At 37.6% G+C, this 72,089-nt stretch overlaps 2 protein-coding genes across 5 annotated transcripts; both read left to right on the top strand.

Annotated features, from left to right (window-relative positions):
- The first annotated feature begins 27,871 nt into the window (after window positions 1–27,871).
- si:dkey-193c22.1 (uncharacterized protein LOC567837 homolog) lies at window positions 27,872–33,591 on the top strand. 4 transcript variants are annotated; one of them, XM_055039367.1, is made up of 9 exons: window positions 27,872–28,190; window positions 29,756–29,776; window positions 29,860–29,994; window positions 30,115–30,235; window positions 30,353–30,559; window positions 31,230–31,313; window positions 31,694–31,835; window positions 32,057–32,219; window positions 32,363–33,591. In XM_055039367.1, coding segments are annotated over exons 2-9 (1,089 nt in total). In that variant the 5' UTR covers window positions 27,872–28,190; window positions 29,756–29,774; the 3' UTR covers window positions 32,598–33,591. The 4 variants fall into 4 exon arrangements, with proteins under 4 accessions (XP_054895342.1, XP_054895339.1, XP_054895341.1 ...); XM_055039364.1 differs by having other exon boundaries at window positions 29,753–29,776; XM_055039366.1 differs by having other exon boundaries at window positions 27,872–28,226.
- Window positions 33,592–33,696: 105 nt separating this feature from the next.
- Window positions 33,697–59,389, top strand: cspg4ba (chondroitin sulfate proteoglycan 4ba). The gene is made up of 10 exons (XM_055039363.1): window positions 33,697–34,682; window positions 38,595–38,758; window positions 40,203–43,778; window positions 44,118–44,591; window positions 45,281–45,457; window positions 50,312–50,510; window positions 50,903–51,034; window positions 53,369–53,541; window positions 54,052–54,235; window positions 54,931–59,389. The coding sequence occupies exons 1-10, from the start codon at window positions 34,595–34,597 to the stop codon at window positions 56,985–56,987; spliced, it is 7,224 nt and encodes a 2,407-aa protein (XP_054895338.1). The 5' UTR covers window positions 33,697–34,594; the 3' UTR covers window positions 56,988–59,389.
- The last annotated feature ends 12,700 nt before the right edge of the window (window positions 59,390–72,089 follow it).

Raw genomic sequence — 72,089 nt, 5'->3', positions numbered from 1 at the left:
ATGAGTGAAACAACAGAATCAAGAAAAAACCAGCAAAGGGTCATGGAGGGTGAGAACAGACTGAAAAGAGGTGGACTGAAAAACTTGGCCGATGAAGCACAGGAAAAAACTGAAAATGATCAAAATCCAACACTGGACTCTCCCCAAACAAATTCTGCCAGGTAGTAATTAAACTTAAAAATAATTGAGCTCAAATGAGATGCAAAGTTCAGGTGGTCAGTCAGGAGGCTGGCCCAACAAAGTAGAGTTTGGGCAGGCCTTCGGGAAGCCAGCCTGTCAAAACACAAAGTTATGGAAGGAGGTTGTCCTTGAGCCACTTTGTTGGGACAGAGTCTTCAGGACAAGGAAGGACCAGGCTGAGACATGAACAGGAACTTGAAGTGAATCCTACTGGGCCCCCAACTTGAAGACAAAAACAAGAGGCTGAGAAGGTGAACCTTCATGGACCCCTTTGTCTGGAGCAGGAATATGAGGATGGCGACCCTTCTGGGTGACCCTTGTCACAGATTTAGCTAGGAACCTCAAGATGTGGACTTTCATGAACTCCTTCATTGGAGATAAGGATTTTGAGGAGGAGCACGTTTCTTGTTGGAGACCAGACATTAGGAAGCAACCCAAAAGCTCTGGGTTCCTTTGTTGGACACAAGAGAAATAAGTAAATCTTTCTGAATCCCTTTTATGTTTCTACCTGGTTGCCCTCTTCAAACGCTGTAACTGGAGCTAATGGAGGTTATTCTCCAAACTTTCACCAGGAACCGGAGCAGCTATCTCCATTTACAGCTGCATCGGAAACTGGGTGAGGACTTCTGTCAACAGACATAAGTTCTTTAAATTAAATTTCTTTTCACGTTTATGACGATGTTCCTCATTAGATTAAAACTTAATTTTCACAATTAAATATCTTATTTACACACAAAACACTAATTATGATATGTTAACGAGTTTAAACTTCACTTGATATTAAACATAACCAAGTAAACTTTTAGCTCGGATTGTATGCAATGTATTTATTGCTTTGCTACAAATACCTGAACAGCTGGCTTCTCACATGACAGCAGTGCGTATTTTATCTGCTTAACAAACTAATCAGCTTTATGATGAAAATTTTGAGGTAAATCTGCATAAAGATTTTTATGCTTATATTTAAATTACTCACACTTCACCACAGAAGAAGTTTTATTGAACCATTCCTGCTCCAAATCCTGCTGTTGGATAAAAGGTATTGACTTTGATGCCACATTATTTGATTCATATAATCTGCAGGTTGATTTTTTTTTTACAACAGATCTAATCAGATGTGTGTTCATGGTCCGGTTCCCAGCAGCTGCAGATGGAGCGAGTCGGAAAGGGGACCTCACTTTTCATCAGAGCAACTCTCCTGTAGACTGAGGATTTATTGTTAAGCTTTTAATACCATGTCTAAAACTCTTTCACATTTGGGGAAGACAGCAAAGAGCAATAAGTTCATCCAGTCACTTTATCAAGTGATGTGAGGGGGTAATTTCAAAAAGTACAGCAATATATACTGATATATAGTTTTCATTGAAAACAACTTCTTAGAAGTCTGAAAAAAAAGAAAAGATTTTAAACCTTTTTCGCTTTTAAAAGCATAAAATGAAAATATTATTACTCTACAAAAACTAAACAGATTTTTTATTTTTTTACTGCACAACTAAGCTTTAAAAAGTTTTACAACAAACAAAAGCTCCAAAAGTAAGTACACCATTCAAGCACAGAGAAAATGCATGTCAATATTTTGGTCTCAGTAAGCTTTATTTTCCTGTTACAATAAACAGGGATATTTTTTTGAGTTTGCACATTCATGGAGGTCACTTATCTTCAGAAAAAGTATATTGTCCAAATGGACAAAGAGTTTGACGTTGATGGTGGCTCAGAAGGCAGGAGTTCATCTTGTAACTGGTCCAAATCCCTGTTCTGTCCATCTCAGTCTGTCCTTGAAGAGGAAAAGTCACCCAAACTGCAATCTTATCTATTTTCAGTGACATGGTGAAACTAATCAAAAGATGAGAACTTAAACACAATAATAAGAAATTAAACACATAGGAAAAAAAATATAATTTCAGGAGATAAAAATGCCAACAAAGGTCCTTGAACACACAAGCATCAGCATATCTACTGGACCTGCAGTTCAGCTTTTTGAAAGGCAGCAACAAGAAGGAAACTTGTGATTAAACTGAACTGATCATTTTTGCAAATGTGTCTTTGGCCAGTGACATTGTTTTAGTAGATCCTTAGATCTTTACAACAAACTCAACGTTTCAAACGTTCAGTGCAGTTGTTATGCACTGAACGTACAATAAGTCTTTGGTCCTTGGTGCATCTGACTGGTCCTACAGGCCCAGTTCTCGTCAATGGTTCAAGTTTTAGCTAAAGACACCAGTCCTGTTGGATACTGAAGTGAGGTTCACACTAAAAGTTTCTGTCAAGACTCCTTTTTGCTGAAGTGTCAACCTGCAACATCTCTGCTATTTTCAGTTTGCATAACGTAGCTGCTAATCTTTCACCTCAATGCAAACAAATTCCTCCCTTTTAATTCAACCCTACTTACCAATGAATCATCAGTTTAACCTGCGGCAAACATAACTGGAAGAACACCCTAACTGGTTGGGGAATTTGGCACATGAAGCATGGGAATTAAGTTTATGATGGTGACTGTTGCTCCAGCTGTAAACAGATAGAAAGTACATTTGTTGCTGCAAACCTGCCTCATGCCAAACTGTAACTCCCCACGTTTGGCCCACGTTTCACACTATTTACGATGAACGAAGGTCACATCAGAAGCACAGAAAAAACTGTAATCTACACTGAAATCAAAAGGAAACATCTATGCAAAATAAAATAAAATAAAAAAAACAACCTGAAAATGTATTATCCACTGAGAATGCAGTTAAGAGGGAGAGCGTGAAATCATTTTCAGGACATTGTGTGCTGGGGAGGCAGGAAACAAGAAAAACTAATACTATTAAAACAAAATAGAAACACATTGAGAAAAGAACTGAGCGCTACATCCTCTGTTTTGTTTTCTCTGCTTTAATAAGGAAAATATTTTGATGCTCAAAATTTCCCACAGCTCTTCACATTCATTTGATTTAAATTTAAAACTTGCAATAATTCTGGGTTTTAGGAAGTTCAATTTGGTCATTAGAGACTCAAAACAGACTTTTTTCTGATATATAGTTTAGAGACCAACATGCAGCAAAACTGTATAAAAACATCAGAATAATATTTCATTTTGCCATGTTGTTGAAGTGTTAACCAACCCTGGACCTCATGGTATACTACCCTCCATTTTTTATATGTTTTTCTGCCTCAGTACCTGTGAATTCAATTGATGACTGATCAATAGACGTATAATCATCTGAATCAGTTGTGTTAAAGCAGGGAAGTGACCTTGAGGATCACATTCCTGGTCCTTCAGGCCCAGGAAAGTCCTGAGTCCTGAGAGGTTCAGGTTGGGAAACACTGGAAAGTAACTTGGCATTGGGATCAAATTGAATTTTTGTTTTTCATTCAACCATCACTGTTTCCGCATCACTGGCTGTGATTGTGATGCTACTTTCACCAACTTTCATGGTTGCAGTGTTTTGGAGTCTATCCCAGTAGTCCTTGGGTGAGAGGAGGGGAGCGTGGTGGTGGTGGTGTTGTGGGGAGAAGTGTTGCAGCCTTGACAGGTCACATGAGACAGACAACCATGCAAACACACACATTTTTACACAGTCTTGAGGCCAAGCATGGTTTTAGACTGAGGTTCAGAGCAGATTGTGATTCTGTATTGTAACTCTACCAAAGGTCATAGAGTTTACCCAGTGACCTAGCTGCATGTAACTAAGATAAAATAACTTATGCTTTAAATTGTCCTTCTTAGGCTGGTGGCAGGGATTTCCAGAGAGGTGGATTTCTTTTCTCACAATCTAAAGCTCACATGACTTCAGAGGCTGCTTGTTAAATAAATTCCTTTGCCAGACAGAGAATTAAATCTCAAAATTGTGATAGGTTAAATGACTCGCAGAAAAAAAAAAGAACAAAAGCCTGAAACTTGTATCCAAAAAAATGGCTTCACTTAGATACTATTTTTGTTATTTTAGTGGCTTTAATTGACAACAACGAGACAACATGACACAAAGTTCTCAAGATGGGGATTTGAATCCTGAACAGATGCACCAAGGACCAACCTCTGCTCCACTGCTGTGGAAATGAGCGTATCTTAATAGGAGTGATTCTTCCAAACATGCATTTGAGGTTAGTTTGATATTTTAAAATGGTTAACAGCTGTTTCTATAACATTGGTTTAACTTCACATTCTTCTTCTCTTCTGGTGTTGCCACAGTGAATCATTTGTCTCCCTTTAGTCCTGAATTACAACAGAGAGCAACTGACTACATGTCTGGGATTTTACTGCAGCGTCAGTAAATCAAGTCAACATGTCGACTTTGTGACGTGGCTCCAGTTGATCATGTAGAATGAGTTTTAAAGCCCGGTGTGAACGGTCTACTTGCATCTAATTAAACCAGGTCACATGTTAGAACTTGGTGTGAAACAGGTGTAGTCCTGCATTCCCTAGAAATGTAAATCAATGATATTATAAAAGAGTTTAAGCTCAGAAAAACAAACATTCCACTCCTTGAATGTGGCTTTTGTTTAGTATTTTCTGTCAGACCTACCCAGCTACTGTTTTAGCCACATTCCAATGAGTCAGTCGAAAATAATGGATTGTATATTTTCGTGCTATGCAAAGAAAACGTGTTAAAGCATTAAATCACCCACATCCTGTTCAATTCTCTATAACTCATTCATAAAAGATTAGAAATTTAAAGATAAACTCTAAATCGGGTGTTTTGGTTTTGTTTTTGAAGAAAGAAATATTATTTCTATTCAATGAACTCCTGGGTGTGACAACAAATAATAATGTTTGCTTTTTGCTGAAAACATTTTACATCCATAATTGTTTAAAGGAATTTTAAACAAAACAGTCTTTTCTATTCATACTTCTCTTCTGTGTTACTATATTTATGTCTTGGTGCACATGGCCCATGTTATCACTTATTAAATTTAAATATTGAATTTTGAATATTGAATTCACTTATTTGAATTTAAAGTTATGTATTATAATTAAAGTTGTCTCATTCGTCATGATGTTTTATGTTATTGTTTGATGTTAGAAACAGATTCAATCAAAGACGAATACACAATCCCAGACAGCTTAAAAGTTGAGTTTATATATATAAATTTACATTGTTTTTCCTGTGTATCTTTTTTAGTTTTCCAAGCAGTTTTAGTTTATCTTTTGTTATTTGATACTTGAAACAAGATATTCCCTTCTTCAGCTACTTTCTTCTCTCCAAGAACTCCAAGAATCAGAAAACATTTTGTAGCCTGAATCAGTTTGACAGCTATTTAACTTTCAAAGCAAGATAAAGAAATTTGTTATTGCAGAGTTTTTGCATCTGTGTTCGATTTGCAGAGTTTCCTTAAGGGTTTTTACGAGGTATACGTCGTATTAAGAACAGGGACTTATATCTCGAGGTTAACTTTCCTTCCGGACATAAGTTATCACTGTACACACCACCTGAGCTCTGAGTTTCTGTGGGAATCTATGGTGAGCTGGAAACCAAAACACCTGCGTCTTGGACGATGCAACAGCTGATGTTAGATGATAGTACTCCCACCTCAAATTACACTCGCAGTGGGACATATGAGAGCGTGCATGGCCGTGGACTCAGCTTCAAACTCTCTTTGTTGAACAAAAGTACGATCTCAAACAACATATACTGCTGTTCAGAGCGCAAACAGGCATATTCAGGAGTAAAGCAGTCTTGGATACGAGGGATTTCCCCCAGTGTTGTGGGTTTCTGTGAATGAATGGGTGGCAAACAATGGAGTGGGAGAAAAGCTCAAAAGACACTAGAACAAGAGCTTTAGGGGAAAGAAAAAAAAAAAAAAACTCCCTGACTGGTACACATTAACGATTAAATACCACTTCCGCCTCTGGGAGTAGGTTGTTACTCATAAAACAAAATTTTTGAAAAGGATGAAAGGGAATACGAGGAACTGAAAAAGGAGCTGAAACTAGGGGGAGGGCACAAGAAGGCCTTGATTGGCTGAGAAAGATGCCTCATCCTAGGCCTTGATCCTATTGGCTGAAAGTTGTGGCCTCACCTTATATTGGGTTACTCTAGTTCATTGACACCTTTGGCAATGTAAATTATACGTTAACCACTAACACAAGCCCTTCTCGTATGCAGTAGTCATTACCACAAGAGGAGGCACTGCTTTCCATTCCTGGATTTTTAGTCACTACTATACAGCACAGTCTTACTTTTCTAGCCAAGACAAGAAAAAAGAACAATTCCACATGTGTCTTGGAATTTGTTTTGTAGGATTAGAGTTTTATTTTCTACCTATTTTTGAAAACAACACAAAAGTGTTAATAATAGTAAACATTTGTTGGCATATTCATTACACTGTTTGGTAAACCATCTCTCTTAGTTGCATCATTCAAGCATTTAAAAGTGAGCAGTCATGGAGACTCTCTAAAGAGAGTCTATAGGATCTGGGGTCCTTTGATTTTAGAGTTTGTCATTTTTGGTGTTCCTATGTTTTTCTATTAGTTGTGCCTTGTTTTCACTTAAGTTTTCCCTTAGTGTTTCTGGTTATGTTTATTTCTTATTGCTAGTTTAATTCTGTTTTTTTAGTCTAGCTTTTCTTCAGTGTTAGATTCTTTTTCCTGTGTACTCTCCCCAGATACCTTGTACCACTACTGTCTCCCTGTCCACAGTCTGCCTCCTGCTCCCTTCATTCACACCTGCAGCCTGTTAGTTCATCAGCCGAGGTCTTTTATCTCAGCATTCAACCTCCCAGTACTGAAGCACCTCTCCCTCGGTCACTCCTTGCTGGTTCCTCTAGTCACTTCTCTGTTATTCTCATGGTTTTCCTCAAGGTTTCTTTCTAGTTTATTATTTGGGTTTTGAGTTTATGTTCCCACCTGGAAGTAAGTTTCAATTTATAATTTTTTCATCAAAAATTTTGATTATCCACACCACTGCTTTTCTGCTCTTACAACCACCATACATCATGAAAGTAGGAACTTCTCCAAAAAGGGACTTTGGTAAATGCAGAATTTCTACAGAGTCTGGACGTTTGTGGAGTTTTGATTTAAGATTTTAAGGTCAGTGTAAAACTAGAAAAATATTTGGCTTTCCATACTTTATTTTCTGTCAAATCAAATTGATTATCCATCAATCTGTCCATTACCTAAAGTACAGGTTTTTTTTTTATACTGAAACCGACATTGTTATAAATTTTGTATCTGTAGCTTAAACCAAATTGGCAAAAAACAGACTATATAAATCTGGACTAGAAAAAGTCAGCAATTTGGACTCAAAATGTGTAGAGATCTTGAAAAAGGCATTCAAGACATTTGTACATTTTCCTGCTTCATGTAGCAAAGCCAAGCCCCCATGCCAGTTCTGGATTTAACCCTAACCCCCTTTTCCCTTTCTTCCACCAAACCTTTAAACTGACCCAAATCACAGGGCTGTGACACTTTGCTCCTTTTGAATGTTTGCCATTGAAGCTGTGGCACTTGACCAGACAAAGGGACATTGTGTGAAAACTCGGGTCCTTGGTGGGAAAGTGGCTCTGATGAGTTACATTCCCACAAAATTCAGCCTGAAACGTAGAGAATATTCATAACCTGGTTGTATTACATGGGGAAAGTGTAAAAGATCTGACAACCATTGTGCAGAATTTGCCTCTGGTGTCTGGAGTGCTTTCTGAGCCAGCGATTTCTGCTACTAAGCTGCTTTTGAACCAGACTCAGACCCAGTTTCTCTTGTCATCTACAGTGTTTTAAGCTGAAAGTCACACAATTCAAATATTGTTGAAGATCAGAAAATACTCCATGTTTTGGTGGTCGATTCTTATTTCACCTAAAGTACTTTTGTCTGTTTTAATGACAAAATCTACAATCTGCAGTTGCAAATTAATACCTGCAATAAACAAAAAAAGAGCTTCAACCCCTTTAATTATAAGCTGAAGTTATTCAAAACATAATCTACCGCAGATAAGACACAGTTCTCAAAATCTGCAAGCCATAATAAAATATACAAACTATCCATACAGTTTGCACAATTCACTGTATAACAGGTTGTGATCAGATTTTTTTAAATTTTATTATTTATTTTTTTTTTGCATTTGGTGTTTGGCAGCTTATGCAAAATAAATATTTTTTCCCTCCTTTTGATAAGGCTACCTAGTTGCGATAAAGACCCTGTCCTCTTTTTAGTTCCACTGCATTAAAGCTGCTAAGATATTGCTGGAAACTTGCATTTCTTTGAGAAGTTGTGACAAAGATAATATTTATTTTTATCAAAAATTTTTTATCAGTTGTCATAATGCTTTAGATAAATATAATTACATACCGTTTTTATGGCTTAACTGCTGGACTGTCAGTGCTAAGACATAATATTTTTCTGTAAACTGAGGGGAACTAATGACAAAGTTGATCCAGTTGTAATTATTGCTAATAGGTAACTAAGGAAGATGTCTGTAAAAATAAAAAAGACCCGAACACAGGAGGAAGGTAAGAAGGTGAGAATGCCTATTAAAGTATCACAAAAATGGATTATTCATCTTTCCCGGTCTCTAGGATGCATCTTTGTCTCAATAGTTTTTTGCAGATTCCCATTATCTATTCTGTTAGCCACAAATCTTTTCTTTGGTCTTTTTCTTTTCCTTCTTCTTGGCAGCCATTTCTGTTCCTCCTCAACCTTTGCTCTCTAACTCTGTGGCGGTGACATACAGTTGGAGAAGAATTAGAAAATTTATGACTATATGTATCTGTGAAGTTCTTCAAAAAACTCCAAGTCAGTAACTTAGACTGACTCTGGATTTTGAAGAAACAGAAGCTGACCAATGTGGTTTTACTGAGACCAGTAAATGTACATTTGCAATCTATGCAGGAGTGAAATAAAGCTTGAACAACCAGAGACAGATTATTTTTAATGTTTGTGCACACATAAGGAAATTGACTTTGATTCTGCTTTATTCTCAGCGAAAATATTTCAAATATAAATTTATAACATAAAGGAAACAAAAACAAGTGTCTTTTCTTTTTTGTAAAAATGTACATGTACAGTATTTTTGCCAAAGAGGAAGACATTGTTGAATTAGTTCAGCTTTAAATAGAATAGCGGCTTATAAATATTCCTTAAAATATTCAAACAAAATCAGTACAATTAAATTGATTTCAATTTTATTGATTTTTGATAAAAAGATAATTTGCCATCATTGTAGAATTTCAGCGCTTCTGTTGAATGAGAAAAAAAAACTGTTAAATGTGGAGAAGGTGATTTTCAAGAGTACCAATTCTCTCCCTAAGATGGAACCATTTTTGTTTGGCTTCTGCTTGCAGCCTTGCTCTCATCCACATTTTGTTGCGTCTCACTAAGCTGTATGTCACTAAGCAGTTTCAGTTGACAACATGATGTAACTAGATGTAACAGGGACACTTGTACAAGCATGTGGAGCATGTACATGCAAAACCAGGGGATGTTATCACAGAGGAAAAAGCCAAGAGGTTAGGGTCAGTGAGATTGTTTATCTGCTCAGTGGACAATAAGTACCTGTGATAGTTTTCCTTACCGACATGAGACAGAATAATGTGTCAAGGGTAAGATGAACAGCTTGTAATGTTGGCTATCATGATTATGATCTTGCAGGACTTTAATTTATCTCATTATTTTAGGAATATATCCGGTGCTGAATTTAGGGCCAAATATATTTTAATCCTTATATTATATATTTTAATCACCCCAAAAATAAATAAACTAATGCAGTAGTTAAGCACATGGGTGCATCATAGTGTGTGAATGGAATCAGGCTGGAACAAAACGACAACTTGTGTGTGACATGAAAGTGGAGGACCATTGACCAGCAGCCAGGCAGTGGAGTAAAGAAAATTATGTGGAACAACATTTTATTCACATCTATATTATCACAACTTTATTAAAGAAAAAATAAAAATGTTCACGTTCAATATATTGTTAAAAGAGAGAAGAAGGTGTGGTTGAAACTGTAATGTTTTGAATGTACCCTGGCAACATCTGAGATTATGACGTCAAGAGAAACGACTTAGCATGACACTGAAAGAAATGAAGTAACTTGGCAAATGTGAACAAAAACATATCAAGCCTCTCTTTAATCATGTTTGTCCATCTCTCCACTCTTAATCTTTCGTCACACAACCCGTAGCCTCTCAGGCAGCTTGCTCACTGTGACAAATGAAAAAAAAAAGACTTTGTGAGATTTCATTTGTCGGAACCGATGTAGAACCAGGGCATTCTCCAAAACAGAATGGAATGCATCCGGGTTTTCACAAAAAAATATCAAATCTCCATAATGTTAATGCTTATTATGACTTACTTTAGCTAAATTCTGTTACTTTTCTTATCAGTTCAAAAAATAATAGTCCCTTATGTAATCATAAAAGTGTGCCAACCTACTCAGTGAAAAGGTATTCCTTCTGAAATGTTCAGAACTCAAACCATTCATTTTCTCCTTTCAAATGGTGCCAAAACTATTTTATTGTCTTAGGCCAGTCCAGGAACATTGTATTCTCTACACCTCATGTCTGACTACTTTAATTGTCTCTCTAAGAAAACAAATAAGAAGTTTGGTGTTAAATACAGAAAGAATTTCATAACATCAACAAGAAAGAATGGTTTGTTTTCACGACTATATTTTTAATAAACATTCAAAGTGATAATGAACCTGTGGGATGAATGTGTGGTCATCGACATCCAAAATAGATATCAGATGAATCATAATCCCCACCTTAAACGGATGCTGATGTGATGTTTCTTTAATCTCTGCCATCTCCTTATCAAGTATCTTTAGTTCATTCTTCCTTAATGAAAAAAGATTAATGCTTTCAAATGTGTAAATAATTATTTTTTTACTCTTGAAAATATGAGGACCTGGGACAGGATGTCCTTGAGCAGACTGTGTGTACAGGTGAACATATTCCTGCAGAGTGGGATGCCTGCATACTTTGCCGCTCACTCACCAAACACACCCATACGTGAAGACAGGAAGTTGCAAAGTGTAACATGTGTTTGATGTTGGGTCACAAAGGTACATACTGCAATGTGGAAAATCTTAAGATCAGTTTAAACCTTTACTTGACTGATGCAACTCGGAGTATCTTATTGTCAAAAAACTATTTTGAATGCTTTGTGTAAGGGACAGCAGTCTCCACCTCAGCCGGGGGGCACTTAACTAGATACCTGAGGCAAATCAACTGGATCTGGAGGAGCATTGACTCCCAGAAGACTGAGGATCTCACAATGTCTCAGACATGCTGTGAAGGAAATTCATTTCGGCTGTTTATTGCTGCGATTTTGTTTTTGTGGCCACAGACAAACCAGTACAGCACCAAACCAACTTTCAACCTCAAACTGCCTGTAAACGCCCTGCTGCTCCATTTTTCTGTAGTTCATGAACAAAACAGAGATACTTAAACTTACTCTACATGGGACAGAACCACTGCACAGAGAAGACATGCTGTATTTTTCAAGCTCAAGATCATAGGTTTGGATTTGGAGGTGCTGATTTTCATCCCAGCTACGTACACAGAGAAAGTTATTTATCTTGTGGAAATTCACAACAAACTTAACAGAAAAACATTACATTTATTCCAATCACTCAGACAGTTTCTATGTCACTATTACAGTTTGATTCTAGTTATCAAACAGTCAAGTTCAGCTTATTATTTAAATTAGGAATATAATCTATTTTTTTAATTGTATTATTTAGAAAATAAGAAAATCCAGATTATTATAATAACCTGAATAAGTTTAGTTTTTTATTTAGAGTAAAAAGGAGAAAAAACTCTAAGGAGATTGCATCGTGTCACAGACTTGCAGAAGTCACTACTCTTGGACAAGTCGTGGAAAATCACTTGCATTGTGTTTTTGACTTTGCAGAAATCGCTAATTCGGCACATTCATGTAGCAAAATGTTAGTAGTCGTTTCTTTAATTCCCTCTTCTTTAACAGAAACTCCAAACAGATAAGATGTGGGTTAGTTCTGTGCTGTAAATTCTTAAAGAGTTACTTTTTAGCCCAGATCAGTTTGGATTCAACTCTATTGTCATGGTACAAAGTATTTCAAGATTTATTGGTGTCTTATCTAAACTAGAAAACACTTTCGAACTTGTATGTTTGTACATGGACTGTCTATTATTACACATGGAGTGAACCAGCTAGTAGATTGAAAAACTATAAGAAAAAACCCCTCCCCCAAAAAGATAACTAAGAAATGTAAAATCTGTCAGATAACAGAAAAATGACTTTAAAGCTTTGTAACACTTGAGAAAGATGTTTTTTCTTATGGGGTGATTTGTACAAATCTATTAGTCAACACTAAACATGTTCAAGAGGCACAAAATAAGGCATGCAATATCTGCCTGTTTCTTCATGCTTGATTACATGCAGATCAACAGTAAGTTGCAAACACACAGCAAGAATACCAAAGACTAATCCTTACACTTTGAACTACAGGTGTTTGTCTGTGGGCTGTAATGAGCAGGACAGGCATTTCACAAGATAACTGCAGCTAAACATCATCTTTAAATCCTTGCAAATGAGCATGACACTCTGGATGTTAAGTTGGACTGGAAATAGTCCAACTTTTCCAGTCAGACTTAGCAATTTTTCAGAAAATCCGAAAAATTGCAAAGTCACCGAGAAATCAGGTTTGTGTCCAGCTTCCAACATACACAGCCAACATCTAAGAAATGCAAGCTCATATCTTCTGATTGTTTGGATTTGCTCATTTTATAACTGTAGTTCAATATATTTGAAATTTTTTTGACGATGAATTGTAAGAAAATAGAACAGAATTCTGATGTGAAAAGAAAATGACTATAAAGCTGTATATTAATGAAAGACTGAATAGTGTGTTGTGCATGTATGTTTATATTTCTGCCATATTTTGCCAATTTTCTTTTTTTTAATAGGATTTCGGTCTGGACTTTGACTGGGTCATCCTCCTTTGATCTAAATCTGGTTGTATCTGTTTGGTTGTTGTCCTACTGGAAGCTAAGCCTCATCCCATTTATCCAATCTTTATTTTTTTATTCTATAATTATCTTGTTTTCAGCTCCATCCATCTTACTTGATTAGCCCTCCTATTCCTACAGAAGAAAGGCCCCCCCAAAGCAAGTTGTTTCCACCGCCATAAATCACTGTGGAGATGATGATGACACCATATTGTGCAGCGCAGAGGCAAAGTGTTTTATATGTTGGTCAGTACAGTTTTTGTCTCATCTTACAAGGATGCCCTCTTCCATTTGCTTGTTTCTGTTGCTTTTCTACCTGAGCTGTGAATCTCTGTAGCTCCTTTACAGGAGCTATAGAGATTATTTTGTTTTTCATCTCCGAAAATGCTTTCCTTTCTTGACCTATTGACAAATGTTTCCTACTTTTCAAGTTTCACATAAAACTTGAAATTCCAGTAAAATGCAATTCAGAAGAAAAGTACAATTTTAAAAGAAGCATATTTATGTAATTTCCATTTGTTGTCTGGAGGAAAAAGAAAGCAACACATTGAGGTGAGAAGGATTAAAAACAGACATATACTTCTCTTGGACCTGTTTCATTTGGCAGTTCTGTACTTCATTGTTTCTTTTAAGCTGCTATAAAAAAACATCAAGGCACGAAATACACTGTAACAAGATCAAGATGAAAATAGCAAATTAAGAAAATTTGTTTTCGTTCCACATGAAATGGAGCCAAAAAGCACAGCAGAAAGGAATTCGCTGATCATTTCAGACAGTCTAGAAATGCTGGTGCATTTAACACCTTTGTTCTCTGTGACAATAAGTTTAGCTGCAGACGACGGTTCCCAGAGAGCAGTTTTCACAGTGTGATTGTGCTCAGCCAACTGAAAGGCCTGACTTGATATCACACCATACTTTATGTGCAGATCCTGTAATTTGTCAAACAAAGCCCCTGAAACTCCGACCAAGAAAAAAATCACACATAAGAAACACAACACTTGTTGATTTACACTTTCTGACAGCCAACTGGTGAAACACGGCGTGAAGAAGATGGAGTGAATGTGACATGTGTATCTCTGAGTGTTTAACGGAGCATGTGCCTCTATTAAAGCCTTAATATTTTTTGAAAGCTCAATTCAGATGCAGACATAACTCTCATGAAAGAAAAAATCCACAAATGTACATCCTGGAATTTAACATTTAAAGTAATCTTCATCATTTCCCCTGAATTCTTCAAATACTATGTTAACTTTTTACCTTTTGTTGAAGTTCTAAAAACTCTTCTTATATAATACATGTGGGTCTGAAGTAGGTACACTGAGAAGAAACTGTACTCACTGGTTTTCTTTTCTTCCTATTGGGCAACTGCCTATTACGTGTGCGCCTTCACGTAGATGTCGGTTACAAAATCTGCAGCGATAGCTCCACTTCCGTCATGCTAGATATTATCGCAGCACAACCATCTAGGCTAACACATACCAGAAGGCTATTCTTATGAAAATCTTTTGCGTTCTGGTAATGCTATCTTAAAGAAAACCTTCATGTCTGCTAATTTTTATTCATTTTTGGGTGCTCAGGCATTTGTCTGTAATACAGCCTCCATCTCCTTGTAATACTTAACTATCAGTATGAGAAACTGACAGGTTGCACAATCATGTGTGCCAGCGAATAATTATAGCATCTTCTACAACTATATTTTTGCAACATTATCATCTTATTCTTTCCTTAGTATTCTTCTCATGTGATGACGGTGCAAATAAAAGCCTTTTATCAGGCTACTTTACAACAAATATAGACCTTATATGTGAATGTGGGCTGAAAAGACAACTCTATCACGGGTAAAAGTTCTCTCAACAGTTCTTCAAAGTGCTGTATTTAAACGACTGGTGATCTTCATAAATACCAAATTATGATCAAATTTGAGTGTCTTTTTGAAATTATCTACCTCATACCAGAGCTGTGACTCAGCAAAGACAACATTTGTTTTGCTTTTATTGTTGCACTCACTGGGACTCATTGTAATCAGATTACAGAGGAAAAACCTTCCTAACGTCGATCCAGAAAAGCAGGAAGCACAGAATATCCTGGCTGCGCTCCTGTACTTTCAGAGGCAGTTTAGATCTTTTGTGATAATGTTAAATGCTGGATTGTGTTTTTAAAGCCTCGGAATTTAAAGTTTTGCCAAAATGAAAAAGAAAAAAAAAAAGCTTAAATTAAAGCAAAAGAAAAATAATAAATAGTTGATCTTGCTTGTACAGTGTCTTTGACCTTGTATTTCTGTTTGCTCTGCTGTCTTTTGTCTTCTCCAACCACGTTTCCCAATATCTTCCTGTCACCATCTCCTTTTTCATTTTCAACGCAGTATTACTGTGAAGCCTGCATTTTCCCACACCTCTTAGTACCTTGAGATTTTTTGTTCTCTGCCAGCTGCTCTGTTGATATCTCCACATAGAATTTTTTTTGTCCTTCATTCAATTTTTTTTACTGTTTGGTTTTGATGTTGTTTTCTTTTGTTGAATGAAGCCAAGTGCATGGTGAGACATGCACTTGGATCCTTCTGTATGTAAAACTCATGTTTTCACAACACTGAGAACATTTTTCTTTTGCCCACAGAAAGGACTAATTTATAACTTCCAATGTTATAGATTTACCTTCAAATTGTTTTAGAGAACAAATGTTTTATGGTCAGACAAGAAAAAATATTTTTAAAAAAAAAAAAGTATGTTTAAATTGATCAAAATGCAGGCCTGTATAAAGAGAAGACCCAGAAATTGAAACATGTAATAAATAACTGACATTTCATTTTCACCTTCAACCAAATAAATCATGTCTTTGACACACCTTGAATAATATGACATTCATGCTTCAGAAGCGTTTTCTCACCAATGAAAATCTGCAGTAGGATTACAAAAGATACTGCAAGATTAAATAAAAAGGAAACTTTTGTGAGAAACTTTTCATGTGTTCTGCACTTTGACTCATTTCACAGCATTGAATGCCACTTATATTTCCAAAGGTGCTTTGGAGCCTGCTGACATTTAATTTTATTTGAACTATGAATATAGGAGAGGCTCCTATTCTTTAAGAACAAAGGTTGCCTCCTTTGACAGTATATTGACAAAAAGTGCAGCTAAGAAAGGCAGGGTTAAATTACAATGGAGCTTAAAATACAATGGAGTTAATAAGCTTTGCACAGGTATGAAGGGTGGCGTACTAACAGAAGATGGGTTGGGGAAGTAATGTTAAACTGATCACTGCATCATTATTTCACTAAAATATCTGTGCATAAAAAAAATCCCAGTTTCTTAAAGGGGTAAACATAAGCAAAACAGGCCTGGAGTTTTAGAGAAAATAATGCCTTTATAATTTTATTTTTACGTTGATTTGTGATTTCTTCTTGCTGGCATTTTAATAAAAGGATCTGAAATTTCACTGACTGATACTTTTCTTTTGTAACCTTTTGTAAAAAAATACTCTCTCTGATTTCAGATCTTAAGTTTCTTTTTTCAGATAATTTGTTTTTCTTGTAATAGCAAAGAATATTTTTGTGTCCACAGTTCCCGATAGTGTTTAATTATGTTGCTGTTTTACAAAATGAACATCAAACTGCACTTAAATTTTTTTTTAATTACTATTAAATTGGAAACAATGGAATGTTTTTTCCTTTATGTTGTGTTTTCCTCCATGTAGTTTTGTTTAAATTGTCTCCAGTAAGCCTAATTATTATAGTAACTAGCCTTAAAAGAACAAAATATTTTATTGTGACCAGATTTGTAATTCTCAAGTTAACTGAGCTGTAATGACCAAGAAGCAGAACAAACTGTTGATGGAAAGTAATAATTTGAATATATCTTACAGAGAAATGGTAACATGCAAAGTAGCAATGTAATGAAAAGATCCAATAAAAAACAATGAAAATCCAGGTGCTTAAACTTCAAAAAGGTCCTGGTCTCCCACAATCCAAATATATCAATGTATGTACAAAAAAGGACCCAAACCCAGGAAACTGTGAGGCAAAGATGGGTGCAAATATAAAAGATGTAAAAGTTTGACAGATTTTTTTACATTAACTGTTTCCAATTACAAAACCAAACACATAAAATTGAATCCAGAAACAGAGATTTAAACCACCTGTCCAGGGTGTGTCCCACTTCTTTCCCAATGACCTCTGGAGAGAGAGACACCAGCTCCTTGTGACCTTGGGCACTTTGTATTGCCTTGTTGCTGAATATGTGCTACATAAATAAAATGACCTTACCTAGAGTATAGACAATGGATTCATCTGTTGTCAGCTAAATTCAAAATAATAAAGTATATGGATACTTTATGATTTTGTCTTTCCTGTAGGCTCAAGAACCCTGCAGGTTAATGGCATTTGGAAAATTCTTAGCACTTCTTTGACTTTTTGTGATTTTCCTTTTGTAAACTGTTACAAATTGCAGTTTTTCATCTGACCTTTTCTCATCATAAAACAGGCACAGAGGAGAATATTATGAGAGTATTTACACAAGTGGAGTGTTAAATAGCTTGAAAACATAAACACCCACTGTTTTTATGAGGCGTTGGACTTTAGCACATGTATTAATTTACTGTTTGTATATTCCTGCTGGTTGTTCTTTTTTGTTAGATTTGACCTTGTTTGTGAAATCCCATTACACATTATGACTCCTTGATAACTTAAAAATATATATGCGTATGCATAAACCTGATCACCCAGTCCTTTTTGCTCAGATAATATACTCAGAATATAAAAATAAGACTCTATGGAGACAGAACACAAATGTCCACACTCACAATTCCTCTTTATCCTGCTCTGGGTCATGAAACCTGAACTTCTCAGGCAAAGTTGTTGAAATATCCAACACAATGTGGCTAAAAACGACAAAATCCTATTATAACATTTGGTCAGTGATATTGCATAAAAGAGTAAAATTCCAAGGCTGTGAGAAACCTCTAGAAAATGTGTTAACAGTGTGTTTACTTATCTTATTAAACACATTCCCTTTGTTAAAGGCTTTAGCAATGACCTTATGCAATATCTTATTGAGTGTTAATCTCAGTTTATCTCTCAGTTAAATGTCAGGGTTTGCCCTTAAAAAGCACAATTTTTTGTTACTAAATAGATGATTATGAAGATATTTCTGGATTTGTCTCAAACACAAACAAGAAGCATGGATTCAGTTTTTTTACTCACATGGTTGCTGCATAGGTTTAACATAATTTTAACTTCCTGCAGGGTTTGGTGAGGTGAAGATCACCTCGGGGGATCAGACAGTGTTGCTGGCAGGAAGTAGCCTAACTTGTTGTGGTTTTGTTTGTGTGGGGGATTAGGCCAAGTTGTGGCACGGTGGGTTCAAGGTTGTGCTCTAGTGGGGGTTCCTTCCTCTAGGCCTTCCTGGGACTGTTTCACCAGCAATGCCATGCTACCCTTTGACTTTCTGACTTCTGGTTGGAGCCTCTGGGGGTGAAGGAGATCCCTAGTGGGTGCTGGGTGGTCTTGCTATACCAGGGGCTTTAGTGGGTGCCTAGCCCCCAAGAGGACCAGACTGTGGGCTTTTCCTGGACTTGGCAAGGTGCTCTGTTTCTCTGGGCACTGCTCTTGGTATGCCTCTTTGTGTTTCAGGGCCAATGTACCTCTGTGTCGGCTATATGGCTGTTCTGTTGGAAAGACAAGCATCTACCTGCAACCTGCAGAGGCTACCTGGCTGTCAAAAATGTAAATTTCCTCAGAAATCTTCACACAGGTGCTGTGGTGGCGCAGGGATAAAATACAACCCATATATGGAGGCCTTATTTCTCAATGTGATCGCTACAGGTTCAATTCCTTGCCTGATGACCTTTGCCGCCTCCTCCATCTCTTGTTAGACACTTTCCTGTCTGGCCACTCTCAAATAAAGGCCACAAGAGCCAATAAGACCTTCTTTCAGATGCCTTTTGTGTTTTTTGACAATCAACATGTGACTGCACTACCCTTTTACATGTGTATTTTTATTTCTTAAAGTTATATTTTCTTATTATTTTATTCAGTTCTGGGGATTTTATTGCAACAGAAAGACAGGGGCTCCTCTCTGTTGAGGGTGAATCCCATGCCCCTCCCGGAAATGTCAGCATGCCTGAGGCAGAGCTCAGTTTGGGAAATGTTGCTGCTGTCTTTTTCTCACCCTTTAGATCATGTAAATTTATATCGGGCAGCACAGTTGAGTCATTAACTTCTCGCCTGCAGACACTTGATGTGTTTGTTCCCATGGGGGTTTGTCTGGAATCTGCAGAAAAAAAGTTCAGTCTTAAACAATTAGCTTCGGGACAGACTCATTCAGCATTGAACAGTTTCTCACTCAATGCCTGGAGTATTCTCTCAAGGTTTAAAATATAGAAATGAAAGAAAAAAACAAAACAAATGAAATGAACATCTGACCTTGCTCTGAGAAAGAATACTTGTATTCCAGGACTATGGTATTTGATAGCATTTACTGTTGTGAAAAGAATTATCGTAGCTGGACGCTGCCCTCGAAAGAACAGGAAAGCAAACAGAAGGATCTAAATTACACATACCACACTGTGGAGATCCCGTGTTTGCCCCCAAGCTGGTGTGTGAGTGTGAACCATTAAAAAAGTTTAAGACTGGTTCAGATTCTTGGCTGGCTGAGGAAGGGATCTATTAAAGACAGATGTCTATTAAAGACAGATGTTGCCAAACAATCACCAAATAATTTTGTCTGATTTTCATTTGGCCAGTTGTGTCTTGATGATCTACAGGTTTAGAGCAAGAAGGAAGAACGCAACCATCTAGCACTCTGCTACCATTAAGCACAACCATCTAGCACTCGGCTACCATCCAGCTGGAGTATTAGACGGTAGGACTTCTAGCACTCCGCTGTAGGAGTATGTGATCTACTGTGCAGTGGTAAATACACGTTAGGGAATGCTAGCTGAAGTGAAGATCTTTGGGTTTGGGACGTCTCATGCCAACAGTTCAAACGGAGGTAGCATTGAATGATAGGAACAACTTTCAGTTATCAGCCTTTTCTACCGAGGGACTTGCACCCAGTTATTACTTCACACTACTTTTGTGAAGTAATACTTCAAAGTTTTTTGTGGACAGTGCTCTTTGGGGGTAACTTTGTGGTCTGACTCTGCAGAAGTGACAGTTTGACAGGATGGTGACTCGCGACACAACCAGAAAGGAACTAACAAACTAGAAGCAGTGGTTTATCAAGCAGAAGTGGTTTCCAGCATTTCTTCTTTCGCAGCTCCAGAGCGTGTTTAACTAGAATCAATAGTGAAAGAGCAAACAGTTCAGTTTACCAGGGAATTGTTTGGATGGATGGATATAGTCAGTGTCTAAATACATGACTAATAATATTAATCAAACAAAATTACATTTTGGAGTTTCTAAATTTATTTCTAAGGCTGAAACCTTTGCAAAAAAGTCAAGCTTGGGATTTAATTTTTAAAAATAGATTGTTGAAGAGGTGCATCACTAAGCATGCCAGAAGGAGAAACCCCAGCTTGTCCGTGAGCTGACCTCTGGAGAGCAAGTGCACTCTTTGACCCCTGGTGTTAGTTTCACAGACAAGTTGGGTTTCTTAATCAGGCTGAAGACGTCATTTTATTTTCATACAACACTGTATTCTTTTGAAGGACACTTTCAAGTGGTCTATCTGGGAACTGCAAGGAGTTATGCAGTTATTTCTCAGCCCCCAAGGTCGGCATTCAGGTCACTTTTGGCAGCTTTTCACAGGGCTCAGCCAGACAGTGTCGTACTTGTGTTCAAACAGAGCAAATTAGTATTCAGTTCTCAGCTAAACAGATGCATGCTATTGTGCCAGCTGGAAGTTTTTCTTCAATACTGCATATTAATAGGGCACAAATCCAGTGCATGGCAGACACATTTAAAACCCATTACCTCATCACATTTTGTAACCTCATAACTATAAACATTTATACCTTATTGGGATTCATATGATAAACCAATACCAAGTGGTGTGTATTTGTGAAGTGGAAAGGAAGTAACACTTTTAAAAAAATATTTGTGCTAATATGAAAAACTACCTCATTTCAGAGGTAATTGCTTGCTCTGGATTTGCTTTTGGGATGTTGTTGAAAGGGTGTTGCAAACAAATTTATGTCATTTCACCTCACAACGTCGCACTGGCCTGTGTTGATCTACTACAGAAAAGCCATGTAAAATACATTGACATTGTGGTTGTGAGAAATCTGAAGAAGTTCAAGAGGTATCAGTGAATCTGCAGTAAACTTTATTCCCACTACTTCTCAAATGTTAGTCTGGCTTTATAAATACTGAGAAATTTCACACAGGTTCAGCAGATCTGACCCTTTTTATTGCGTGTGCAGAAGTTCTGAGAGTGAAATCCAGCAGCAAAATATGTTGTAGTTTGAGCATAGAACAACCGTAATGTTAGAAATGTAGCACAGACCAGTGAACTGTCAGTTTTGGCCTACTTAGGTTTGCTTTGATTTAAAGCATTTCGTTTGTTTTTCCGTGAAGGCTGGGAGAATTTCCAGCAGATCCATACTGCTAACTTGCAAGATTTCCACAGAAGTTGAGACAGTTTGTTTTCTTTCCACAAAATAACAAGAAAAAATAAAAACGCATGTCTGTTCATGCTTTCATGCAAGTATTACATTCTCCACTTTGCATGTATTTTTATTCCTACAACTTTACTGGGATTTCAATCTTTTTAGATTCTGAAAATTCTTCCGTCTGCATGTTAGCAGGCAACTCTTAGCTTCTGTTAGTTCATTTAGTACCTAAAGGAAATGTGAAGCACTGAAACTTGACTCCTTGCTCTTTACACTGAGCTGCGACTAAATTAAGATTTACAAGGACGTCCATCTGAACCCCTCAGCCCGCAACCACATGCACACAAACACTTGCAGACATGCACAATCAGAGCTATGTCAGTTCCCCCATCAACTACCTTATTTTTGCCAAACTTTTCCCACATTTTTTTAAAGAAATGAACCCTGAGCATCTTCCCAGCCCTGTTAGCATTCATCAGATGCATGTAACAAGAATGGCCACTCTGTTCCCTCCAATCAATCAGAGGGGCAAATGAAAAACCACAGCAGTCTGAACGCCAACACCTCTGTCTTCGCTGCTCTTCTGGCGTCGGTGGGACTCGAAGTGTGATTCTGGACACCAACATATTCAGTACTGAGGGTGTGTTGTTGGTGCCAGTTCCCGTCTTTGTCACTGGGTTGTTCTTTCTTGGCCTTGTGTGTTTTTGTGGGGTGCAAGGGAAAAGATGGCTCTGTGTCCAGAGGTCTCGAGAGCAGAATTCCTCTGCGGGTGCAGAGCTGCGCTGGACAGAGGAGAAAGTGGGGGAAAAGTAACACAGAAGCACCATGTTTGGATCCTGGCTCAGGGCCGAGCATCACTAACGAGTTCAGGGGGACTGGGTCACCGAGGGGGTAAGCAGAGGGGAAGTAAACAGGCCTAATCAATGCAGGGAACATGTGGTCAAATTACAAAGATAAACACTAAAAAGTTGCAGTTTCCACTGAATAGAAAGTGTGTTGAATGAATCAACAAAATGTTTTAAGGGACATTCATGAAGGTGAGACATAATTATGCAAAAATAAAAACTGCGCGGTGAGAAATGGCAAACAAAAGGGAGCCACTCACACGTTTGCCGTGAAGGAATAATGTTATGTTTGGAGCACCAGTCTCAGCCATCAGAGAGGAACAGAATGTCCAAGAAGAAAGTAAAGCATTTCACTCCGCTGTGAGTCCACAGGATGAACATATATACGTTAATAATCTCAGGGAGGAGGAAGCATGTGATGAAGTGCCTGTAGAAAGCATTTAGAGACCTAACAGACCAACAATTGATTTAAAAAGCTCCATGAAGAGTCAAGTGCATCTGTAGTTCACCAAATATTCAGCGACTGCACAAAACTAACACGCTACTTGAAAAAGATGCAGTTCTGGGATCATTCAGGTAGATGTAAATCCTGTTTTGGCTCTGACCTGCATTTTTACACTAAAATACATTAATGTATGTAAAGAGTTATATTTATCACAACTGTGTCAACGGGATACTGATACTGCGTGAGTCATAAATTTTATAATGTGACACACAGAGAAGAATTATTATAACATTAAACATAGTTTTTTTGTTGTTATTTATTTTTTTGTTATACCATCGATACCAGCAGCGAAAAACCACGAAGCGAACACAACTCTATTAAGATAATCAACCGTTGCCTGTCTTGCAAATTGAAGGAAAAAATGCATCTCAGTCGTTGAAGTAATTATCAGTGGAAGCAGATGCTCCAGTAAGAAGCAAGCACAGAGCTATCAGCATATTGAGTAATCAAAACCACAATCACACTTCCCCCAAAACCTTATCAAAAGCAAAAAAAATAACTCTTTTTCTGGGAATTAGAAAGTGCAATCTGGATTCTATGACGACTCTGGTTTTCTGAAGAAATTGCTGCACATCTGTTTGAGTGGACTTGTTTTGGGAAATCTTTGTCTGCTCTTTGGTCTGTCTGGTAAAAAACACACAAACAAGATTTAACTGGATTTGATGACTCCCAGCATAGTATCTCATTAGAGTGTGCAATGACTTTAGAAGCAGTATGATTTATTAAGGGCATTTCAGGAACGAGGGCAGTTTTTTTTTTTTACACTTTTTAAGGGAATATTGATGATGACTTATTACTATGGAGGCTGGGGACAAACAAAATTGAGAAAATACATATTTTTTTTGAAGGTTTTGTTGGCTTTAGTGGCCTTTATTTGAAAGTAGTATGACAGGAAATTGGGTAATGAGAGAGAGGGAAGACATGACTGGAACCAGCTGGAGGCTGAACCTGCCAGTCTCACCTGGCAGGAAGAAGATAGGAAAAACATTCACACCCAGCACACAATCCAGTGGAGCAGAGAAGTTCATTGCTAAAGAAAAATAAGAGACATGGTATTAGAAAAAGAGCACAATGAATATCAGCGCTGGGCTTCTTCAAAGTCATTCCTTGATCCTACATTGTACATTAATGACATCTGTAAAGTTTCTAAAACACAGTTTAATCTGCAAATGACATTCATTTGTACAGCTCTAAGAAATACTTACACTTTTAACGCACTGGAGAAGGAGACAAAGAAAAGACTTGACTTCAACAGGTAACTTTCTATTGAAGGTAAAAATTAATGCTGAAAATAAAATGGAATTAAAGGTCATGCAATAGACATAATTGAATAAGCCCCCTCTGAGTTGCTTAAGAAAAGTTAAGTGTATGATGGAGCTGTGAGATTTACAGATAACGAACGTCAACACGGTTAATGAACACAGTGATTTCATCAATTTTCTTTCTCACCCTGGAAAACCATAGAAAAAAAGGCTGTCATAAATGATCTCTCCCCAATGTGGCTATGATTACCTAAGGGCAAGTTTTCCAGCTGATAAACATACAGAGCAATGGTTCAGTTTTGTTTTCTGCAGCATTATAGAAATTACTAGGCTGAAGAGCTCATGGAGCAAAAGAAAAAAGACAGAAAAAAGCCAGCTGTGACATTTTGTCGGTGCCTTTCAGCATTCTTTTGCAACTAATGCATAAATGTAGGTTGACGTTAGTAGAGTTTTGCTGCTTTATGCTCAAGCTATTTTGCAGCTGACTGCAAAATACAAAATCACAAAGAACTACTTGGGTTTAGACACTCTTCATGTCCTCATGCAATAAATTGAGGTGCATGTTTAACTGTGTTATCTTAATACCACTGTGTATAAATTTATTGCCTGGAAAGATTTCAATGTTTAACAGGAAACAGGGAAAAGCTATGACTTCTTACCACCATAATTGTTGCAGTTGAGGCTGACTCTGCTCATATTAGCCAGTGAATGGCTGCCTTTCAGAATTAGTCCATTTCCACTGTGGTTTTATTTGAAAGAAAAAAGAGAAAAAACACCTGGGACTCCCCACATCGTGGCAGATGGAGGAACAACCTCACACCCACTCATGGCGGGATCCTCCGCTCCTTGTTGCCAAACACAATAATAAACCCTCGGTGTGGTCAGCAGCACTCATCCACTTCTCTGCTTTCCATGAATGTGCAGTGCTGACTCCAGAGAAACCTTTGTCCTTCTCACGTATTTTCTGAGGTTTGGATATGATCGGCGGGCCTTGGTGAAACGAAGAGGTGCAATAATTGGAAATATTTCTGCAGTTATTTTTACAGCTTTACCTGAATGAGGCCACTTAGAGACAGCACATCTTAAACCCTTTGTGCTTTTTCCTTTCACTGGTGCATGTTGATTTATAAAGGCCTAAGTCTATTAAAGTCTGTTAAAATGTTTATCACTGTTTCAAATGTTATCGTAATTAACATTCCCAATAGCTTAGCAGGTCAGTCCTCCAGAGCCTCCATTCTACATGTTTTAGTTCTTTCCCTAATTCAGAACACCTTAATCAAATAAAGGTTTATCAGAAGGCCTCTTTAAAACTTTATGGTTAGGACACAGTTGGTCCATTTGAGTCAGCTGTGTCAGAGCAGATGAAAGCTATCCAAAACTGGCAGGACACTGGTTTTGAGGACTGGAGCTGGACACATCTCATATCTGTGTCTTCTGATTCATGTTGGCAAAGTGTTGATTACTTTGTAATTTTTGTTTAAATTGAAATTTGAGTCATTTGGGTTCAAAGTTGAGTTTTTTCCAATATTCCACAAATGTAAGAAGTTATCTCACTTAATTATAGAGATCAAAAGTTAACATGTCTTATGGAAAATGTATTTCATTACAGATGATAGAGCTCTTCCTCCCCCTGCTGAATATTTGCTGTATGTGCTGCTGATTTTCTGAGCACATTAATACAAGTCATTCTATTACTCGCCATACCTCCATCTGCCATTGCACAGGCTTTTCCTACAAGGTGTGAAAGCTATTTTTCAGGGTGTGAAGGGTTGTTTGTTTGTTTTTTTGCATTATGGCCATTTGTTTTAAAGTAAAATATATTGTTAATTTTTGTGAGCTCCAAACAAGCAGCATTTATCCATGACATTATATGAAAACATTTTCTAAATTCAACATACTATGCACAGACAAACCTCCCCGCAAGTCTTATTTTTAATATAATAAAACAGTAATCAGCAAACAAACAAACAAAAAAGAAAAACAAACAAACAAACTGAAGTTTATGGAATAAAAGTCTGCTCTTTTACTTGGCTTTAAAGTTTTTTCTTCTCTGGTTGTGTATGTGTATGTTTATTATTATTATTATTATTATTATTATTATTATTATTATTATTATTATTATTTACTTATTTCACCTTTTATTTGTATATGTAAACTTTAGTGAGAAGTGAGGAATCATTATTAAGATGATTTTATTAAGATTTTTAAACAACAGCCTGTTTTAAAATACGTTCAAGGTATTTTAATATATGCGTTTCAACTTGACTGCTTGATTACTTTTTATTCACATACAAACATAAACAAGACCATCCGTCTATATCTCAATTAGACAACATTAGACAGATTACGGAATCTAAAGGTTAAATACATATTTTTTTTATTTCACTTTCATCGATGTAATCACTCAAGACACAAAGCAATTCACTTGTCACAAAAATCCTTCGACCTTGAAACCGGAAGCGGAAGTTAGCGATCGGAAATCTCTTGACAAAACTCGCGAGTCTTTGTTCACATCAGGAGAAAGTTTAAGCTTCCTTTGGACGCGTCCATTGACAGTTATTACATGATTTTCCACGCTGTCTGGTTTGGGAGGGTAATGGTAATAAATAATAATGGTAATAAATAAATATTACATTTCACCTGAACAGTGTTTCTCAGTTCCAGCAGACTGTCAGTCTGACTCAGAGTTTAGTTAAGAGGGGGTGGACTGAACCATGAACCAGCAGTGCCCTCAAGATAACAATTGAATCTTCAGGCCTACCTGAGCCACTGCTGTCCATTTATGGAAACGGACCGCACTAAGAGAGATTAAACAGAATAGAGAGTGACAGAGCGGCTGCACAGTGGAGCAGTTGGAAGCACTGTTGCCTTGAGTTCGATTCCCAGATCGGGGTCTTTCTGCACAGAGTTTGCATGTTCTCCCTGTGCATGCGTGGGTTCTCTCCGGGTACTCCGGCTTCCTCCCACAGTCCAAAAACATGACTGTCAGGTTAATTGGTCTCCGTAAGTGTGTGTGTGTGTGTGTGTGTGTGTGTGTGTGTGTGTGTGTGTGTGTGTGTGTGTGTCTGTGTGTTTCCTGGCGACCTGTCCAGCGTGTACCCTGCAACTCGCCCGGAGAGGTAGCTGGAGATAGGCACCAACACTTTGTTGTGAGGGGCTCTAAATAAAATAAATATTTTAAAATTAATATAGAATCTTTTAAAATAACTTAAAAAAATCTTAGTTTACAAAAATTTAATACAACTAAAGCTGTTCCATGCTTAAATTAAATAAATGCATAAAAAGTATGACATACTCCATTAAAGAAAATATTTAAAATATATTTTTAATATTTATTTTTGTTTTATTTTATGGGCATATTTATTTATTTGATGGTGTGTTTATTTATAATATTTATTTATTTTACAATTGTTGTTGTTGTTGTTTGAAACTGCTCTACATTTAAAGACTTAACAGAAAATACTGAACATATCTATTCTCCAGCTCTTTCTTTCCAAAAAAGGTTTCCGGTTCACCAACACAAAGATGTGGACAAAGCTCAAGATAGTAACCCGCCTTTTCGTCCGGAATCAACATTTAATTCATCCAGTGAAACCAGAAGTGTTTCCGGATCATTGAGCTGAGTAGAGACACCTGTCTGGGAGTCCAAACTGTTTCACCTGTGTGAAAACTTTGAAACAATGAGCCGATGCAGAGGAATGTAAATGAATTTCTGGCCTCATCCGCTTCCAAACCGGAAGTAAACATGGACTATCTCTTCCCAGATCAACGGGGGAAGCCCCAACAACGGACTTTGACCGTCTTTTGACAGCTATTTAAGAAGTTACTTTCTATTTTGGTTCAGTAGCAGGAACAGTCTCTGATTACATTGAGTTATATGTCGTCAGCTCCGCAGGTGTTACTATTTCTCAGACGTGTTGCCAGCTGATCCAAGTCCTCTGTCTGTCTGTCAGGTGAGCCGAAACGGAGACCTGCTGTGTGACGAGCAGGTGATGAGATGAAGCTACTTTTACAGAAACTTGGTGGCTTCTCTTTTTTGCTGCGCGCCTGTCCTTGCAAAGCTGTAAATGTGCTATTGTCATTTTGTCATCTCTAACTGCAGCTTCTAATACTATTTATTTGTTCTCGATTCACTGGATATCAGGCTGATATTGATCAGTGCTCTCTTTAGGTCATATTATAAATGTAACATTTAATTCTAGTAATAAGCAAATGATACTAATGAGTCCTAATAGTACATCTCATTGTCATTCTATGTTGTCTCAAGGATCTGGTTGGGATTTAGAGTGTTATCCATCTCTGGTTGGTTACTCTGTTCATTCTCTTGCATCATAGATTTTATAAATGTGACTTTTCTTCCTGCTCTTCTGAAAATTATGCACATCTTTAAATGCCCTTAGTCCTGAAAACCCCATTCTGTGTTACATCTGTGTCATCTGTTACAATGATCCACAGCAAATCTCCCATTTCTCCAGAAAGAAAAGTTTTTCTGCTAACTTATCTCTAAATTTATTGATAAAACAGGTATAACCACATTATTTAACTTCCATATTAACCTGTTTTATTTCAGTCCCTGTAGTCACAGTTGGCGCGTTATTGATTTTGCTGCTGGATTTCTTTCTGTGATTTTGTATTCACTTGGTTTTTCTATGTTGATTGTTGCATTATGTTAAGATGCCATTCTTATTATTTGGACAAATCCTACAGCACTTTGGTCCACTCTATTTTTAAATCTGCTGTTTAAATAAAGCTGAATGATTTAACTGAATACATTTTTTGAGCAAATTTTATTTGCCTAGATGAGTGATAATGTAAAATACCACTGGAGGGCATAGTGGGGCAGTTTTCATCAAATGAGGTTTTTCTCAAACATTTTAGGTTCATTATTGCAGACTTCTTACCAGTAATAGACACAATTAAGTCAATGACTTCTCCCATTGCCCTGTTTTGTAGCCTCAGTTTTCTGTTCTTAGCTGACAAGAGGCAACCAATGTGGTAAACATGTTTTGCATTTTGATATAATATTCAAAATAGCTTGTTTTTTTCTGTCATCTGGAGCACTCTGCCCATTCTCCTCAAACAACATCAAGATCCACCCAGCTGCTGCTCACAGGATAGTTTCTTTCCTTTGAACAATTCTTTCTAGATCTGAGAAATTGGCATCCTGGAAAAGCTGGTATAGTAGTACTCAGGACCCCAAAGGGCTTGACACTACATTCACATGCACATTCACAGTAATCGTGGGAAGCTACGTCCATTATGAAGGCTGTGATGCACTGGCTCCCTCACACCACTAACGTAGGCAAAGTGGGTGAAGTAACTTTCATTTTCAAAGTGAAAAAAAAAAAGAAGAGTTTATCTTTGACCTATCAAATATAGAAAATTCACTTCACTTAAGTTAAGCCTGGAATTGCAGTAAAAGCCATTTATGAACTTTTATTTGCTTATTTCAGCTGCAGTAAAATGTTCATAATCCTGAAGTGAATGTTCTTTGTCTTTTTTATGTTTGCATAAGAAGGAGCAGTCTAATCCACAATATGTAAGTCTTTCTAATGTTAAACGACAATAATTGCTGTTATTAAATAATTGAAATATGTTTATATATTTGTATTTCTTTGAAAGGTGTTGGTGTTTGCCTGTTATCGTGGGTTTCCTGTTTGTGGCCCTCCTGTACTGTTTCTGTTTTGTGATCCAGGGGTTCTGTGGGTGGCCAGACAAGCCTGGCTACAAAAAGTACATCGAAGCTCTAAATCCCAGGTAATTTGTGTAATTCCTTTTGCTTCTGGCTTTACAACCATATAATGTTCTTTGGTACAACATTTTTGGTTATTTAGAAGAGGTTTAATTGTCTTTTAAAATGTTTTATCATTCAATCAGGCGGATATACCGTTTGACCTTAGCTGCATTTGATCTTCTCAAATACGTTCAGCATTGGAAACTGCATTTTCAGATTAAGTCCTGGTATAGAAATGAGCAGAACACTAAGCACTTCAAAAAGGTGGGAACATTATAAAAAATGTACTTGTCAGTTTTGTACTTAATCGTAATAAATCTGGTAAGTTTTTGCAAAATCTTGTCAAAACTTACCTCTGGTTTTCTTGCTTTGCTTTGGAAGGGCATTGTTTATGGCCGCCGAGGCAACAAGCTGGACTTGTATTATCCCCCCATACACAATAAAGATAAGTTTTCACCTCTGGTTGTGTTTATCTATGGCGGTGCATGGAGCTCTGGACACAGATCCATTTACTGTTTACTGGCAAGGCAGATGGCTGAAGAACTGGATGCAGCTGTTGTTTGTCCAGATTACTGTACTTATCCAAAGGTAATAAAGTCACAATGCCAGTTACTGATTATTTTTTTGTGTGATAAATGTAAATGAAAGGCTCCAACTGCAACATACTCCAGTGATAATGGCTCTTTGGGGAAGCAACAATAAACCAAAGTTCATCAGAGAGCATTTCAAAACCTACAAAAGAGTAATAGAATCACTAAAGAAAGAAAAAAAAAAGCATGGATGTCTTTCCCAATAATGTTGAGAAACATTAGAATTCAAGAATAAAGTAGAAATTATTAGAAAAAAAGTTGAATGTTGAGGAAAAAGTTGAAATACTCTGTTTTGTGGTGAAAGTCAAACTTTTGAGAGTAAATTAGAAATATTTTGAAGAAAAGCCAGAACCTGAAACTGTTGTATTCATCCATGTTTATATAGTAATTGAGATAATCTTCTTGTTATTTAATCCTATTCTAAAATATGTATCTAATTAAATTCATATTAATCCTATTCACCAGGCATGGTTGCTGGTCCTTTTAACTTTATTGATTATTTACTTTTGCCTCATAATTTCAACTTTTCTCATTATTTTGACATTTTTGCACCACTTAAATGTTTTTCTTTCCCACTTTTTTCTGATTGTCTTGGTTGATGATAAAAAAGGTGATTGATCGTGCTGAACTGGTTTGTAAAATGCACTGCTGGTTCTTTCTGATTTCAGGGGAATGTTCTTATGATGATTCAAGATATTGCCGACTGTCTGATATGGGCGCAAGAGAACGGACAGACGTTCAGCTTTGACAAGGTAAGTTGCTTTCTAAGTTTTAAAGAAAGTAGGACAGACTTGATATTCATTGCATAAATTGCAGAATATCCTGAATCCATGTCTATTTATTAAATAAGATCAGGTCACATACACTTATCTTGCAGCTGCAACAAACGCCACAAAAATTGTTTAAATAAAACAATAAAAGTATGACAAAATGATATTTATGCCCACGTTTTTTGTAATTATTTTCTCTCAAGTAGCACGGGTTGTATTTCATCTGTTATTTATCAACAACTTCTAATATTGATGTTTTCTTTGAGAGTCCTTATACTTATGATTGTAGCGATACATCCTGTTAAATTCAAGGGTCTTGATGTGAAATATGCTTTAATAAATCCTGTTTCTTGTCTTCTTAGGACAACATTGTTTTAGTTGGCCATTCAGCAGGTGCTCATTTGGGTGTAATGACCGCACTATTTCTCCTCGACACACGAGAGGATCTGGTGATAGAGACAAAGAAACAGCAGCAGATTTTACAGTCAATACAAGGAGTTATTGGTATGTACATCTGTATGTCTTTTTTAAACAAAGTATGTGTTTTTAAAAAAGATAAAACAAAAATAAACAGCTGTTTGATTATTTCATGTTTTTATAATTTTTTTCTGAAATTGACATCATTATCAATTAATTATAAGTCAATTTTAGTAATTTATTCCTTTTAGGCTTTATTACTTTCCGTTTCGTGTGTAACTGTTTGTCTTTTTTTGCTCCATGAATAGGACTGAGTGGTGTTTACAGCATTATGGACCATTATGAGCATGAGAAGAAGCGAGGAATTGAGTACGTCTCTTGTATGTCAAGAGCCATGGATGGGGAGAAAAACTTTCCACACTATTCACCAATGCAAATAGTACAGAACCTTAGTGATGACAAGCTGAGCAGGTGAGATGTAAACACAAGAAGTATCCTGAAATTAGTTTCATGATACTAATTTCAGGATCCTGAAATGAGTAATTAGTAATTTGACCATTACTGCTGCAGCAAAAACGTCTTTCCTGACATTTTCTTTTCTCTGTTACTTCCAGAGCTCCACGGTTCGTTTTGCTTCACGGGAATTGTGACATCGTTGTTCCGTTTGAGTCTTCCACGAAGTTCTACAAGCTCCTCTCTTCACTGTCCGGAAAGGTGTCGCTCCACCTGCTTCCTACCGTCAACCACATTGAGATGGTCACTGACCTCATGCTGTCAAGCACGCCCTTCTACCAGCCGATCTTCAGATGCATCGAACGCGAGTTCAGGAAACTCCTAGGTACATGTTAACAGCCTATCAGGCCCATGTCTGGGTCTGCAAACATCAGCTGCCAGGGACACGCATATTGTACAGCACCTGCTCTAATGCCACAAAATAAAAAAAATGTTTTGATTTATAATTATAATAAACTAAAAAAATATATGATTTAGCTGTTTTCTATCCAAAATCAGAAAGCCTAAAGAATACATGGCCTGTTTGTGCCTTCACAGCCCTAAGCAGTGTTTCTTTTTCACGCTGCATTCACCACAGACAGCCATTACGTCTCAGAGTTCACCACAGAAAACGTCCTCCACCACCTGAGCCACAGCTGCCTGTTATGAAATCAAAACTGAAAAATATTAGCTGAATCCAAAATGATGTCTAACTTCACTAAAAACATCTTGTAATAAACTGTTTTATTATGAGATGTGCATAGAAAACTATGTTAAAATATTAGTATTATTATTAATAATAATATTATTACTACTGGAGTCAAATTGCAGAAGCAGTACCTCTTATTCTTGGGCTACTGGTTTTGAAGGGAATGTAGATGCACAACATTGATCATATTATTTGTGTTAAATATAATTTGTATGATAAAATTGACTTGAATGTTGTGATGTTTAATTTAATACCAATAGCATAACACTTATGTTATTGATATTAAATGGACCAAAAACTGTTGAAAAAAAAATAATATTTTTTTATGAGTTGTTTTTTTTTTCTGTGTAATATGTGCAGTTAAGCTCAAAACTGTTGATACCTCATGTAGAATTAGTTTTAAAGTAAAGTTTTAATTTGACCAACTTGTTTCTTCTGTCTTGAAGTAATATTAATGTTTTGGAGTGGCCCAGCCAGACTCTTGTGCTACGGTGATGGCAAGAAAACCATCCAGCCTCAACAATTTGGATTTTCTTGCAAACGATAAATGAAATCAAAATACTAGTGGAAAAAAAAATACAAAAATAAGATGAGCAATGAATGCTTTGATTACAGGGACACCAATAAAGATTTTTTTCTGTAGATTGCTGAAAATGCTATGAATCATTTTTGATATGCAGTTTTTAGAGTAAAGTCTAAGCTTTGTTACTATGACATTTATTTAATGAAAACACAAAATTCAGTTTCTCAGGAATGTAATGCAGACAATGTGGAGAAGACTTCTGAGTTGACAGTTTCCTAGCAGACAGTCACTGACACCGTCCACAATGAGGGTAAGCCATGAAGGGTCACTGATAAAGAATTTGGCTGTTTTCAAGAATCTTAAAGAACATAGAAAATTGAGTGAAAGGAAAAGAATGCTTGACCTAAACCCAGTGGGGAATCTATCTTGTATGGTCAAGAGGAAGATGAGATGAAGGTCATTATTAAAGCAAGCTTGGCTTCCTTAGCAGGCTGATGTGACATACACGAATACTACACAGTAAATTGACCTATTTTCTTAGTAGGCCAATGGATCCTTATGAATCTCAATAATCCTTACTGTTTACATCCTTGCTATGTGCCCAGAGTTGTTTCTTTTGAACATTATGCTTATAGTTGTTTGAAATAACATTCTTGTCTTTTTTTCATTTCTTGGAAATAGTGTTTTTTTTTATGCACAAATATACATGAACATTTGGTACATTTTTGAATAACTATTCAGTTGCACATTTCTTTCAAACGGAGCTATTTTTTTAATGAAAACTGTACAGTGTCATTCAGTTTTTATGAATATATTTTGATCTAAATATGATCGTGCAAGCTTCTGTTCACCTTTAACCTGCTGGGTGTTACTCCAGAATTTCTATTCTATACTACTCAACTTTTATTTTGAAATTTCACGCCTCTGTTTCGCGCACGAGGCGGAGTTCGGAGAGGGTCCGCTTCTGCAGAGCTGCGAGAGGGACACACACTCCGTTCCGCTCCGTTTAAGGGTTTTGTTGGTCATCTGGACGGAACCGCAGCTCGAAGGGGTGAACAACATTCGGTAAAAATGTGAAAACAAATTCCACTGAAAGTAACTGTGTCCAAAGAGACAGTAAACATGGACTCTAATGGGAACAACACCAAGAAGAAGTTGTGGCTCTGCGGTCTCCTGTGGTGGTCGCTCCTGCTCGAACTGTCGTCTGGAGGTAACAATATTCCTACTTTTGGATCTTTCTGTCAATTAAAACAAGGACTAAATTAAGACGCTTGATGTTACGTTTAGGGTCAATGTGTAAAAATGTATGAATGTGCTAAAAAGTGAAGTTTTTTTTTTTTTTTACTTTAATTGTAAATGGGTTACATGAAACTGGCTGTTAAAACTGTAACTTAAGGTTAAAAACAACCAAAAATCCTGCAAAACAAAAATAATGACTTTTTTTTAAAGCACAACATAATTATGCGTGGCTCAAGATTATCATCACAAAAGATGATTAAATTATTTTTGTTGCTACTGTTTTTATTGTCAATGCAAAGGTTCACTGGCCTTAAATTGTTGACATCCTGTTACCCAACAGGATTAAGTGAAATATGTATGGAGACATGTTGGTGGGGGGTAAGGCTGCAGAGTCATTAGTCCCTTTCCAGCATCAATGCAAACTCCTCTCTCTTTCTTAATTTGGGCATTATGAGGGCTAATAAATGCAGTTTTTCTCTCCTGTAAAAAACACATTTGGCTATTTTTGCATGCGTGGATACCCACTGTGTAGAAATAGACTTTCCAATGCAAACAGAGCCAATGGATTTTCTAGTTTTTGCACTGAGACATCTAAGAGAGAGTGATGTCTTTGTTTCACAATTGAGCATTATTAAATTCATGTAGGCATCCCTTAGCTATTCTTCTTTATCTGAGCCTGACATGTGTCATCTAAATTCAACTTTCATCCAGGCACTGACCTCGGGGGATCATCACAAATTATTTCACTTTGTCATTCATTGAAAATGGCCACAATGGAGACATTTCCCTTCATGTCATTGTCTTTCTGATTCTGTACTGCCTTTGCACCATGTACCAAGCCTTTGGTCAAAAGATCTGCATCTCGGGGTTTTGACAGTGCATCGGCTTCAGATACGATTCAGTCATGTTGCATCTCCGGTCTGTTGAATAAATGGAATGCACAGGCAGTGACAAGCACTGGTCTACCCCTCAAATTAACTACAGGCCTGTGTTCTCTAAAAAGGTCACAGGCTTTGTTGTTAAGGTAGATGTTTGGGAAGTGTTTCAAAAAATGTCACTGCTGCAAAGAAACTTGCCCCTGTTGACATGTAGATTACAGGATGGTGCTCCAAACAACCTCCTGTTTGTTCTTTTGAAGGGACATATTGAGGTTGGTGGGTTTTTGTCTTATCTGCTGTACTCTTTCATTTACATACCTGCCAAAAATAAACGTGTTGCAACACTTCTGTCATATCAAAAAGTCAAAATTATGGAAAGGAATATGGAGGAAAGAGCTTCTGTCATCACCAAATATTTTTGTTTATGTAAATGGCGACTCCAGAAGACACAATTAAGCATGCATTTCTGCCTCTGTGAATTTAGAGCAAGACATTTTGTCATCTTCTTCTTGACTAGTTTAATCTTTATTTTCTACATAACGCCACTCTTATGAATTAAAAATTGAGTACAAATAAAAAAGGACAGGCACCCACAGCGGTGGTTACGCTTTACTCATTTTTTATTTATTTTGTAATGCCTGCAAGCCTGATATTTGCACATACTTCCAGCCAGATTAACCCACCTAGATGAGATCATACCTAAAAAATAAAACAAAGTTATTGTCCTTGTTTGCATCAGTGGTGTGGGGTACTGCCTTGCAGCAAGAAGATGTGGCAAGTGAGTGAACCAGCTGGTCAACTGAGGTCTTTTTTCTGTGAAGTGGTGTATGAGGCTTTTCTCCAACTGTCTGTCTCTCATCGTCAAGTTCAGTGTTTTTTAGTTGATTTTGTTCATACTAAATTGTTATTTGTGCACGTTTGATTAAGCTTTAACAAGTTGTTCCCTGAATAAATCAATATTATCTTGAAGCTTTCTGGTTAGTGCAGACGACTTCCAAAGTATCTATGAAGAGAGATATGGGAGGTGACGAAAAGCATATTTATTGATTGTTAACTTGATTGTTGTACATAGACTTAACCAAAAGTATACAGTGATGTACACCAGCTTAAATTATTAGTAGCTTTGCAGAAAATTGGTCCCAATAATCATTCTTCTCTTTTTAGATCAGCAGTAAACACATCACTTTATACATGTCAACACTTGTAGAAAATGCATGAGACAATTCAAATGTAGGGACGTTCCTGCAGACTCAAAGAGAGTGAGATGTAATAGAGATAGCAGGAAAGATAAGTATTTACAGAAAGATTTGTCTGCTTTATTTTTTTTTATCAGATTTCAACATCTGAAATTTTAACGGCATAAACAAATCAATTTATTTATACCAATATTTGGAATTGAATTTGGAAAAGTTGTCTATCTTTTGGAAATATCAGAAAAAAGTAAGGTTCTGCGTCCTCTAGGGCAGAGTTTCCCAACCCTGGTCCTCAAAGCACACTCAAAAGATTAACAGGCTTTTGCTGAACTGCAATCATCTCAATCAGGTGTTAGAGCACAGAAGCATCTCAAACATGCAGGGTGGTTTGTGTCCCTGAAGACAAGGGTTTAGAAACACTGCCCTAAGGGAATACATGCTGGAAAACAATGCAAGCTATGCTAATATGCTCATGCTGGTTTAAAATGTCTGCTTTGTTACATTGAAAAATAGTGAAATCATCAGCACTTCAATTTGCTTGTAATCTCAGTTTGTACAACAAATTCAAGATTTTGAAATATGAGTGACTTAAATGTCAGTTGCTTCGACTTTTGCAGATGTTGAGATTTTTATAGAACAGATTAGATTTTTATAGATGCTAATTTTTTTTCTCTTTCCTTTTATGTTGTGTTGGGTCTTGTATTTGACACACCTTTATTTAATCCTTTCCATTACAGATTCAACTGTGCTGTGAGATTGAGTTCAGAAACATTGCATGTGCCCACACTAAGTTTGTCCAGCCCAGTGATTCTCTCTAACCCATTATAGACTCGCCCCCTGGCTTGTAAACTGCAAATGAATGAAAATGTGAAAAGGGCGCTTTCCTCCACAGAGGCAGAGATGTTTGTTGACCTTTCAATATGTGTGGTACTCCGCAGCTTGTTAAAAACTGGTGGTGCCTGGGCATGGAGGCACATGAGAATGCTTCAGAGCACGTTTGTGCAGATTACAGAGCGAGGAAAATGGCAGGGAAGTGAGGTAGAAGAAACAGCTGGGTCCGTCTGCCACGCCATTTCTAGAACAAGAGGCCGCAGACAATGTGGGGACGTCAGAGCCTTTTATGTTCCGGTTGATAGTTCCTGTCAGTGCAACGCAGGCCTGAACATGTCTGACTCTCTCCAAGTCACATCCACTTCCAGTGTCTCCCTTTCTTTTCCGTTATTATGGCATTAAAGTCAAATTCCTTAAATATAGCATATGTCGTCCTTACAGCACCAGAGAGCTCATGAACAACTTTCTACTGGAAGTACAAATAAAACTGCAGTTCAATCTGGAACTGTGTTTTTGACAAAGGTGCTTATTAGTTTAAAGGTAAAACCTCAAACCAGTATTTTAATGCATGTTAAAATACTAATCATAACGGTTGTGCTCAAAACTTAAGCCCAACTGACCCACCTTGAAGGAAAAACTTGCAATGCTCTCCCATAAAAACAGTTTTTAAATCAGGAAAGCTGTAATATTTGAACAGTTTGAACAACTCTCACTGAATGTGTCTGATTTGTATTTAAAGACTCTGCTTTACTTATAAAGTACTTACCAACAGTTATAATTAGCCTGGGTTTGTATCTGAAAGTCACAGTGTGACTGAAAGTCACTATAATAAGCCCACACTTTTGGACTAGACTTCCTCTCAGTTTGTTGTTGTCATTCCGACTCTACCTTTTTTTATTTATTTATTGTACTTTTATCTAACTTTTTCTATTAATTAGGCATTTATTTACTTTATAAATCTACCAAATGTGTTTCTTGCAGCTTCCTTCTATGGGGATGGCTTCATACATCTTAAGGCAACAGAATCGTCCGACCATAACATTCTCCGTGTTCGATTCCGGACCTCCAGCGCAAACGGCCTGATGTTTCTCGCTGCTGGCCAGGCCAACTACTTCCTGCTAGAGCTCCATGCTGGTCGCCTGCAGGTTGGTACAACTGTGGCTGCAGGACATCAGCATATGTGCATGCACGCCTTTACATTCTGAAAATACATTTCTTTGGGTTTTGCTATAATCAGCACACCCAAACATTGACTACTATGAACTGTAAGTCTCTCTTGTAGAAAAACAAAAAATTTTTTGCTCCATCATCAGTGTCTGCACCACTTTATTTAATCCTTAGCATCTTTATCATTGGAATCTGTTTAAAGTGTATTAAGGAAAGAAAGTCCATCTATTTGACTGCATGGCCCTTGAAACGTAATGTGTATATGCAAGTAATTACGATTGTGATATGACTTGATTACATCAACCTGTTCACAAGCTGCAGGTGGAATTTAGCAGTTTTTGCTAAAATCTGGTGCCATGCATCTCTGCTTTCAAAAGGTTAATAAAATGTTCTACATTTTCTCTGTAAACAAACAATGGAAACAGTATTGCACATATTGCAATTGCAGTCACAATTGTGACTTGATGCAGTTAGACTTACTTTAATAAACAAAAGAAACTCTGGGATTTACCTGACAGTTTTGTGCATTTGACTAAAATATCCTTGAGACTAAGCTCATATTAGTTACATTTTAACTGTTGTGAAAGAATCACACTGACAAATGTGTTGAATTTTGCACTTCATTGAGCACAAAGGGTGAACTATGCTTCACGGACTATAAAGTGGTAGTGTTCACCATTTTTCAAGCTTGGGGTCTCTCTGTGTGAGTCAGACATGAGTTGCTCCCTGGAAGCTCGTACATGTTTAGCTCCCCAGCAAGCCTTGACAAGCATGTCATCTAAATGCAGCATTATTCAGAGACAGTGTTGTGATGCTCTGTGGTCGTAGCCCAGGGCAAATAGATAATGGTGCTTTTCCTGCTCTCAAACCCAGACAGAGTTCACTGTTTTGACAACAGGTGACATCATAAGCAGTCTGAATCCTGCATTTCTTATCCCAGGTGTCACTGTCTCTACAGCTTGTCTTTTTTCAAACTCTTGCAATTTATGGTATTATTCTTTATATAAGAATGAGTGTTTTGATATGATAAAATTTAAGAATATAGATGTCATCTTTACTTTGGTAAAGTAAATTCATTTCTATCAAATATTAAAGCATCATCTGTTACATATAGATTTGCAGTGCCTTTATATCACTGAAATTCTAATTACATTCTACAATGTATATTAGTGGGACTTGATTTAGACCATTGTAATTGGTAGAAAAAGATGCATTAATCTTTAACATTGTTTTCTTAAAACACAACTTTCTTTGATGCGATTACAGTTGTAACTCATTTCGCACTGAAATAATTTGTCTATTCTTCTACTCAGTTTACTCAGATTAGCAAAAAGGCTCTGTGTACATCAACTTTAATTGTTGCTCCATGTTTTCAATAGTAGATTAATCATGTTATTTAAAAAATTATTTTGTTTCTTTTAGGTGAGATTGGATCTTGGATCAGGGGAGCAGGTTTTAGAGTCAGAGCGAGGAGTCCAGCTCAACGATTTGGCCTGGCACTCAGTGGAAGTCCACCATGTGCAGCTAAATGTCACACTCACTGTCGACAAAAACTCTCATACAAGTACAAAGATGCCTGGCTCTCATCATCATCTCCACATTAAAGATGGTCTTTATGTTGGCAGCTCAGGAGGTTTGGACAAAATCTACCTTCCCAGAAACTTAATCGGCTTCCGAGGCTGCTTGGATGAGGTAGTGTTCAATCAACATGACTTAGTGTCATCACTGAGGCCGTACACTGAATACAAAAACATTTATGAAGTCTCTTTAGGCTGCAGTCCCCAGTTCTTTGCTACTGAGGAAGAGTCTATTAGTTTTTTCAGTTCCAGAGCCTATATGTCCCTTCCAACTTGGAATCATCATCATCATCAAGCTGCATTTGAGTGTGTTGTGCACACCTCAGCCAACGAGGGTGTAATCCTCTACAGTTCAGCCAGGGATGGAGGCTTTGTGGCTCTGGAGATACAGGAAGGTTTTCCAGTTGGTGTTATAGGAAAAAATGGAGTAAAAACTGAACTACGTTCTCAAATATCCATCAATGACAGAAAATGGCATTCTCTCAAGTTGCATTTTAGTTCCAGAAACCTTGAGCTAACCGTGGACAAAGAAATGGTGAAGAGTAGCATTAGTTCTCACTCAAAGAGGCTTCATCTTAAAGGTTTTCTTTATGTTGGAGGTATTGATGATGGTACCAGGTTAGAGGTCAGAAAGGTAGGTCTTGCCTCTGTATCTGGAAGGCGTGCCAGAGGAGGTTCCTTTAAAGGATGTTTAAGGAACATTGAAATAAACAGAGTAAAGATGGGTCTCTCTAATGCATTAGTCACCAAAGATATTTCAGTAGGTTGTGAACCAGAAAATCCACCAGAGGAATCAACCCATGTTAGTCCTACAAGTACACCAAGATCAGTTTTGCATTTTGTTACTCCAACCTCATCTCTTCAGATGTCCACCCTTGCAGTTGGTTTGGACAAAAGGCACGGCTCAGATTTTGTACATTTCAAAAATCTTGTTGTCCAGGAAGGTGGTCGAGCCTCTCTTGACGCCAAACATATAAAGGTATACCTGGACTTCAAGGCACTTGGCATTCGGCAATCTCAAATTATGTTTAGAATTGAAGAGCAGCCATTGAGAGGTCAGATAAGACTTGATGTCGATGACGAGCAAGAGGAAAACACCTTTGGCATGTTGGATCTTTGGCATGGAAGAGTGATGTATGTCCATGGAGGCTCTGAGGAGCCAGATGACTTCATCATGTTCTCAATATATTGTAGTAGCAGAAAACCGGTTCCCGATTATCTAAAAAGCAGCAAATTATATCGCTACAACATAACTGTGACACCAACTAATGATGCACCTGAATTAAGCCTCCCTGAAGGAAATCTCTTTGTCTTATTGGAAAGATCTAAGAAACATCTCACCACAGAGGTTTTGAAAGTTACAGACATAGACAGCAATTACACAGACCTTGTATTCTCAGTACTAGGAAATCTGAATGCTGATGCAGGCTATTTGGAGCTAGAGGGCAACCCAGGCAAGGCAGAGACTTCATTTTCATATGTTGACCTAGATGAAATGAGGGTGTATTATGTCCACACGGGTGTGAGAAACTCAAGGATAGCTCTGAGAGTTAGCGATGGAGACAAGGTCAGCAACACTGTGGTTTTAAGGATCATGGTCATAGCGCTGGAGTATGAGATTGCCAACAACACTGGTCTTGAGCTCACTCAAGGAGAAACTGCTATAATTAGTTCGAAGCAGTTGGCCGTGCAAACAAATGCAATGAAACAAACTGTAGACATTCGGTATGATATTATTGAACCACCACAGTTTGGAGAACTTCAGAGACTTCACTCAAGCGGTGAATGGAGGCACACAGAGTCATTCTCGCAAAGACTTCTGGAGAAAGAGCGCCTTCGATACGTTAGCACCTTTCAAGACATCCAGACCTCAAATATCAGTGATTACTTTAAATGTAAGGTTAATGTGGCTGCAAGAGCGAACACTGAAATACTTTTCCCAATTGCTGTTAAGTGGGTGAGATATCATTTGGCTAGGAACATCATGATAAATATGGATAAAGTTAGAAAAGTGACTATAAGCTCAGAGTCCCTTGTGGCAAGAGCTGATGGTGTCGCCCTCTCAGATGAGGAACTTTATTTTCGGGTCCTCACTACACCAAAGAAAGGAAAACTCCTGCTTGACTCCACAGTCTTGATGAAGAACTCAACCTTTAGCCAAAGGGATCTATCAGATAAAAGAGTCCATTATGAGCTGGTTGACAGACCTTACGAAGACACAACGGACAGATTCAAATTTCAGCTGATCTCCAAACATGCTCAGTCTGAAAACTATGATTTTCAGTTTTCAATCAAAGCCGATATCAACACTGTGTTTATGAAAAATAAAGGCCTCTCGCTTCAGGAGGGAGAGAGTAAACTCATCACCAAAGATGAGCTCTTTGCAGAGACTTTAAGCACAAGGGACATGTTCTATACTATCATAAGCAGTCCTAAACATGGAAGGCTGGCACGCATTAGTCAGTCAAATTCCAATGCCAGCTATGATAACATCTTGACCTTCAGTAATCAGGATATAATGCAGGAGCGATTAATGTACATCCACGATGATAGCGAAACTACACAAGATGACTTTGTTTTTATAGCCTCTACCAACCAAGGCTTCAAATCTTCCATTTCGGATAATGATGTTGGCTCCAAAGAAGGAACATTCAACATCACAGTTCAACTAGTGAATGATCAAAAACCAATGCGAATCATTGATAAAGTTTTCCATGTTGTAAGAAATGGACAGAAGCTTCTCACTTCAGAGGATTTGCTTTATCACGATAACGACTCCGACTTTGATGACGGCCAGCTGATCTACACCCGACGTGGAATCCCAATGGGAGACCTCGTGCTGGTCAATGACACAACTCATCGGCTGTTTCAGTTTGCACAGAAGGATTTGGAGGAGAAGCGCGTGTTGTTCATTCACAAAGGTGCTAGTACTGGCAGGTTTGTTCTCTTTGTATCAGATGGAAGCAATTTTGTGTCAGGTCTCTTAGATGTTAGTGCTCATGACCCTTTCCTGAAGGCTGAGAACAACACAGGTCTGTTGGTTCAGAAAGGACAGTCGGTAACGTTTACCACCAACAATTTCAGCATAGTATCAAATATGGATATCCGGGATGACCGGGAGGTCATTATTAAGTTGGAGGAGCCTCCGAGATATGGCAGTATTTATCGTAATAAGACAAAGGTTGAGTCATTCACGCAGTCTGAACTAAAGGATGGGTTAATCTCATACAGCCACGATGACAGCAAACACCTGGCAGACCATTTCAACTTGACTGTGAAAGCTAAAGTTCTGCAAATTACAGAGAGAGTTAATGTGAAGGTTTATCTTGAAAGTCATCAGAGGCCACCCATCATACAACATCAGGAGACTTTACTGGTGGAAGAGGGAAAACCAGTGAAGATTGATGAGACTAAACTGGAGGTATGTGGTATGATAACACACTTTTCTGTCAGAGATTGAAGTTTACCATAACTTTTAATAAATGTTAGTCGGTTTATGTATTTAAAAGTAATAAACATTTTTGTGTTATCTAAGTACAAATACATTTGTCAAAGTTTGTCCACCCATCTAGTACATTGCCTTTAGCCTATTCTTCTTACCCTGAAAATGTGGGTTTTAATAGCAGTGTAAGAATAAACGTTGAACCCAAAAGGTTTCTGCAGTAACATCAAGTATCACAAAGATTTCAAAGAGCAGTAAATCTTAGTCAGCTATGTGACATTTTAAATCTAACCAGGGAATGTTTTTGGTTTGGGACAGGTCACACACGAGGACAACCTGCCATCTGAGATTGTGTTTGCAGTCAAAGTAGCTCCATCTCATGGCTTTCTCAGGCGCTTTTTCGAAGCCGATGAGCGCTACATCGGAACCAAACAGTCGCCTGTCAAGATATTTACCCAGGATGACATTAACAAAGGGAACATCCAGTACGTTCAAGTGGAGCCAAACAAAGTAAACGACACCTTTCTCCTGGATGCCACCAATGGAATCACCGATGTCAGCAACATCAGGATAACTGTTGACATCATCCCACTGCTCATTCCTCTACACGTCACCAATTTCACCATTAATGAGGGCGCCTCAAAAGCACTGACTGAGGATGTTCTTAAAGTCACCAATAGGCACTTTTCTGGGTTGAACTTCTTTTATAATTTGACAAAGCCTCCTCTCCACGGTCACATTGAGCACTCTCGACATCCTGGTGTGCCTATAACCACTTTCACCAGGAGACAGGTGAGAAAGGTTACAAAAATATTTTGTTCCTCTTGAACATTTTCACATTTTGTGTCTCTGTAATAACAGATTTTAATGCATTTCAGAAATAACTTTAACTCTACGTTTAAAGTTTTATTTTTAAAATCTTTTGAAAGATCTTTTTGCTGACACCTCACGATTATGCACTTCTTTGTGTTCAGTCACATAAAATCCCATTGAAATGCATTGAAGTTAGTGGATACAAAGAGATAAAATGTGAAAAGGTTAAGGAGTATTGGGCTAGCAGAAATATTTTCAAAAACTCAATAAGTTTTTTTTCTGTCTTTGCTATGTGCCAAAAACATTCTGCTATTTCTTCAAAGTAATTAGACTTCTAGTTATTATTGCAGCAATGACTTTCATACCTTGAAACTGTGGAGTTCTTATCTTAAATGCTTGCATATTTTCTGTCTTGGAAACCTAGCAGTCTTATATAATTAAAATACTTAAGTGAAGAAAGCTGTTGCCCTGGCTTGACATGACCTCCTGCACTAGCTGGAATTTATTCACCTCAATGATTTAAAGTAATAATTATAAAACAAGTTTCTGAAATGCTTTTTTTTTGTGTTAACTCTTGCCTCTATTTTGATATACGTTTGTTTTTATATTTTATTTTAAATGACCAGTACTTTGCATTTTCCTGAATGATTTCTATGACTTTTCCACAGGTGGAACATGAATTTATTTACTATGTCCATGACAGCAGCGAAACCTTAGTCGATAATTTTACAGTGCAAGCCAACGACACAGGCTTGAGGAAGCACAGTGCCGCCCAGACGGTTTACATCGAGCTTACAGCTGTTAATGATGAGTCTCCTGTCATTACCACCAACAGGGTCCTCAGGGTGAGTCTGTAGCTCTATATTTAAACTCCGCACACTTTTTTTTTTCTTCTGCCAATCGATCTGGCACCACTGTCAAAAGATTTTCATGGGGTCGTTTACTGTAGTTTCCATGCTTGGGTTGTGGAGCAGCAGGGAAGCATACTATGTTTGCTATCCAGGATCCCACTGGTCTGCCAGCACAGTGATGATAATGACATGCACAAAAAGGAGGCCAAATCTTGTTGGGAAGTAATAATTTTTTTTGTGATTATATAGGTAGAAGCTGTGGTACATTAAAATAGTTTATATAATATCAGTGTATTGGACAATACCTCTTCATGCTGTATGATAATCCAAATATAAATCCGTCAGATTTCATAGGTAGAGCTGGATGGGATACATCTCGAACAAGAAATGAGAGTATTTTATCTTTTATGACCAGCTTTCTCCCAGTTGCAACAAATTCCTTAGAGGTAATTCAAAATAGAGCCACCCCTGAAATTTCTAATATGAAATATTATATGAGAGCCAGTTAGGGGTTTCCCAACTCCTAAGAGTTAGGAAACTCTCACAAGGTTACAGTAGTCGATTTATTTTATTTCATAGTGATTGGGACGTGATTTTTATATGACAATTTAACACTAATAGATATTGTGTAAATGCTAATAAAGGTAATTTTTTAACATATCATGTTTACTTTGTGTGTTTGGTGAAAATCAAGCTTTTTAGACAGAAATAATATATCAGTGGCCACAAGGTGGCAGTCTGTCTCTGACATAAACTGCAACAGGAATATGTACCTTACATACATAATATATATCTACTTGATGCTGTTTATAGCTATTCACAATTGAGTCTCAGTTTTAGTTGAAAGGGCTTTGTCTTGTAATAAAAAAAAAAGAATGTAATTTGACAAACTTATGATATCCTCTTTATTTACTTCTGGTACAGATTGTGAAGATAAAGATAATTAAAACTGTCTCTCAACGACACATCAAAGCTGTAAAGGTTTGGCAGTTTAGACTTGCTCAATTTCAACAAAAATGAATCCAAAAGTCAAGTATAGTCACATCCTTTGTGCTTCTTATGATCTCCTCTGAAGATGTAGCCTGACGAACATCAAACATCCTGCTGTAATTAAGAAGCAATCTTGACCCCAGGAGACTTTTCACACAAACTGATCTCATGTGTCGTTTTTCTTTTCATCTTGTGAGTCATCCTGATGCTGTTTATCAGTCCTCCTGTGACTTCCTGCTAAAGGTGGGATTACCGGAGGTGTAGTTGCTCCCCTCCAGAGCAACACTCACTCATATGCGAGAAAAGCTTTCTCATGTGGGGGGCTGTTCTGCTGTAAGGCTGGAGTGACAAGTCTGGTAGTTGTACACGTCCTCACTGAAAAAGTCCCTCAAGCTGAGAATCTGCATATTAAACCAAGTTTAAGAACACTTTACTATTGGTAATATCTGACAGTTTGTATGTTTAGAATGCAGAGTACCCCAAAATATCAGCATAAAAAGTAAATATAGACTATGGAAATATCAGATTTATTTATTTTTATCAAATAAACGAACCAGCTGGTGAGCTTGGTGCTCACCAGATATTACTCTGAGGTAAAAAAGTTTAAAAGGCAAATATCAGAAAATAACTCCACTTATTTATCTGATACTGAGCCAAAATGCAACAGTTTAAGATGATCTGAAAAAGTGTTTAGCATTCAATGCCAAAAAAAAGAAACAAGACCGACACTGTGTCAATGCAACTGACCAGCTCTCTCCTCATGATTTCGGCCCAAAAAATGACTCCACCACCTCCTTGTTGACGTCACAGCTGTGTTGGGATGTGGTGGCCATCCACCACCAATCCACTACTGCGTCCATCTGGACCATTCAGGGTTGCACCGCAGTCATCAGTGAACCAATCTGTTTGAAAATTAATCTTCATGTACAGCTGGGCACACTGTGACCGTTTCTACTTGTGAGCTTTGGTTAAGGGTGGCCAAATAGTAGGTTTATGCACCGCCAGCCTCTGGAGGATCCGCCACCCTGAGGCACCAGCAACTTCAAATAACTGTTTACTTCTTTATAAGGGCATTTTAACAGCTGCTCCCTTAAGCCAATGAATTTGTCTAACAGAAACCGCAGCACTCTAGGTACATTTTTGATGAGGGAATAACATTATAACAAAATGTAAAAGTCATAAAAGTCAATTAAACATAAAATTGCCCCTTTAAAAGAAAAAATTACAAGAAAAATCAATCACAACCACTTGTTTTTGATACCTTCTGATTGTGTCTTCCTGTCTGCTGTATCAATTGTTGGGGGCATTTTGTATTTGTCACCAATCACACTTCAACTGTTGTAGAAGTTTCTCACTTTAACCACCTGTCAGAGATCAGGCGATGCCTTGTCACATCCACAAGCTTCCAGAAAACTTGCTGTTTGCTAGGTGTGAACAATGTGACAATTGACAGATCAGACTCTTAATATACTGTGTCACACATTGTGACTGGCAAAAGTATTGCACCCTGAACTTTCTCAAATTTTGCCATGCAAGAAATGGAAACTTCTATCATTGTGGCACTTGAGTAGGTTGAAAGTGTCTCCAGATGTGCTGCTTTTCTAAGACCAAGACGACAACGTTGTGTTTACTGCTGCAACCTGTACACTTACGTGCTTTAGATGAGAGAAATGAGCAAACAAGACGGAGAAACATTTTCTAGTTCCAATATATGGATGTTTCTCTGAATGTGGAACACACAAACAGATCCCTATGCTCCCTTTTTCACTTATTGCCTCCATTCACTGTGTCTGCAGCTAATTCTAAGTTGGTTATTTTTTACCTGGATGTATGCACCTGCTTGTCAGATTTAGTGGACAAGTGGCATGTTGGTCTGCAACATGCCACAGGAGCTCCTTTATTGACTAGCTTGCTAATGAAATGAGCTGCTACAGACAGTGTGGTTTTCTTTTTTTACTTTTTTCTTTCTTTTTTTTTTTTTGCTGTTTATAATTTTTTCCTGATTGCTTAAAATTGAAATTATGTTAACAGACTAATGAATAAATGAATTTGTTTTCATATTTTTCTTAATTACAGGATTCTGGCACCATTTTGGCAATTCTTACATATTTTAGCCAATGCACTTCCTTTGTTTCATAGTTTAAATGCAGCCTATTCCATTTTCCATTAATCATATAAGTTGAAACCGTGGCTCCTGTGAAAACGGCATATTAACTTAGTTACAAAAAATTTTCAGGCCTGCATGCTGTTTATATCACCCTGTTGCATTAATTAAGGAAATGACAACCTGTCAAAGCTCAGTCGCTCCTCTGGTTTGAGGTTCACAGGCTTCACTGTCAAGGACCTGCATGCTTCAGTAGTTTTGTGCTCTGTGTCAGTTACTTCCTCTGTTACTTTGTGGTAGCCCAAGGCTCTTTGGTGTGCATAGAAGCAGGAATTCACCTCAGTTTGTCAGCACTCTGAAGTGCTCTGAAAAGTGTTTACAGTCTGTACAGCTATTTTTATCATGGGGTGTCCTTGATTTTGGCAGCGCTCAAGTGTTTGTATCTTCTTTTTTTTTTTTTTTTTGCCTTAGGCCGGTGTTGCTCTGATATCTATATTGTCTATGTTAGAAATTATTTGTACAGTAATTAAACTGCAATACTTGCAAATGAATTCATGTCCTTTGAACCATTTCACATTTTAGCTTACCTTCACGCCAAATGTCAATGTACGTGTTGGGATTTTATACAACTGAACAACAGAAAGCAATGTCTAATGATGAACTAGAAGTAAAGGAATCTGGAGGAGATGCAGAGATTTACTTTATGAAAAAGTCATAAGAAGTAAGACATGGCTGGAAAAAGATAGATCCAATGAGGCACAGCAAACATGATCTTGTAAGATAAAACCAAATTTTGACTTTTTCTCCAAGATGTCAAATGCTCTGTGTGATCACACCATCCCCATGCGGAAAGCACTTTGAACTGCCTTGTTGCTGAAATACACATAAACTTGATTTGAAAGATAGCACTGGCAGCATTGTGCTGTGGGCTTTTTTTTTAGCGCGGAAAGAAAAGTAGGTCAGATGATAGGAAGATGGACGGAGTTAAACACAATATGACTTAAAGATGTGTGTTTATTGGCTCTCTTCATGAAAAAGCTATTTTTCAAGAAAAAATGGAAAATTATTTAAGTTTCACAATGACAAAAGCTTCAAGAGACCTGTCCAGATTGCTTCCAGCTGCAGTAATAGAAAAATGTTTTTCTGCAAAAATATTGACCAAAATAATCATTAGTAAAAGACTTTGAAAGCTTTTGATGATTTTCTCCCACTTAGAAATCTATAATTTTGTAATCTATCCAATAAGATTAGAGAGCTGAAAGGCAATGAATAGTTTTATGATGCAGTATAACTTGCAGGAATCACAAGTCTAAAGAAAGAAGGAAAAAACTCTTGGAATCCAAATTCACTTTGTAATTTAATGCCTTACAAAACAAAAACAACCAGGTAGTGTTTCTAAAATTAGTAGGGCTTACATTTCATCTTTACCATTTATTTATTGCAGAACTACATGAGACACAGTCTTTCTTTACCATAAATGAATTGACTTTGCATTTCCTATGAGCGACCTGTTCAGGATGAGCCAGTACTTTTTATTCGACTAGTGGAGAAAGGCACCAGCCATATCAAACCTACGAGATTATTTCTAGATGGATGGGTGGATTTCCAATTAGCTTGTTTTATTTCAGCTTTATCCCCTCTTAAGAGCCAAATATAGTTGTAAATAAAAGTAGCTAAAGCATATAGGGCATAACGAGTTGCATGAAATGAATCTGTCCAAGTGATATGGCACTTGTTGTTCATTATCTCTCTAGGTTTGGGTGTCGTCAATCACAGAAATCAGACCGGAGGATCTTAGAGCTGAGGATCTTGATACACCAGCAGATGAGCTACAATTCATGGTCACCCCACCCAGCAATGGACACCTGGCCCTTAAAAGCAACCCCATGAAGGCAGTGTTGAACTTCACTCAGGCCCATCTAGACCAGGGACAGCTGCTGTTTGTCCACAAAGGTAAAGCGATTTAATAGACAGAGAAGAACTTCCTTAATTTTGTTTTGCCTCCCATCTGCACAGTATTCCTCACTGTGAAGTTATTTATTCTGTTCCTTTTACTTCCACTAGAGGGTGCTCTTGGAAGGTCTGATTTGGTTTTCACTCATTTCATATCAGGGGCAGCTCATCTAAATTATCAGCAGTTTTTGTCATCGTGTTTATAGTGATTCCTGTTTTGATATAACTTCTTATGTTTTGCTTACTTGTAAACACAGAGAAGGTTGAAACCTTTGCTACACATCACACTAATTCAATAATGTTCCAAGGGTTTTGTTTGGCAATTTAAAAAAATATTTCTGTTTTTTCTTGATTGTTTCTGACTTTAATTAATGTTTTTACATCTTTTCTAGGAGCCATGTCTGGGGGCTTTAACTTCCAAGTCAATGACGGTGTGAATTTTACTCCCAGGCAGATCTTCAGCATCACCGCCAAAGCTTTAGTTGTGAATTTGGAGAAAAATCGCCCACTCAAGGTGTTTCCTGGTAAGCACAGCCCCTGACTATAGCAAAATCAGCAAATTGCCATTTCTGCTTCTCCTGCACAATGAGCTCACCGATAATAAAAAAAAAGTGTTTTCATAAAGTGAGTGAGCAGCTATCACATTGGCTACAATGATTTAAAGCATCATTAATTAACAAGGCTCTCATCATTAAAGCACTTAGTACTTAGATTAAAGAGGCAGGTGTTGCAAAATTAATCTTTATGGCATGACAGAAAAAACATTTTTTAGGCTTATGCAGTTATACAGATGGTATTTTTGTCAGCAGAAATATTATATTCTAAATTCAAAACTTATTTAATTTTGACTCAGTTCACTCCAATTATTTCCCAATTATAATACAATCAAATTAAGTTTATAATCCAAATTAATCAACAAGTTTAAAAGGTTTGCAGTGAGTTGACCTTCTGAACAAAGGAAGTTTGTTTGTTTAACTTTACAACAGTCCCTCATACTGAAAAATCATGTGGTGAGAGTAGAAAGGAATAATTTTCTCTCAATAGAAAGAAACCTCTAACCAGGCGCATTGTGAGTTGTATAATCAGATTCAGATTCACTTACATATTGTCCAAACTCAATAAAATGCGCACTCTGCCTCAGGAAAGGCAAAACAAATGATTTTCCTTTACAATTGAAACATATGTTGGTCTGACACTTCTGATCTCTCGTTAGCTTTTCTTTTAAACTCTAACGCTGTTGTGTGTTCAGCCTGCCTGCTGCTATGCTTTTCAGATTTCTTTTGGTTTAATAATTCAGCGCCTTTCCAAGAGCAGAGCCATTAAATCATTAAATGGGTGTAGTCTGTGTCTGCAAACGCTTTTCATAGTTTTCCATAGGTTTTCACTACTTCTCTTTGTGAATTAGGAAGAACTGATATTGTTGTGTGGGTGCAGCAAACACCCAGCTGGCACGCTGTACTGAGCCTCTCAGCCACAGGGTGAGTGGGTACTTAAAAAACTGTGCCACTGTCTGTTCTAGGCAGCCATGTTGGTGCTTTGTGCCAAGCAGGACAGACGGGGGAAACTAGGATGGCAGCTTTGGCTGACAATTAGGGGGATTTTTTTTAAGGAGAGAGTGGCGATGTGAAGCCCTTTCACACTGCGGTGGGAAAATGAATGTTTTTCCCCCTTTTCCTCACAAACATCCAGACTGTCTGGGGGATTTCAGTCAAACTTGAGAGAGAAAACACTGCTTTCTAATCAACTGCATGTGTCTTTTTAAATGAGTTCACTTAAAAGGTCATGCAAAAATTATGTTTAACAGGACTAAGATAAAAATTATGGCGTATAGTCAGGACAAGTAGGTTAACTAGCTCTAATATCCAGAATATACTGTACATGTTCATTATTATTAAGAGCATATACCACAAAATTATTTTCCTGTAGCGTGAATATAAAAGGGATTTTTATTTTAGGATGAAACCATTTCTCTCCCTCTTCCTCCAAGGTAGACATTTCCCTTGGGAGGTGAAAATGGTAGGAGCGCAACTTACAGGGATGAATTTCCTCTATATTTCCTCTGCCTTCCATTATTTATCAGCAGTCATTTTTCAAAGCCCTCAAAGTATTCTGAGTTGCCACAGGAATCTGCGCTGCAAAAAAACTAAATCTTACTAGATATTTTTGTCTAGGTTCTAGTCTAAATATCTTTGTACATTTGTCATAAGACAAAACTAACTTATAAGCAACCTATTCAGCAAGATATCAGAGCTAGCTGTACATCAATAATTCCTTAATATTAATCAAAATTAATATGTCTTTTAATTAACAAGTCATCTTTCTCTTGTTATACGTGAAATAATTACTAATGGACCAAGCACCTTTTCATTTAAAAAGTTGCTGATTGAAAACAATCTCCTATATCTTACTGAAAAGTTACTTGTAAGTTAGTTTTGTCTTATTTCAGGTGTATGGAGGCATTTACACCAGTAACCAAAATGCTTGGTAAGATTTTGTATTTTTGCAGTGTATACAATTTATTTTGGAGGAAAACTCCTTTTTTTATTATTCTCGGCTGTTTTTGTTGATGTCTTTATTTTATTTATTTTTTTCCCCAAGTGGCGTATTTGTGTCTGTGAGGAGCTTTTAATGTGTTTTTAGGAGTTTATGCAACACCCCACTCTTTCGTTGGACATGGTGTTGTAAAACGTCTCTGGTGTCTGCGCGGCAGCTTTAGTTCAACACATCAAAAGGCGATTGTCACTCTATCCCAGGCTTTGTTTTTAAGAGCTTAAAATGTTGTGCAGCTCAAAGGAAGGATAACACAAGATGTAACTGCCTTGAATGGTTCAACCCTACCTATTACAAATTCTCTCCAGGATCTTCCAGCCCGATCACCAGTGATGATTTACAGGCTGTGACCAATGACATTGGAAGCACCTCTAACCGCACCATTATGTTCAATGTGATTCGCCATCCTAAACTGGGACGCTTGGTGCAGAGGCAGCTTGATAACTCTACTGTAGAGATCTCAACTTTTACACAAGACATGGTAAGTGCACACAAGGTTACATAAAAACTGCGTCTTATTTTAAGACATGTGCGTCACTGAAATAGAAATCAAGGGTGTGTGAGAGAGATTTTTTATTAGCCTTCCTCCTTTTATGTGGAAGGCTACGCCAGATTTCCACTGTTCTGCATGAATAATGCAGGTCCTCCATCCATATTGAAGATAGTGACTCTCCTTTTTTTGCTGAATGGGCCATGGTAAAGCTTTATGCTTTGATTTATTGTGGATTTTGATCTGACATAATTAAAGTCAAGATAATTTAAGTTTTGAGAAAAAAAAAAATATATATATATATATAAAATATGTCATAATACTAATTTCACACATTACCACGAAAGGTCACGGCCAAAGAAGCCATTAATGTCCAAGCTTACAGAAAGTTAAGTGGAAGAAAACAGTGATATCATGATCGTTATTGACATGACTGAGAATTTTTCCACTTTGTGGAAAAGCTCTCATTTCTGTAGTAACTGAAATATTTCTGTATTCCAGGTGAACAGAAAGGAAGTCATCTACATTCAGACGCCCATTGAGTCGGTGGGCTGGGAAGCTATGGATTCAATAACTTTTTCTGTATCATCACCGCCTGTCTCTATTGATGGTCAGACTTTCAAAATAGACATCTCCTATGAAAATACAGGACCTGAACACAATACAGTACTCCTCAAAAACACAGGTATGAACTATATTTTCAGTTCATTAGCTGCTGTATTTGCTTGCACCTCATTAGGTCTGCATTGTGCTTTACATTTGCTCACATTAGCTCACTAGTTTCACATACTGAGCATTCACATTTCATTTGGACTCTATTTCCTTTTTTGAAAGTAATCTTCTGTCTCGTTCTCAACCAAGATAGCAGGGTTTGTAGTGCATGCCTAAAGCAGTGGAGGGTAAATACCCAAAACACTGTCTGTAGCAGATAAACATAAACACATCACTATTTGTGTTTTTTACATTTCTACACACTGGACCACAACAAAGTTGTGCACAATTATAAAATGGAAGGAGAAGGACACATAGTTTTCAAACTTCTTTATCATTAAAAATCTGAAAAAATATGTTGGGTATTTGTATTTAGCCTCAAGTCATTTTTTTTATTAAAAAAAGAAAACAATGTATCCCAGCTTAGTTTGCCAAGGTAGGGATGAAAAATGAAGCTACCTCCTTTCAGATGTAGGGAGTAGTCTGGCAGCAGCATTTTAATAAAGCTGTAAAACATTTATTGAAGTCAATGAAATAAAACAAAATATTTCTCTAAAAGCAGTCATGTACTGTACTTAAAGGAATGACAAAGCAGCATGTCATATGTGAAAGATCGCAAAAAAATGAAAATATTGCATCTAGATTTACTTTATGTTTATTTTGTGGTAGGTGCTGAGGTGGCAGAAGGGGAGAGTGTTGTCATAGATGAATTCAAGCTGGATGCCTCCAACCTGATGTCAAAACTGCCAACGCCACAGCGGAGCTCCTTTGAGGTCTGGTTTCAGGTGACGGATCTTCCCCAGCATGGCGTCATCGTGGTAGGCGAGAGAAATCTCACCAAAGAGAAACCAAACTTCTCCCAGTTCATCGTCACCAAATACGGCATCATGTACCGCCATGACAACTCTGAGACGACTCGTGACTCTTTTGTGTTCAGTGCTTGGCTGAATCCAAAAGGCAGGACTGCCCAGCGGCCTCAAGATGAGAAGGATGTAGTTATTGAGCGTTTTAACATCACAGTCAGGCCTGTGAACGATCAACCACCTGTGCTAAAAACTAAAACTCCAAGTCTAAAAGTGGTACAGGGAGAGAAGGTAGCGATCGGGCCTGAGGATCTCAGAGTCGAAGACTTGGATGATCCTCCAGAGGATATTACGTTCTCTGTTATTAGCAAACCAAGCAACGGTTACATAGCTCTGCAAGGAGGTCTGAATGAGTCAGTAGTTGCCTTCACTCAAGCTCAAATCAACAGCAGAAATGTGTATTTTATCCATGATGGAAGCTCTGCTTCAGGTGTGTTTTACTTCAGTGTTACAGACGGACATCACAAACCGGTATATAAACTTTTTAACATAGATGTGTCAGAGATTACCGTCACTCTACTCAATTACACTGGATTGTCTCTGCAACAAGGGAGGACTGTAGTACCTCTGACCCAGGACAACCTTGCAGCAGAGACAAATGGCAAAAGCGCCACCATTCACTACATGATTACAAAACCTCCCACCTTTGGGAAAATTCTGAAAGAAAACCAGGAAGTTACACATTTTACACAAGAGGATCTTCGGACTGGAAGCTTAGCCTATCACATGATCTCGCTGTCCTCTGCAGAAGACAGCTTTGAGTTTACTGTCTTCACTTCTGAGGCAAATCTTACTGGTCAAGTCCTTAATGTGACAGTCAGACCTCTGATCCATGTTGGCCAAGGAATGAAAATTCCCAATGGGATCACTGTAAGGCTCAACTCTAGCTTTTTTAATGCCTCTGAACTGGCTGCTGTAAGTGACAATGACCCTGTCTTTGACATTTTGTCCCATCCTAAGTACGGAAAGGTGCTTCAGAAAAGTTCTAAAAAGTCCAGGAAGTTCGTCCCAGCTGCATCCTTCACATTTCAGGAAGTGGTGCAGCAGAAAGTTGCATTGGAGCTGAATGCCAACATGACTGGAGTAGAGGAGCTGAATGATTCCCTTGTTTTTGTGCTGAAAGCCGATAAGGTCCAACCTGCTAAAGGGGAATTCCACTTTACAGTCGTCCCATACGACCCAGCGGTTTTTCCAACCACAAAAAGCCCAGTCCCAACCACGTCACCCATTCCTCAGACACCAATCAAGATTTCTAGGAATGGAACTGTCTCCCCAGTCCCGTCTACAGTTCTCCATTCCACCCACCAACCGAGCAAAAATCAGCAAAAATTCAGAGGCCGTAACCGCTGGGGGAACTCGAATGGAACTAGCTTTTTCAGCACAACACTTGGGAAGCCGCCTCGAACGGAGGAGTTTCCCTTTAGGAACACACCGGTCCGTGTGGAGTCCTACCCTCAGAAAACCTCCAACCCACTGCTCATCATCCTGCCACTTCTGGCCCTCCTGCTGCTCATAATCATCTTTGTAGTTGTGGTCGTCTATTTTCGACACCATAGACAAACGAAGCAGAGCACCTCTTCACCTCAGGAGAATCCACCCACTGTTTCACCCCACAGCGAGTCCCACAACGACCTAACCCAGAGGAGCACTGCAGTTCCCACTGTTACTGTCACTCCTTTAAGTCCCTCCTACCCTTCCAGCCCTGTGCTTAGCAGGTTTTTGCCACCGATCCAGGCTTCACCTTATGACACAGCTCACTCAAATGTACTCGTCAGTTCTTGGAGTAACGGTTCTCTCGAACCAACTTCCCAAATTATTCACTCCATCACCCCAACTTTACAGAAGAATCAGTACTGGGTATGAAGACAGTGACTGATACAAGATAATGTTGCTACATGTTTATGTAGTGAATGAATGGTACACTTAATTATTTACTGTTGCAGTTACTTGCTATAGATTTCTGGAGCTGTTTTGACCCATTGTGTGCTTTGTTCCATTAAATGGAGAACTGTATGTTACTATCTATTAGTTTAACTCTCATGAGCTCCCTTTCTGGAAGGCAGCAGCTGCTGAAAGAGGAAATAAACAGCTTTTATAAAGTGTTTCTTTTTTGTGGTTTAACAGGTCCTTTATATTTAGAAAGCTGCTTATGTTCATGTGAGAGAACATTTTCCCAAACTAATTAGTCACCAGCAATCTCTAGGCAAGACGTCAGTCTTGTCGACAAATCGGGTCGTGGTTATACACGATAGTGCCAAGTTTTTGGTGTGCAAACACTACTGAAGTGAGCAGCTGGCTTTAGAAGAAAATGAGATGTTCCCATTTTATTGGTGGATCCTAAATCATGACCTCAAAGATTACCCTGTGCCCAGGAATGCTTGTGCATGGATGTGGCAAATTTGGGGGAAATAATGATGTATGTGCAGCACGTTTGACACTTATTGGCACGTCAGTTTGAGAAGTGCATAAGTAGCATAATCTGATACTGTAACATTTAGACCAACACACCTTTTCATTAAAACACATTTTAAAAGTCAGGGGAAGGATCTTGCATCAGGAAAAGCTTATATGACAGCTTTTTTTAGATTTGTTCTTCTTTAAGTAAAAACTTCCTATTAATCTTGGTAAAAGAATGACATGACAGAGGTTTATCTAATTTCAAAACTGGCGATTAGGCATGTTAAGGAACCAAGTACGTCTTACCACCACAGACATTGAGGAAGTTAATGAGAGATCTCGAAAGCTCACTGAAAATGGTAACTTAGGAACGGTGTGCTCCGATCAAATAAGACTTAAAACTGACATTTCTTAGGATGCAGGATCACATGTGCAAAGCACCTCATCTCGATGAAGCATGGTGGAAAACCTGTGATGCTGTGGGCCTCTTTTTTTCCAAGTGGTCTAAAAATCAGCATTGCAACATGAACTGTTTAGTACATTTAAAAGAAGCAAAAAAAAAGGCAGTGCCCTCGAGAATAAAACTGAAAATAGATCATTTTTTGGGTGTTTAAACTGAAACCAGATTTTTCAAAACATGAACAAATCAACACAGGAAAAGTTCAAACTTAAAGAAAATCTGGGATGATTTGAAAATAATCCAGCTCCTTCTCAATATGCTCCAACCTTTATTAAGTTATTTTGTACATTTGAGAGACGGTTTGTGTAAAATAATACCACCAACATCACAGTTGATTTTGTAAAAAAATGTCAAAGTGAGACATTTTCACCCCTGTTAAATACATTAAATTAAAATTTTAACTTTTCTTACATTCACATTGTAGGATCAGGCTGTTGCAATTAAATAAAAGTTTATTTTACCCATTTTTACCAGAGGTGCCGATAAGTGAGGACAACGCTGTACATTGAATGAAGCAGATTTTAGTGTTTTTCTTTAGCCGCTCACTGAAAACCTACATGTATGTACCTTTTCTTTATGTCGGGAAGAAATTAGACGTTTATGGATTTAAATATTAAAGGGGACATTAGCATGATAACAACTTTATACTGTGAATTACTGAAGCTGGCATAAAATTTATGGTCAAAATATTTCAATCGATTGTTTAGATTTATATAATTTCCATATATACAAGTATATAAAAGTATAGTTTATTTTTGTTATCTCAGGAATTTTTTTACACAAAGTGTGCACTACATTTATCAAACGCAGCATGTGGTCAGTAATTGGCAGGACTTTGCAGGTTTTCAATAACTTAAGTAAAACCACCATTAATGTTGTTTTACACAGTTTTTACCTCTGTTTCTAAAGCATTTAGGCACTGACCATATCCTGCAGATTTAACCTCATAGCACTCTACTCTTTTATAAAAATAAATATCAAAGTATGGTCCAGAATTGGTAAATAATCTTTACATGTGGGGTTTTATATTTCTGTAATAGAAAAGGATGTTTTATTTAAATGAACAAAACTACTGAAATGTCTTGGCTAGAGAAAGCGGTAAGAAGCTTTTGATGACTGAAAGGAGCTCTTGTTTCATCTTATTTTATCAAAGTCGGGATAAATTCTGTCAAGTCATGAACGTTCTTTTCTGTGGATGAACTCTGATCATTCTGCTGTGATCTGCTCTAAAGTGAATTGTGGATTTTCGGGGAAAAGAAACCACTGCAAATATATCAGTCGTGAAATAATTTTGTACTGAAAAGAATCACTTGTGTCCCAGTCTAATCTAAGTGTTAAAATTTAATTTGTAACAGAAGTGTTGTATTTAATTATACTGTATTTTTCAATAAACCACTTTAGAAATCTTCTCAGTGTTGACTTTTTTTTTTTTTATCTCTTTCAATCATTTAATTTTTTTATTATTTATTTAGTATTTCCTCACTGAATCCTTTTTTCTTCCTCATAGAAATTTTGTAGCTCTCACTTTAATTGAAACTGTTGCTGCCACGGCAACAAAAAGCCCATCATGGTAATGGACCAATTTAAAAGAAAAGATTGTAATCATCAGTTCTTCTAGCTTCCTGCAATCAGCTCAGTTTTGGTTTTATCTTCTCCATGACGCCTTGGAACGTTTTACACAAAATCCTATATTTTATCCTTTAAATTATTTAAAAAATCTTTCTCTTTTATAACAGAAGGAAATATTTCAGAGCTATATGCTTTAATAGAACCTGGAACTCATAAAACCTCAAATTTAAATTTAATTAAACTGTTTTTTTATTTAGATTTGTGACATTTACAGGTTGTATGTGGTATAAACCAAGTACTGCAAATTAAACCCCAATCACCGGTAGATTTTTTAAATGTATAAAAACCTTTTTTTCTTGTACTCATGAATCATTTCTTAATTTTCTTTGTTTTAGTGAAGACACTTTATTATTTTTTTTGTTTTAATGATATGACACAGACTTGTTGAATTTTTCCAAATTAAACCTCAATCTCAAAACTGTCAAAGCAAAAATGCATTTCTTTTTATGAAATGCCTTCTTTCCAGGTTTCTTTCATTCCCACAAGAGTAGAGATGAAATAGAAAAACATTACTGGTGAGACCACTCAACATTATGGAACAATTTAGAGTGGCATTACGTGTTTAGAAATGCTGATTACCTAAAATAAAACTTATACACCAACAGATAAAACTCTGTTGATTGGAATAGTTTGAAGAAAATCTGTTGTGAATATTTTAAATATGTTTTTATAACAGTGATGTGTTTGGTGAACTACATTGCGGTGGCTGGTTGTCTGGGTCCTGCGCGGTGTATTGCAGCTGCACTGGTTTCCTATTCATGGCATGTGGCGTGCACGTACTAGCATAAACTTGACATCAGATCATTTTAAAAGTTACAAACCTCAAAATACCCGGACCAGGCTTCAGTACCTATGAGTAATTATCTTAACACTCTTGGGAGATGCTATGTCCCTGTGCTGCTCTGTGCACATCGGGTTTATGAAATAATTTCACAAAACTTAGGGCTTCAGAGACTGATTTAATCAATGTCAAAGCTCATAGCCCAGAGGCCTTTACTGTAACTTTTACAGCTGAGTTATAACACAAACTTTGAATGTCACGCTCAACTTTTGGCACTAAATGTCAACCTGGGGTTTGCAAATTTGATTTTTAGGATTTAGTGTTGCATTCATGCACCAACATTTCTCCTGATTCTATACAGAATTCAGAAGCTGTTATTTTGTAACATTGTCCTTTACACAACCAGAGAAGATGCCAGGATTAACTTTACATTCCTCAGTCTTGGTGTCAAGACTGAGGAGGTGAAGAAATAGGTAACTAATACCCTGCTGACAAGCATCACTGCAAAGCATGCAGGTAAATATCACAATAGATTAGAGCATGACTGGATCTGAGTAAACCCACAAGCTCCGACTTAACCATGATAACTTATCAAACATGTTTGATGGTATCTCAAGATGATCTATTCATCTTTAATCACACATTTCTATTACTAAATTAAAATTATTAAACTTATTTCATTACTCAATCCTGCAAATATCATGTTTTAAATACTCAAAAAAGCTTCAAAGCAATTTTTAAACCAGAGTTGAAGATCTGCCCAGTCTTTCAAGACATAAAAAACTGCTGACATCAAAAAGAACAAGGCATTGCCCTCTGTCGTATCATATTATTACTCTCATATGAGTGTCATGTCTAACTTTATAGCTGTTTTATTTTTCTTTTGAAGAGAACCAGTGCAGAGAAATTTCTGACATTGAGTTCTAAATAAATGCCTGAGCAGATGTAGACAAAGCTTCAATGATCTTTACGACAAATGTCTGGAGTGTTGTACTTTGGGTTTGTCAGTGGAACATTTGAATTACAACACCGAGATTAAAACAATAGCTGTAGCACAGCTATTGTACGAGTGAGAGTTAGATACATGTGATAGGTTCTTGGCGTCGATAGAAGATCTTACAATAATCTCTGTAATTTGGGGGCTGGAAATTGTGGGCCTCAGGTTAAAGAACAATGGCACCCTTCCCTTTAAGACCAGGCTGCCAGAGACAACGGCTTCTTGGTTCATGTGCTGTAATAGGGCTCCGTATAGATGATCCCAGATGGCTAATTAAATCACAAAGTGCATGTTTAAGTTGAAAAGAACTATTTTATCGTGCTACTGCAAGAGGAACAATGTCGACGCACCAAAAAAGGAACCAAGTGACATTTACTGTATTTGTTATCGCTAATCGGGGCTCGTAAAATTCAGTCTGGGTGTCAAAATTTGTCACAATGATGCTGACAAATTCTTTGTGCTTTTAAGAGGAAGCCTTGTCACACAAACATTATATAGCAATACACCTTATTGCCATCCTGCTGAATGAGATGAGCTTAGTGCTCATTGTCTGACATTAAATCAAACTAAACTTTTCCAAACTGACCTAAAACTGGGAACGTTTAATCTTGTTTTATGTAGCTGTGTTTTCTTCTCTAGGGTATATAAATATCTGGTTTCTATTGGTTAAGGTTTCCTGTTTTGTGAATGCTTTATATGATCTAAACGAACAGCAGAAGACAGTATTTTACTGTAAATTAGAGCAGTTTTCTTTTTTACAGTGTAGCTTAAGAACAATACAGTCAATGTTTTTGGTGGATGCCACTGACAGATGAAGCAAATATTGGACTGAGACTGAGGACTGGAGGATATCAGTCCTAAAACCATTTGTGGGTGGATCTGAAAAGGCAAACCTGACTCAGTTACACCAGTCCGGTCAGGAGGAATGGGCCAGAACTCCAGCAAACTATTGTGAGGAGTTTGTGGAAGGAAACCCAAAACGTTTGACCAAAGACAAACAGTTCAAAGGCAGTGCTACAAAATACTGAGGAAATATTTTTGGACATAGTATATGTCAACTGGCAACTCACATAAGAAAAGCACCTGATTCTGCAGGTATGAATCTTTTAAATATTGCATAAAGTAAGCCTGAACTTCAGCTTTTTCTTTGAGGAAACAAATGTTTTTAAATGATTGAAACGTGAAAAAAGTCAAGAGTTTAAAACCTGCTTGACAAACTTATAAAATCTTTATATATGTGGCCTCTTCCTCTTAAATGTCCTCTTGTTTATTGTAATCAGAGCTGTAAATGAATCTCTGTGATGCTGGGGGAGGGGAGAATGTGCAGACACACACAAACCAACAAAAATGCATGTTGTGTGAGTGTGTTTGTTGCAGGGCAGCTAGAGAGCCGAGGGGTGGGAGGGCAGTCAGCGTTTTTCAGACAACATGAATGAGGCCCCGCCAGAGCGAGCTTCCTGTGTGAGGGCTATAAAAACAAAACCAGGGTAAAGACTCTCACATTCCTGAACACTCTGCCAGGTACAAGATACATGACATGTCCTCGCCAAGGTTTTGTTTTACTCCAAGAAGAAGAAAAGAAAAATGGGTGAAAATGCAACACTTCCCATATCGCCTTGTCATGAATTGGAAAACACTTGAATGTCCATATATGTAGGTCAAAGCTGTAGCAGTGTTTGTTTTGATGTTCTTCAGAGGCTCATTAGATCTCAAAAACACCAGAAAGTTTCACAGGACAGAAATCTGGATCAGATCTCTGAGCATTTGTGGGTCAAATAATGAACCCACAAAGAAGTCAACATCATGTATGTGTGCAGTCTACAACCATATACAGTGATTCAAAATGTCTATTATAATAAGCTGTGGGAAAAGTTTCCTTTGAGTGATGAAGATTTTAATGTTGCATGACTTAAGTGGAAATCGAGCTTCTTATGTGTGATAAATATTGTGTGAGAAAATGTTTAAAGCCTCATCAGGATACTTTTATAACTAGGTAATATTTTATCTGGAGCATCCAAATGTTGCAGAACAGTGGCATTTAAGGACTGGAGCTGCTGACTCCTGATAAGTCTTAAATAGATGGACTCATGAAATAAGGTTCATTTAATATTTCAGGTAGAAAACTTTTGATGTCTTTAGAAACAAAACTCTTCATTAGTTGGTCCAAGAGGCTGAAGCTATCACGAAGTTCAAGACGGACTAACACCACAGCAGATTTCCTCGACATAGGCTAGTCTTAAAATATTCAAATCATTTTTGTACAAACTCTTGTGAGTTTTTTAATGATGCTCAACTTTGCGATTGATGGTTATTAGAAGAATTCAGGTAAGAGGCGGTGCGCCACAATAACCTTCCTGTGTGAAACATATAAAGCATTTTAGATCAGAGTGATCATCTGAGCTGCCCCCATCCTGGATTTTGTTCTTTCCGACTTTGCAGAATTAATACCTCAATCCAATTGTTCACATTTTCTAGATTTAAGAGACAGATGACAGTGAAAAAGGTTCTAGACATCAAAATGCACAGAATTTCAGAAACACAATGCATGGGAAGAAACTGATGCAACATGGTGGTGAATTTCTTTAAATAGATGGTTTTTCTTTAGAAAAGCAGAGGTCAGCAAAAGCAGGTTTCTTTCCCAAGAGCTTCTGGAAACGTCACTGGAAGAAAAACACAAGTTGCTACTTGAAGAGACAAAAACAACTCAGATAACAGCTGAGTTCAGACAGTGTGGCTCTGAATCCTTTAAACAAGCAGAGATCAGTATTAGGGTTCAGTAATAATAACGACTGGTGTGGCAGGATGCTGATTTCTCCACACAAACCTAAAGGGGGCACCTTGTGTTTGTGTTTGTCCTAATTCAAACCGCAGCCGCCCACAGAAACTGTCATAACAAAGTGGTCTGAACCCTGTGAAATAGTGTCTTTGCTGGATAAAATTGTGCTTTCAGCCCACAATACTCATTTCTAACACAGGATGTAGTGTATATTTTCCGGTATTAGAGGCCTCGCCCTCGGGAGAGGGCTGCATTGAGGTCAGTGGATGACCTAATGGGAGCTGCTGCTGCTGCTCATCAGACCCACATTTTTGTCTAATCTTATTTCCTGCATGGCCGACATGGACTGGCAGGGCCTCTGTATTACAGCAAAATTAAACAAAACACCCACTTTACACAAAACCAACTCGCAAAAACAGAAGAAAACATTTTACTGGAAAGTGAATAAATATCTGCAACAGATATTTACAGATTGAATTAGTTTTTACATGTGATGGACACCTTCAATAAATTTCCATCTTTGCTCAGAGATCTACAGAATGTTTTCCTGAAAGTCATGGAGATGGGCCTTGTGGGGTTTTGTTTGTGTTTTGTTGTTGTTTGTGTTTTTACATCAGTAGTTTTGGCCTTAAATCCCTCCCATGGATGCTATTCTTGCCTGGCTTCTCTTTATTACTGTTGAGTTATGAATCCCAACATCATCGGAGGCAATTAAGACCTGCAGAGTTTTAAATGTTGTTCTATGTTCCTTTGTGACCTCCTGGATAAGTCATTGACGAAGTCCTTTTGTAATTTGTGTATAGTTTCACCACTACTCCATCATCCATTTCTGGATAAAAGCTCTTTAGAAAGGCTGTAGAGATGACATTATGACCATTTCCAGTTTTCATTTCCCTCCACCCTTGAATTTCTTCATATTCTGGAATAATGTGTTGCTTTTTCAAGACCTACTTCATGTCATCAAAAAGGTTCCATTCAACCACTTAAAATCTGGCAGTAACCAGGCCTGGGTGTGGCTTGTGAAATTTACCCAAACAAATGTAGTTAATCATTCTGTGATTGAGTGTATTAGAGCATTAAAAATGTTCACTCTGAGGGTTTCAGCCAGGCAACCTGTTTCCTGGGTGTGACAGAGTTTGATTAACTGAAAACACACAACACATCCTGTACATTCAACCTAAGAGCTTAACAGTGAGTTGGCGTCATGTTGTTTTGCAACAAGGTAAATATCTCAAGTACAGGGCGTGCCAAGCAATGTACAGGAACAGATCAGTGATGCCATCATTCTAAAAGTAGGAACTTGTTTGACAATTCTCCACTTGTCAGCAGATTGCTACGCTGACAAATCCTTGCAGGGGTCACGAGACAAAAAAAAGGGGAGCAGTCATGTGAGAACTGCCTGGTGTCTGTGACTCAGCATGAAAAAGCTGAAGTGAGACTCTATTGGTTGTTTTGAAGAGGTGCAAAGGAAAACAACCCTTAAACAAGACAGGTAGAGGTCAGGAGGAGCTGAGGGTTTTTCACCCGCGGCTGAAACGTGAAGCCTGTGAAAATGGTGCTCTGTCTGCGACTGTTTTTAACCCCATCTGCACCTGAACCTGTCAGCTGGGTCAGGAATCTGTCAGGACTGGCTCTCTGTTTCCCGATCAAACGGTTGTACAAGCTGGGCTGTAATTAAAAACAGAGTCAGACAGAGCCCCCTTCAACCACCCATCCCTTCCCCGCCTTCAGCGGGGAAAATGCTGACTGCAGGCAAACGCTGCACATTCCTAAAGCATGAACTCTGAAAAAACAGAAGACATTTTTCCCCCGGTCATACCTTCACAGACAAAGGGAAGGAACAACAGTAAATGATTGCATATGTGTTTGAGCACACAATGAGCATGCAACTGATTGTTTTTGTCGCTTTGATGAAGTGAAGTCCCGTACTTGACTGAGCCGTCTGATCTGATAGCATGACGAGAAAGACAGGAACTAACTCAAAATAACCTGAATCAGTTTGGAAGAGCGTTTTACTTGTAGTGGAATTGATGACAAGAAAGTCAGTAAATATAGGGTCCTGAATTATTATGAAAATATGTTGATATGAAATTAATTACACTCCTGATATTTCAGGTTTCCTATACTGCATTTTCTTTAAAAACCTCATATTTGCTCTCCAAAAATTCCATGAACAGACAGATTTTTCTCAAACAATTTGAAGTTATGTTCCACAGAAAAAGCAATGAATATGGATCCACTAATAATCAAAGGTCCACTATAAGATGCAGGATGCACTTGCATTTGTTGTGGTTGTTTTTATCCAGAAAGCCTTGAGTTGCAGCTTTGTTCCTGTATTTAGTTCACTTGAAGCGGATTGAAACCTGTGATTTTAGGCGGACTTGAGTTGTCATGTTTTCCACACCAAAGTTTGAGTGCTCATTCACAAACCAGCTGCAATTCAGCTCAACATGTTCATATGGATCCAAACCCCAATTTTAGGAATCTCTCTCCTGAAAGGCAGTCATGTGTGGAAAACGTTTCATAGACGAGGAAAGTGCATCTGCTGTACATTGATTAATGCATTTCTGTAACATGTCAAAACGTTATGCAAAGAGAATAAGGACAGGTCAGACTGGCTATACTGACAGTTATTGCACAGGAGGTATTAGTAAACAAAAGGCAACACCGAACAGACAAAAATTATTTCAACACAAGCAATAATTTTAACACAAGCAAGAACAGGACATTCAGCACCTCCTCTGGAAATATTGTTCATCCACCTAAAACAAACCATTTCCTTTTAACAGAAATCCTGTTTGGTCTGGCAATTTCCTCTTTTATTGTAGAAATACTAGAAGAAGAAACATAAAGGATTAAATATTTGCGGTTGGTCTCGGGTCATTTCCTGCCATTATAGCGCAACATTTGGAAGACTTTAATCAGCTGAGGCAGATGAGGGAAGTTGGGGTCAGTTTCATACTGGTGATTTGCAGGACATTATGTCATAAAAATGATAGAATGATATAATGTGGTTAATAGAAAGATATGCCCTGGATTTTAAGCAACGCATATCTGGAGTTCAAGTGAAAAACTACATACACTACTCATGAGCAAAAATGTCAGATACATTTTTGAGCTGTTAATAATTTAACTAAACTGTATGTTCCCATCATAAATTAGTGTGGAGGAAGGCGGTGAGGTAAATGCTGCAGTGAAATGATGAGTTTAATGGTGAGAATATCCAAAAATAGTCCAAAACCGAGGCAGCACTGCTGAGCGGAAACCAGAAACAGGCAGCACAGGATGCACGAATGGACACACAGACACGACGAGGACCCAACAGAGACGCAGAGACACAGGTGACTTTAAATTCACAGGAGGTAATCAGGGAACAATCAAGGGGACACAAGACAACACGGAGACTCAGAGACATAGAAACTCAAAATAAACACAGAAAAACAGATTCTGACAGTTCCAGAACTGACAAAAAACAGCTTAAATTAATATTTACAACCAAGAATGAGGTGCACAAGTTACCTTTTTATTTTTTCTTGAATTGTAAAATGGGCTCAAGTGTACAGAAAGTCACTTTTAACTGGGTAAAAACCATTACCAAGTTGCAGGGAAACCACATGCCTGTTGGTTGCTATCAGCAAAATTTAGATTTTTCTTTTCTGCTTGGAGATTTGGAGGTTGTCATTATTCATTATTTTGTTCATTTCATCCACTGTAACCACATGTAGTAAAAAAACAAAACAAAAAGAAAGCAAACACTGTGTGAGGCCACTCCCTAGCATAACAGTTGCTGCAGACCTCTTCGTTTTAAAGCCTTAACTTTATTATTCAGAACAAACATCTTGACACTGCAGTCAGTCAGTCTTTGCCTTGATAGATCTTAAGACATTTCTTTGGAAGGCATTTGGTTTGTAGAGCAAATCTAAAAATGTTTAATTTGATTCAGGGACTTGGCACCTTCTCAGTTTGTTATCCAAATTATTTATCTCTGAACAGTGAAACTGGATTTTCCAGAAGTTTCATAGCAGGCTTGAGGCAAGTCAGTTCTTGTGTTGATCCTGAACATCCGAACCGGTTTTATATTTGTCTGTGGGTGAGAGTTTTCTTCAAATGGTTGAAATCTGGTCACAAGCAGGCGTTCCAACATGATGATGATCCCAAACATACATCAGAAATGCTTTTCAAATATGAAGAAATATGATAGCAGCCTCTTAATAATTGGGGAAAAAGTACAACTTGCCAAGAGAAATTATACCCAAATATAATTAGAGCCTATATGAATTATTGTCATTAATATCATTTGTCATTAACTGCCACTAATATGGCAATTAGCAGCAGTTTTCATGCCATTTGCATCCTATGTAAGTTTCTCCTGCTGTTTGTCAACCAGTTAAAATTCAGGAAATGATCAGAAATTTTGAGAGGAGATACATTTCTGTCCGAAACTAGTTTCTATTTTCTAAGCAGGAAGTAGGAGACTTGATACACAAAGTAATATTTTTCCATTTTTTGCTGCCCAAGTACAAAAAATTCTTTGCTGAGGAAAATCACGCCAATGATGAGCATAATTTTGACAAGGAGCAAGTGAGTTATAGAAGAAGGCTAAGTCCAAAATGATATACTAATTAAATTCTTTGCAAAAATATTTGTTTCAAATTCCACATCAATGCTATCTGATTAAAAGGAGCCTATTTCCAAAAGCAGCTTATCTGCATCCGAGAAAACAAACCAGGACTCTTCTGAACAGAGAAAAACAAGTCAACTGTGCAACTGTGCTATTTCTCTACAATATGCATTCATCATCAGGTCCCTAAAGAAGGCATGTGGAGATATTCTCATCTGCAGGGTATCAGCACTCTGATTAAAAATGTACAAAATGTTTCTGGGTTACATTTAGCGAATTCCTGAGAGCTGCTGCACATCCAAAAAAGCAATGAGCCAAGTCTCATGAGAGCAGTAATAACATTTGTGAACGTGATGTTCCTTATAAGCACTGAAAGGCTACAAGGGTTGTTTGTGCACTCTGATGGGACGACTCCTGCAGAAAACCTTGTGTCCTAATGTTTATCACTCATCGGCAGTGGTAGCCATATCAGGCTCCTCTGCACAATCTGGAGTGTATTTCTGGTGTTGCTCTAACGACACGACCCAAACATTCGATGTTTGTGTCTGTGACATATAGCCAGCAGCTGACAGCGCTCTGCCTCATAAATAAATCCGTGTCTCATATAAAATATGCTAAACAACATCAAACATAGTGACTGAAACTATTTTTGACAAGCACTAAAGAATAGTCGTTTGTATCATATATAAATTTAATATCATGTAAAATTCAAATGTTGATACTCCAAATACCTTAAAAACATGCGACATTTCGAGAGTTTTACTAATTTAGAGGAACACGAGCTTTAGGCTGGAGAGAGTGGGAATGCATAAACAGGAGCACCCATTTCCTAAAGGGTTGGGTGTATCGGACATGAAGCCTGAGGGATGAATGTTAAAGTCTGCAAGAATCCAGTCAAATCTGATGAAGTGGAAAAAAATAAAAACAAAAACCAAAAGAGCTGAAAGCTGCCAGATACTAAGATATATGTCACTGTGGCAACAGACGGCTCATTAGCTGAAGCACCACATTAATGAAGCTACAACACTTCATGTGTAATGTTTTTAAATGAATGTTTGATACTTATAAAGGTTGGGATAAAAAGAACGAACAACAGAGCTTAGTCGAACCAGGTGTTGACATGTTTAAGAAATTGTTTCCAGTCAGGATAAAGGAATTTCTCACTGTTTACACTGGATTTAAGAAAGAAAGTAGCAGCCATATGATGCTTATCAGATGTTTTTGGTGAAGTAAGTCAGTAAAAGTTTATATGGCACCTGTTTTTACAGACAAATCTCACAGAGTGCTTCATACTGAAGAAAATCATATATTACACTCATTAACTCCAGTGTTTAAAGCAGGAGTTTGGTCAATTTGCTCTTTTAGAGCAAATCGGTACATCTTCACCAGTGGCGGTTTACAAAATGGCCAGCATGATCATCAGCAGGAACCTTTAGAGAACCAATTATTCAATCAATCAATCAAATTTTATTTGTATAGCACATTTCAGCAAGGCATTTCAAAGTGCTTTACATCATAAACACAAGAACACAAAGTCATGCATCATGGAATAAACAATACATTGTTACATATTACATTTCAAAAGCAATTCTAAACAGGTGTGTTTTTACTTGAGATTTAAAGGAAGTCAGGGTTTCTGCTGTTTTACAGTTTTCTGGAAGTTTGTTCCAAATTTTTGGTGCATAGATGCTGAAAGCTGCTTCTCCTCTCTTGGTTCTGGTTCTGGGGATGCAGAGCAGACCAGAACCAGAAGACCTGAGAGGTCTGGAAGGTTGATACAACACAGCAGATCTTTGATGTATTGTGGTGCCAAACCGTTCAGTGATTTGTAAACTAACAACAGTATTTTAAAGTCTATTCTTTGAGCTACATGGAGCCAGTGGAGGGACTTTAAAACTGGTGTTATGTGCTCTATTTTCCTGGTTCTAGTGAGAACGGGAGCAGCAGCATTCTGGATCAACTGCAGCTGTTTGATTGATTTTGTTGGACAGGCCTGTGAAGATGCTGTTACAATAATCAATGCGACTAAAGATAAACGCATGAATGAGTTTCTCTAGATCTGGCTGAGACACTAGTCCTCTAATCCTGCAGATGTTCTTCAAGTGATAGAAGGCCGACTTTGTAATTGTCTTTATGTGGCTCGCAAGGTTCAAGTCTGAGTCCATCACTACTCCCAGGTTTCGGGCCTGATCGCTAGTTTTTAGTTGTAATAACTGAAGCTGTGCATTGACTCTAGATCGTTCCTCTTTAGGTCCAAAAATAATGACTTCAGTTTTGTTTCTGTTCAGCTGGAGAAAGTTTTGGCACATCCACACATTTATCTGTTCTAAACATTTATTCAGTGATTGGATGGGGTCAGAGTCACCTGGTGACATCGTAATGTAGAGCTGAGTATCATCTGCATAGTTATGGTAGCTAATATTATTTCCTGTTATAACCTGAGCTAGTGGGAGAATATAAATATTAAATAAGAGGGGTCCTAAAATTGAACCTTGAGGTACCCCACATGTGACCTTTGATCTCTTTGATGAGAAGTTTTCAATTGAAACAAAGAAATCCCTGTTCTTTATGTAAGATTCAAACCAGTCGAGCACCGAACCGGAGAGTCCGACCCAATTTTCAAGTCGATTCAGTAATATGTCATGGTCGACAGTGTCAAAAGCTGCACTGAGGTCCAACAGAACCAGCACTGTGGTTCTGCCACAGTCCGTATTTATATGGATATCATTGAATACTTTACGAGGGCAGTCTCCGTGCTGTGGTGAGCACGAAAACCAGACTGGAAAGTGTCAAAGCAGTTGGTCATCATGAGGAAACTATTTAATTGTTTACACACAGTTTTTTTCAATAATTTTGCTGATGAATGGGAGATTGGAGATCGGCCTGTAATTCTGCAGTAGTAATTTGTCCAGGTTGTTCTTTTTTAACAGTGGTTTGATGACTGCTGTTTTCAAGGCCTGGGGGAAAATGCCTGATGTAAGCGATGAGTTTACTATTTGGATCAGATCAGTAGCAATAACAGGCAGGACTTTCTTAAAGAAATGTGTGGGAAAGACATCCAGACAGCAGGAGCTTGAACTTCATTGACTTATAATTTCTTTTAGAGTTTTATAATTAAGTAGTTGAAAATGGATCATTTTTTTCTGTATTTGTTTTGTTTTGGTACAGCAATGGTTCTGGCTTTGAAGTTGATGTGCATATTAATCCTCTGATTTTTTGAATTTTCTCTGAAAAGAAGCTGGAAAACTTGTTACAGGCAACATTAGATTGGAGTTCAGGTGGTAGCGTCATAGGAGGGTTTGTG

The sequence above is a fragment of the Poeciliopsis prolifica genome, unplaced genomic scaffold (genome assembly GCF_027474105.1).
Source record: "Poeciliopsis prolifica strain line A6 unplaced genomic scaffold, Auburn_PproV2 SCAFFOLD014, whole genome shotgun sequence".
NCBI lineage: Eukaryota > Metazoa > Chordata > Actinopteri > Cyprinodontiformes > Poeciliidae > Poeciliopsis > Poeciliopsis prolifica.
This window is presented reverse-complemented; position numbering and strand designations above follow the sequence as displayed.

Coding starts and splice junctions, on each gene's coding strand:
- si:dkey-193c22.1 (XM_055039367.1), top strand. Junction 29,995..30,114: donor ATCGAAGCTCTAAATCCCAG/GTAATTTGTGTA, acceptor TCATTCAATCAG/GCGGATATACCGTTTGACCT. Junction 30,560..31,229: donor ATTACTGTACTTATCCAAAG/GTAATAAAGTCA, acceptor TTCTGATTTCAG/GGGAATGTTCTTATGATGAT.
- cspg4ba (XM_055039363.1), top strand. CDS start 34,595: ATGGACTCTAATGGGAACAACACCAAGAAGAAGTTGTGGCTCTGCGGT. Junction 43,779..44,117: donor TTGATGAGACTAAACTGGAG/GTATGTGGTATG, acceptor GGTTTGGGACAG/GTCACACACGAGGACAACCT. Junction 50,511..50,902: donor GCTGCTGTTTGTCCACAAAG/GTAAAGCGATTT, acceptor CATCTTTTCTAG/GAGCCATGTCTGGGGGCTTT.